Here is a 72089-nt window from a genome sequence, read left to right as displayed (position 1 = left end):
CCAGCCTAGCTGAAAAAAAAAACAAAAAACAAAAAAAACAAAAACAAAACAACAACAAAAAAAAAAACAGAGAGCCAGGTTCAGTGTCTCAGGTCAAGGGTATAAAGTGGAAAATTCAAAAGAATGAGGCCCAAAGTTCTCCCATGACTTGTGAGGGCCCATGGACTTGCACATGTGTGTGTTTCACAAGAAAGAACAAACAATAACAAAAACAAAGTCTTCCCATGGGTTTGTTTATTTATTTAATTAAGTCAAATAGGAATGGAAGAGCCTTTGGAACATGCCAGACCTGGCCGCAGACCCTTTGGGTGGTACACCTGGTACCACGTGACCAGGAATTCCTTGACTCTTTAGTGGTTTATTGCCTAATCACTATCATCAGAAGAAAAACAGCTCTGGTCTGGGAAAAGATGAGGGTAGTATGACAAGGGAACTGAGCTGAGCTTGATCGGAATAGCAAGTCCAACATACTGTCTCCAACACTGCAATTGCTAATACACTGGAAGTAAGTTAACCTAGAAAGGTGAACATGTTCAGTGCTGTGCACAGTAGCATCTGGAACTAGCTGGATTTTGAACTAGCACCACATTTGTGTCTTCTTCCACCACACACCTCATCTGAAGGATCTGGCTTGTTACTAAACTTCTCTAGGCTTCAGGCGTCAGAATCTTATGAGAAAAACATAAAGTAGTGCATCTGTGTAGCTGAGAAGAATGGCCTCATAAGTACTCTTTGTGACCTATTATTCTTGCTGTTGCTACTACCATAGTGAGTAGCAATTTCATGAGTGAATGTATATTAGACTTATCTACAGTAAGTCACAGAAATAAGCAAGACATTGTTCTGCACCTGCAGACAGGGCCAGACTTACAGGCATGGGAAAATCTTTGAGAGAAATCTCAACTTATAGCCAATACCATACTGGAAAGCTGATTGTAGGTATAGACTCTGACATTTGAGAATCACATCAAGTTCTCTACTCTAGAGAGGTAGTAAATAAGAACAGGATGGTTTGGAAAACCCACCCTAGCACTGGCAGAATGAGGCAATTCTTGGTTCAGAGCATGTCAAGTTGGAGGGAAGACTTGTTTAATAACTGAACATGGCGTCACAATGATGGCTCATGCAAATCCACATTGCTTCCAACCCACGGGTGTTCAGCACTTTTAATTAACAAAGGAATTCCACTGGTGATCTTCAGAGGAGCCCTTCTAGAAGTCACAAAGTTGAAGTGAAAGGATTATTCTTTCCCGACTGCTAACCGGCATTTAAGGGTGTGACATTTAATGTGATAATGGCATAAATTTCTCTGTTACTTATCACTGGAAAGTTATTTTTAAACATAAACATTATATTTATAAGAAGGAAAGCAGATCAGGAATGACAATTGTCATTTTTATGGAAGCCAGATCTCTCTGAGATAATTGCATGTGTACATTCAAGGCAGAGATTTATAGCTGAAGCACACTTTGTAGATTCCAGTGACAGATACAGACCTTGAAATACATCTCCAACACAGGAGATCAAACAGATTTTTTTTTTTTTAGTTAAAGCTCATGATAGCGCAGTAGGAAAATGAGCTGACAGCTTACTGAGTTGATCTCGCCCCTCTCATCTCCCTTACAATAGATTTTTCACAGTTCCTACCCTGTTCATTGTCTCTTATCTTGGACACACTCCCATATTGCACCTGGAATTTGTAGTCACCTGAGCCAGGCCCCTGAGCTTTTCCCTGTTGGTGGGCAGCCCTGGTGCTGGAGGCTACCCTGCTTGTAAGAGTAATGCCAGCTGCTAACAGGGAGGATTAATCTAAAGCAAGCCTGGAGGTTCTCTAACCCCTAGAAAAACTTGCCTGACCCCTGGGGCTACACCCTTGTCTTTAAGTGCTAAACCTTACAACAACCTGGGGAAACTTAACAACTGCAATTCAAGGAGCCTCAGAAGTCATCAGGTGTGGAGTGTCAAATTGCTGCGAGCACTAGACATTAACACAGGGAAGAACTGAACCAACACCTCGCTGACTCCTCTAATTAAGATATGCGACGGGCTTTTAAGAGTGAGCAGAACAGTAGATACAAAAGGCTATAAACTGGGTGAGGTGTCATAGAGAGGAAGAAATAAAGGAGGCTCCTCCAGAACCCCCTAGTGAGAAATGAAAATCCAACATGTCAGAAACCTTCCCCATTCCTCTCCACATCTCCACACCCTAGCAGGTACCTCCCTTATATTAAGGTAGGTTTCACATTTTTTTTTTAAATAAATGGATTTTAGAAATGGATTATGTATAACATGGTGGTGTGGCTTCGAATAAGAACTGTAAGACCAAAGAGCAAAGTTGTACTGTGGCCAGAGAGACTCACATCCAAATCTTAAGCCTCCTGAGCTTGAAGCTGGGTGGTCTTGGCTAAGCCATTTAATTTATCAGCCTTGATTTCCTCATCTGTCAAAAAGTAGTTTATTACAGAGACTACTTTATAATGGGTGTACTGTAAGTGGTGGTTATTACGAAAGAATATGACCTTCAGTTAGAAAAATACTGAGCTATAAATATCAGGCAAAAAAATAGGTAAAGGAGTCAATAGCTAGAGTGGTCATACATCCCAGTTTGCTCAGGACAATTCCAGTTTATACCTGTTGGCATAATTATTAGCTTTGTGATAGATGGCACAGCCATTCTAGCAATAGTCCAAATAGCCGCTTGTCAGCCTAGGCAGCAAAGAGCAGATGCAAGCATCAGGCTATGGAATCCCACTAAAGAAAGGAGGGTGGTCCCAGTACTGAGAGAAATTAATGATCAGGTTTCCCCCGAGGCAATCTGCTATTCATTAGACGGTCAGATTAATTGATAAATACCCATGTATTATACATGCAATGGTTAATTGTGAGTGCTTTATCTGTTTGTATTCAGTCTTTCTAATGCATTTGTTTGCCATGTTTGCAGGTGTATCTATACCCATGAGGTGTTTGCATAGAGGAATAGCTGAGGAAGTACTGCCCACCCTAAATATGGGTGACATTTCACCCACAGGCCAGGACTCTCAGGCTGAATACAAAAAGAAAACAAAGGCATCAACGAACTAAAATACGCTTTTGCCTTTCTGCCTTCGTATATGGTGTAACCAGCAGCTATTCATTCTCCATGACACATCTTGTCTGCCATAATGGAATGTATCCCATCAAACCATGAGCCAAGATAAGTCCTCCCTTCCTCAAGTTATTTTGTCAATCTATTGGTCCCAACATCAGCAGTAACTAATATGTTTCTAGAATAGTTCTATGATATCAAAAACCTGCATTACTTGGTAAGGTACCAAATCAAACATATTTGCCCTAAGAAATAGTCTGCCTTTAAATTTTTCTTGTCTACTGTTCAAGGAAGACTCACAAATTTGTTTAAATATATAACTGCTAACTTTATTTCACCTCCTAGGTGCTGCAGTGGGAGCTGCAATGAGAGTTTATGGAAGAACCCCTAACTAAGAAACACTCACCCTTTCCTAGACACAAAAGAAAGGTGGATAGGCTTGGAGTCTGCCTTTGCAATCTGTGTAGATACTTGCCAAGCAGATGTGACAAGACCATCACTTTTTCTAGTGTAAAATACATAAGGCAAAGAAATCTCACTTACCCAGCCAGTTCTAAGAATTCGATCTAAGAACAGAGTAGTTCTGAGGAATGGTTGGGTAAGCCTGGTTACCAGAATCAGGAGAAGAGGCGCTTGCATGGTTCAAAACAATCTTGAGCGTCCTGAGGATGTTTATAGAGATTGAAATGACTGAAACCAGAAGAGGATGTCAGCACAGGGTGAGAACTGAAGTTTTAATGTAATTCTTGAACATGAATCTGAGAGAGAAAGAGAGAGAGAGAGAGAGAGAGAGAGAGAGAGAGAGAGAGAGAGAGAGACAGTTCAGGAGATATAGTACACTGAACAATGGCAGTTCGAGTTAAGTTTTTCAACTATTAGAAGTAAACTTTGTGTTCTGTTGCTCCCTTCATTCGCTCACCACATCCTTTTCCCCATTCTCCCTCTCAGAGGGCTCATCTTCTCAGTTGGCAAAACCCTTCCTTTTGCAGCCATGAAGTGTGGTATCTACCAGTAACATGAGCAGAATTCTCTCTAGGTTGCTCTCAGAAAACTGGGAGACTTTCTGAACTGTGGTGTGGATGGGAGAGTGGATGGAATTAATATCGCACTGAGTGTGCTGCTGTGTTTCTGCTCAGCACTATCCATCTTGGGTACTAGACAAGGTGATTAACAGAATCTCAGACATCTAGAGATAATAAATCTTGCATGAATTATATGTCTAAATAGAGATATTTATCAAAAGCAGGGTGTGGTAAGAAAAATGCTTATCCAGTCATCTAACCCTTCAATCTACTCTGAGTCCAAGACCATTATTGGTGTCATGAGGAATTCAAAGTTTAATGAGCTAAGGTTTCTGCCTTCAAAGATTAAAAGGAACTCAGATAAATCCAGGAATAGATGGAAGACGGTAATATGTAATATTCTGGGAGAAACTGGTAATCTTAAAAACCCATTAAAACACCCTTGTTTTCTGTTCCAAGTACTTAGAAATACAAAATAAAATAATACTTTATATATAGGAATGTGTGTTTGTATCTGAAGTTGAATGCAGAAAAAGATTTAAGAAATCTTAGTAGTAATTGAAAAACCAAATCACTTGTGAAAGAATACTTAGCGGTGTGGTCTTAAAATGTACATGCTAACAGTAGCTCAAACCACAGGCAGTTAATGAAAGGAGGCAAAACGAGGACCCTGTGTCTCACTTTTGGAGATGAGAAAAGGATGATCCCAAAGAGGAACTCAGACATCTCTACCTTTCACTTTGCTTCACACCTAAAGTTAGCTATCTACTTGGGCCTTTGTATATAAATAGTCTATAACAGATGGAAATCCACATTTGAGAATTAGGCTGGATTTGAGTCACATGATATGGAAATAGACAAAGCAGATACATTAATTAGAAAGTTGTAGGGTTGATTATGCAGCAATGGCAAAAGTAGCCCACTCACACTGGACCACCAGTGCCTTGGAGAAAGCACTCAAAAGATAGAAGGAACTCTATTAATGGGAGAGTGGATATCAGTGGGAAAACTCAACTCCCAGGGAGTTTTTGATGTGAAACCACATGTACCAATCATACCATAAAACATAAATTGATGGTGTAGACATGAAAAAAACTAAAATAAATAGAAATAATGTAGTCACCTTAAAATATTCAAAGAGAAATGTAAAAGGATGTAGTTAAAGAAAGAATTAACTAAGTGGATAATAGAACACAAGAAGTCCTTTCCCCCACCAAATGTTTTTAGAAAACATTTGAAGAATGCAATTAAGAATCTCCAAAAATACATACTAGCTAGAATTTTTATTTTCAGTTAATTATCAATTCATAGACATTTACAAAACTATATACCATAGTGTTCAATAATACATTTTTATGTGCATAAAGTGGGGGGAGACTCTGACAGGAGCAGACAGTAAGACAGCTATCATCGTCCATGTTAAGATTATTTCAAAGGAGAGAAGTAATTACTTAAAAGCTCTTAGAAATACATAACTAAACACATGTAAAATATTCATATGACAAATACTATAATTTTTTTCAGAAAGTAATCAACCTGTCTATGTCTCATTTGCATATTATTCAGCCCCTGAGCAGAAGGAAAACAAGAAACATTACATTTCATCCATTCTAAAATCATAGCAAATATTTCCATTTATCATTTGCAGAAGCACATATAAGTTGCACTTTTCTTTTTTAATAAAAATACAGAGGACAGTAACAGAAAATTAATGGTAATGATTGCTTCTGGAGAGAAACATAAGTATTTAATAGTTAATTTATATAATAAACTTATGAATATATGTTTTTTATAATTTATGTTATACATAAAGTATTATTTCTAAAGAATATTAACAGCAAGCATTAAGAAGATAGTTCAGTCAGCAAAATGTTTTCACACAAGCAAGAGGATCTGAGTTCAATTTATAGCCAATAGCCAGGCACAATGGAACATATTTGTAACCCAGCACTGGAGAGTCAAAGAAAGGCAGGTGCCAGAGGCCTCCTGGCCAGCAGCTTGCCTTAGAAAACAAGGTAGCTAGTTACCAAGGAATGGCATCAGCAGTTTTTCTCTGCATGTCTTACACACACACACACACACACACACATACACACACACACACACACACACACACACACAGAGAGAGAGAGAGAGAGACGCCTAGACATACAAACATACAGAAGAATGTTGATAAGAAAGGTGTTTTCCATTTTATGACATGAACATTCATTGTTTTTCAAGTCTTTAATTTCTTCTGAAGGATGGAGGGATGGAGAGGGAGGCTTTAGGCTAGAGGAAGGGAACTGAAAGCTTGGTACAGATGGTCTAGGACACAGAGAAGGAGGTTTTCTACAAAGAAGTCTGAAGGAATATGACAAATTATTCCATCAGAAGGTTCCCTAAGGGTCTTAAGTGTAAAGCTGACATGGATGAGGTGGGGGGAACTTATTCAACATAGGGTTTCAGATGCTCATCCAATCTCAACCAATGGGTAAAGTCTGCTTTATGCAACCAGCTTTCTTGTAAGTTGTACATGATTCATTTCTTCTATTAAGGAATTTATGGAAATCAACTGAAGGTATTGTAGAGCTTCTGAAGGACCCAGTTACATCGCTGTCTCGGCCTTTTTCCTGGACTTTTCTTTCCAGACTCCCTCCTAACTTCAGGAAGTTAGTCAGTTTTAAGGATGTGATGGATTAAACATTATTACAAATCTGACTGTACTTATTCTCACCTAGGGCACCCACTTCTGGGATGTCTACAAGGGTACTTACAGAGAAGATTAAGTGAGGAGGTACCACCCTCCCTGATTATGAATGGAATCATCTCATAGACTGGGGTCCTGGACTGAATACAAGGACAGTATGAAAGACACCAGCAATGATCTCTCTCTGCTTCTTGACTGTGGTCACTGTGTCATGAGCTGCTTCATCCTCTTCCAGTCAGCTATGTCTTCTTGTCATACTAGATTGTTGTCCCATGAGTGAAAGGGTCATTCTTCTCTTATGTTGCTTTCTGTCAAATATTCTCAGAGTAACCAGAAAGGTCACTATTGTGAAGCATTGGGCCCACATGACCCAATGAAGCAAAACTACCACATTCAGTCTGCCAGAGTCTATGAAGGATTACCAAATGGATGGACAATTTATCTGTTCTATCATTTTGTTGCATGCAGAAATCCACAGATACAATTGCAAGACATTCTTTGGAAATGGCGGCATTAGCTGGTTGTCAATTTATTGATGTCTTTAAGTTGACATGGTGTACTATCTGTGAATACAAAGTCTACTCCATATTTTATGAAACTTAACTGAACATACACAAGTGTCTTTGAAACCAGAACAAAGATGGTGACTACATGAGGGTTTTCTTTTTAATGAATATTTGTCAACATTTTGCTCGCTTATTTTTTCATTTATACAATGTCTCCTACAAATTTCCTTTTTGCTCTTTATGGCATAGGCAAGGAAATATGAACTCAGAGTCACGTTAATCTTTTGAGTACAATTTGCATGTTGGGATTTTTCTGGCCCTTAGATTTAACCTATGTTTTATTTCACATGAACTGTACAAAAAGATTTGACAGGTTTAGCCCAGAATGCCTTCTAAAAATGAGCTCACTGTTATGTGGTCCAAGCTCCTTTTGTGATGATTTTAATTTTAGGAATTATTGGCTGTAATGGAACCAGCACACTGAATCTGAAGGCTGGGTTGGTGTCAATTCATTGTTCACATTAAGTGTTTGAGTTTGAAGGGGAAAAAGAACCTATGCATGCATATAAAGTCTTGAAAAAAATTAAAGAAACATAGCACATGGAGGATGCCGATCTGTATTTTGTTCAAAAAGAGCAAAGGGCACAATACAACTTTCATCTTCAGCATTCTTTCATGCTAATAGTTGCCCCCGGAAGTTTCACAGATCCACATAAAGGGAGGCAATGGCAGAAAGCATATGGTCCTGTGTAAATTACTATAAAATCCTGAGTTACAAAGACATTATGTAATGAATAAATTATTCTGTCATGAATCAAATAAGAAGGGAAGAAATCCAATAATAGGTAAAAAAAAAAAAAAACAGGAGAGGAAAGTACTCAGAATTCACTCTGTGATGGAATGGAAGAGTCGGTAACAAATGTGTCTCCATGGGGCAACAAAAGACAAGAGACTGTGCGAGCCTTGAACTCCTCCTGTAAAGTCTCCGGGAGCCAGAGTGAAATACTGGCAAAAACAAGGCCCAGCCAGGAAAATAAATACTGGGTGAATGCCTGAGACCTAAAAGAAATAAGGTTAAACGTAATGAAAATCAGACATCAGATCCAAGGAGAAATGTGCGGGATCCTGTTCTTTCTTTTTTTCTGCTTTGATTGGTTTTGATAGGAACATGTGTTTATGGGAGGGCTCTAATCTGTGCATGGAGATATTTGTTTTCTTTTAAAGCCTAGAGTGGGAGAGAAACAGAAACGGCAAAGCATCATGCTTGGAAATTAGCTTAAGCCTGTGCGAATTTTATGGGATGTTAAATGTTGGCATCCAAATGATATTTTGAAATTGTTGTATACTCTGTATATGCTTTGAATCTCAAAGATACATGATTTTGGTCTCTAGAGTCCATAGATGAGACGAGTGAGCCAAGGACATTTCCAGAACGTTTGTGAGATCTTCATCTGAAAACCGTTAGAAAGCTTAGCTATCCGAACCAGAGGAAGTTTGTGCAGAACAGATCCAGGCTCAGTGGTAGTTATGATATTGAGGAGGTTGAGAGGATTAAACTACCAACTGGAGCTGGTTGTATGTATGTGTACACACACACACACACACACACACACAATTTAACATTAAGAACAATTTTAAATTCCTAATGTTTGATGTAGAAGAAATAGGACTGAACTCAGTGCACACACATGTATGTGTATCCATGCATTCATGAACGCAGAATTAGGTCAGTGAAGACCACAGAACGTCAAGAGGATCCACAATGCAGAATTACCATAGTGATTCGTGGAACAAGAGCAAGGAGACCAGGAACACAGCCCTATGTAGTCTTTTGATAATTTCCAAAGTTCTTTTTCCATTTACTCATTCATTCAGTCAATAAGCATGATTGAACACATGACATACACACATGAGGCACTGTGACTACAAAGTGGACACAGAGAGATAAACCCTGGCACTAACCTTGTGTTGCTCAAAATCCACAATGTTATTTTCTGAGTTGGGAAAACACACTAAAAAGAAAAATACTTTGGGAGCTCTAATTAAGAGAATTGAACTAAAGTGTGTTACAAAGGCATGAGGAGATGCCAACCCGTTGCAGAAAGCATGCTCAGGGATACTAAAGGTAGACCTGCTATTGCTTTTAAGATATGAAACAGATAAGATTTCAAAGAAGCAAACCAGCCTACAAAAGCACTGCCCACCCCTCCTTGCCTTGCAGGCCAAATGCAGAGGGCTTTCATTAACAAGCACTGCAGAGCTGGCCTGAGTTCCCAGCCCTGAGCAGTGAGCATTTAGTTCAGGACAGACTTTCTCTCTGCACTGCAGAACCAAAATATCCCCTGAAACCTTCTCTCATGGGTCTGGGAATGGGGAGTTAAGATGAAACAATTTGCAGAGTCTTCCTGGAGGCCAGTGGCCTTCACTAGAGATTCAGCTGGCCAGATGTGCAGCAGGAATCTGCTCTATCTGGTAGTACCAGGGTCCACAATGAAGGCTGGCAGGGAAGCACACATGGTCAGCAAGTGAGTGAAGGACAGAGCAAGGATGTGCACTGTCTGGGCTCTACAGTGTATGGCTCTTGTTTCTTGCAGATCTTTTTACCAGGTCACTTTCTTACTCAGCTGCTAGTTAAACAAGAACTTGTCTATACCATTATCAAGGTCCCTTATACTTTTCCTGATTGGTGGCTTATTCTCTTTCAGTTAGGATTATGTTCAACAACTTCATAATTGACTAGAAAAAAAAGGGCTATAGGAACAAAAATAGAGCGTACACAAGATCACAAGAATAGCTGACAGGCTGAATGGAAACCAAGAAAATAAAAGTTAGAGGGGTAGAAACAGGACTTACACTAAATTCATATTTAATTCAGTTAGCCTAAAGGTATCTCACATCTATGCAGAGAAAAAAATGAAGCAAACACAGACTAATAATTTGAAATGTTTTTATGGATAGTAAAATTATCAGAAAATAGAATACCTTAACCTCTACATGTAGTTTTCTTTCTATGTCAATATAAATTAGTTTACAAACACTACCAACAAATTAACTTTGGGGACAGTTGTGTATTTTTACTATCTTCTCTTTGTTGAAATGATTTTTTATTATTATCATTTTAATTATGGGCTGGGAAGGGGGAATATATACAAGAGGACAGAAGTGTCAAATCCCCCAAAGCTGGAGTTACAGGCAGTCCTTATCTATACCAGAGCCAAGACTCCAGTCGCTAACCTTTGATTTTAATACACTCTTCCCAGCTGTAAGTTCTCAGTGGTCATGGTATAGACATTAACTAGAGAGGAGAAGAAAGGAAAGAGGAAGGAGGAAATAAGGAAGCGGAAGTGGAGAGGAGAGGGGAAGAACATTTGCTCACTCTTCTGGCTTTGGGGCGTAGCTCTTCTCTTAGCTCCATCATCTAACTCTTCTCTCACCTGTAGAGGCCTCACTGGCTCTCTGTCCATCTGACAGGTACATCTGTTGCACCGCCTTTCTTTATTCTCAGCAGACTTTGACCTGTATGGATCTGGGTAGAAACTTCTTACAAAGAGGTTCAACTACAGATCACTGAATCTAAAACCAAACATTTGACTACAAAACAGAATCACAGACATTCCAGATTACAAGGACTGGGGTTTTTCAAAATGCTCTGTAACCCCCTCAGCCAAATCATGCCTGGCTACTAACTCGCTAACAATACCAACATATTGTCAACTGTGATAGTGAGTGTGTCCAAACAATAATGAGTGTTCCAGGAACTATGACCCTCCTGCCAGTTACACTCATACCGGATGTCAGATTCTAAAATTGTCTGAAGGTTGCTCATGCTTTTACTAGAGGCCACAATCAAGTCAAAACTGGGAAAGGATGAGAGAGAGAGAGAGAGAGAGAGAGAGAGAGAGAGAGAGAGAGAGAGAGAGAGAAGCAAAAGTATTCAACCTAGTTTTCTCTAAAAGTAGACAATATTTCCAATGTCTAACAGCCTATTTAATTATTCCACTCAACTTCATTCTTGGAGGGATCTTGTCAATAAAGTCAAATCAGCGTCATGGTGTGTAGCAGGGGTTTTGAGGGTCTTTTTTTGAGAGCTTCATTAAAAGCAGACAGTTTCTCTAACCTTTTAGCAGAGCCTGTTATCTGATGACGTGAATTAAAGTCTCTCAAATGACTAATAATCATATCAGGGCTGCCATGTCAGCTTGTAGATTTGAATAAGAGGGTCTGAAAACATTTGCATGCCTCAACGTGCCCGTGCTAAGAAGCTAATGTGATAGTGCTGTCATAAAGCACTGGGAAGACATGACTTAATGTAATCTGTCATGTCATATGCTAATCTTCAACCATTACTTGAGTGCTATAAGTAAGTAGAAAGCATTTGGGAGAAATCCTTTCCAATTTCTCTGAGTACCACTTCTGCTGCTGGTCAGCTCAAATGGGTTTTGTGCATTTAATGCGGAGCTCAAGTCAAGTTGGTTTAGGTCACACTTAATTAGCCAGCACACTGATGGACTCAGTCGCTATAGCACTATGAAAAGTGGTTATTTCAAAGGCGGCCTAACGAGTAAATATTTTATATGCAAAAGGAATAAAAGAAAAGGACACTTTCCCAGGCCTTGAGTAGTGTGTTCTTTTCAGAGACAACACTATGAATTTCTTTGGATTTTTGCTTGCTTCTTTCTTGACTTGAGGTGAGGTTACTATGAGCAAGAATTGAAGAGTTAAAGACTCCCAGATGCCCAGAATTCTTCTGGATAACATGGAGATGGTCAGCGTGCTCCTCCTTTAAACCCACAGAAACAGAAAGAAATGACCAAAGAGAATCATCCACTTAGCTTACTCCTTAATAAGGTGATGATACCTTTTAAAAACACAGCCATTAGGAAAGGGGAACTGGGTCTCGGAGTAAAGTATACGTTGGGAGACAAATGAGACTATATAGCACTGACAAATTTTATTCTAACTTTTTTTTGTTGTTTGCTTAAGAAAGTGTGCAAGGGATTGTGGTTCAAAATATAAAGTTTATTTTTATCAGCCACATTGAGTCAAGTCAAAAAGATGTTTAAGAACTTGAAGATCTGCCTCCTGGAATAGAATTTTTGAGGATGCTGAGCAGATGGCATGAGATTAGCCTCATCGAAACCGCCTGAATTTCCCAGCATTCTTATGGGGCCTGCTATTGGTAACTCAAGGGAACATTCCTGCATGTGGGAAATGGCTTTTTATAGGGTCTAATTAGAAAGAACTGCTAATTCCTACCTACAGCATTAAGAAATGTTTCTGTGAAATATTTTCACTTCAAAAATGTATGTCAATTTCATAAAGAAAATTAATGTGACTCATAATTGGTAGAGATGGGGTCTTCATTTTTTCTTTCCTGCTAAGGGCCCTGTTGAAGTTTTCATCTTTATATAAACCCTTCATCTTTACCCTCCTTGCCCTGCTTACACTTCTCACCAAATGTCATGACTATTTTTGTTTTGGTTTGGTTTGGTTTAAGAATTGGTAGTCTCTGTGAATTGAAGCTGCATCTGCATAGACCTCACAAAATTTTAATTGATAACCTACAGAGATGGGTAAATTTACAGATATTTGGGTAGAAGTGATTCTTGATCGTAGTAAAATGTGGCTCCTTAGTTAAGGTCTCACTCCTGACATGGCCTAATCATGGGAAAACTCTTCGTTAGAACTTTTAAACTCTTATTCATTCAGCCATGGAAGATGGTCAGAACACCTTGCTTGGCTAGTGAGGGGTTGGACATGTGAGTATAAGTGTCCAAAGGTCCAGTCATTATCTGGACCATCCTTTTTGCAAACTTTATCCAACTCAGTCCTGGCATCTTGCAATTGTGTATTCTTAGCCTTTCGAGCATTTCTTATTATCAAGAGAACAAAGTGATCCCTTTATAGCCTCTGAGGTCAATGGGTTTACCTTTCAGCCCCAATTTATCATAACTGAAATCTGTATGGCTAGGCCTCATCATCTAACACAACCTAACAATATTTAGCTAAACTGGGCCTTATTATTCATATCTGCTGACTTCTCTAAGACTAGCCAAATAATACATTGTGTTTGTTTTACCTCTAATTGAGCTAATTTCCAAGTGGTCTCTCGAACTTTTGACTACGTCAACCTAGATTACCCTATTCTAAGGCTATGTCTTTTTAAATTTACCTTTGCAAAGCTCACCAGTGCCTTTGATTATGAACTCACGACCACTCTTCTCTTTTCAGCTCTTAACCTTGACTCTCTTTTTATTCTTCTCTCACACATGACAACCCAAGTGCAGCTTTCCCTCATTTCATTCTTCCCAGATCAACTCCTCCTCTGCTTCCCTTCAAAAAAAAAAAGCAGAAAGCAGGCCTCACAAGCATATCAACAGACTGGGCTCAAATCCTGCTAGACGACATATCCCAGTGGAAAGTAAAGGGTCCTAAGCACCGGAAAAAGAGTCAGAGACACCCCCAATCCCACTGTTGAGAGTCCCACAAGAACACCAAGCTACACAACCGTAATGTATATGTAGCGGTACCAGCACAGACCCATTTAGGGTCCCCATTTGTTCCTTCAGTACCAGTGAGACACTATGAGTCATTATTTGATCTTCTGAGCTGTGTTCTCATAGTGTTCTCGACCTCTCTGACTCCTACAATCCCTCCTTTCCCTCTTCTATTGGGTTGTCCTCGGTTTTACCTTGGGTTTGAATGTGGGTTTCTACATGACTTTTTTTTTTTTTTTTTTTTGCCAGCCATGTTTGGTTCTCTCCTAGGTCTCTGGACTCTCCTGCTTCTGATTCCTGCCATCCAGGCACTGCCAGACATGGGCTTCCTCTCATGACATAGGCCTCTTGTTAGACTAGCCATTTCGTGACCACTCCCATGATTTCTGTGTTATCATTATTACCTCCAGAACATCTTGCAGGCAGGGAAGATTATAGGTTGAAACTTTTATGGCTGGGTTGATGTCCAAGTCCCACTGATGGGAACCTTACCTGGTTATAGAAAATGGCTCCGTATGTTTTTCCCATTACTAGGGTCACTGTCTAGGCATCCAGGGAGTTCCACTGTACTATTAACCTTGACTCTTAAAATGACAACAACAACAACAATCACTGTTTCTTTTTCCTTCACTAAGGAAAATTAGGTCATAACTTTTGTGTAAACAGTGTTACTCTTCATGTGAGGCATTTTATCATTCAATTAATATGTCCCTCATTTGTTTGGGACATAGTCCCTGAATAATCTAGGTGATTATTAGTATTATTAAGAATCCTTGATTAATTATTCTCATTTATTTATTCATTGAACACAAGACTGAATTCCTGTAAGGTGTGAAGCATTGTGCTAGCTGGTAGTGATGGTAATCAAATTAGGAAATGCTTCCAACTCACATATTAATTTAGTGTGGTCTCATAAAACACTATAAATTATGTGGGTTATGTGCATGCTCTTTTATTCAATTATTGAATGTGTGTCTTTTTTAGGATTCTATTCAGAAACAACTTCTAAACTAGATCTCTCATTTTATATATCAATGCTCTCTTGCTCCTTCAGCCTGCTACCTTCTAAGGCAGCCTGGAAGTTTTCTCAGAGGGTTCTCAGTTCAGTTTCATAAAACATATTGGACTTAACGGGTCTGTGGTAGAAACAACACTAGGTACGGCAATGTTGAGGATTGCAGTGAATGATGGTCCATGTCCCTCACAGCAAATGATTTTTTAATCTTTTGTAGAAAATGACACCTTATACATTAGATAGCAGACTAACTCAAGGACAACCTAAAAGAAGATGGGAAAATGAATGCAATCAGTTTACATCTGTGGGCATGGTAGAGATGGGACATACGGGTGAGAACTGTACTCTGTAGAAGAAATGAAGATTGGCTAGAATCTTCCAAACATTTCTCATAGAATATCACTGAAAGCTACATAAAGCAACCCAGAGGTTTCTTCAAGTTTGTCGTTCATTGAGTTCTGTCATAGAATATTAAGTCATCATGAATAGCTGGTAACTTATGACAGAAACACCAGAAATGTATAGGAAGATGGTCTGTTGACACTGGGGAACGGATAAAGAGAGAAAATTCAGGGGACCTCACAACTGTGAGACGAGATCACTCGTAATATTGCATTCACAAGGATGTTTTCAAAAATCAAAACTCTTGCCATCAAAAACTCAGGACACTGGAGGCAAATGGCTGACAAGTCTGAGGCGCATCAGTTGCCTTATCAAGTAGGATTTTTAAATCAGGTCAGTATCACTCCCTTAATGTATGCAGTGTTAAAAAAAAACCTATTTCTAGAAATTACTATCGTTCTCATAGACTCCCTTATTAAGAGCCATGCTGGCTTCTCGCTAATACCTGCTATTCATTCTTAGTGAGGGACCTGGGTTCTGCAGAGGGCTCACTAGTAAAGGAGGTGCATGCATTCCCTGTGAATCAAGCCTTGCTTTTAGAGGCCACAGGCCTGCTCAGTTTCCTGCTGGGTTTCTGTCCAAGAACCTAATTGTTAATGGCTCCCAGCTGTGCCACAAAGGACATTTCTTAACTCCTTCCTTCCCAGCTGCCGAATAGTACCCTCTACTTAGGCTGTCAAATCCTGGGAGTGGACTGGAGTAGAGATAAAGAGTTTGTAGCAAGGTTGGAAAATCTGAGAAAGAAATAGAGATTTTACCAGTTCCAATTTTACTAGGTGCACAGCACCCTCCTGGGTCAAGGTGACATGAGAGTATTCACATTGAATCCTAGAATATCAAGGATCCTTCTAATGCGCTATTACATTCTTGACAGGTGTCTATTATTCTTTATTTATGTATGCATCACTTGCCTGTTTTAGTCTTGTTTCCTGTCAACTGGAGGTTTCTTTGGTTCTACCTCCATTTCTACCCAGCTTTGATGAACTTCATGCTCTTCCATGGAAGCCCCAAGTGACTCCTGCCATCAGACCTATCCCTGTCAGTGTGCAGGCATCTGAACAGCCTGGGAATTCATGCAATTTTTGAAAGGATTTTTTTCATTATGTGTTGTTATCTCCAGTTGCGAAATGAATGTCTCCGGTAGCTCAGTCTGCATGGGTTTCTTTCCTGATTCTGTGTTTTTCTTTCTGGTCGTAAGAAACTTCTTTCTTTTATGGGAACTGCCAGCCAGAGATGAAGACTTTCCATTACCTTTATGTCCTGTTCTTAAAACTCCCTTAGGAACTTGTTTTCTTCCTATACCAATCTTTCAAGATCTTCAGGGGCCCTGGCTCTTTCTACTACTTCTTTTTCAAGTCTACATTTATATCAGTCACTAAGTCCCTAGACACCCTCCCATACCCTTCTATGCACTAGCAATACACAAACCTGCTCTCCAGTACCCCAGTCCACTTTGGCTTCCTTTTTCTCTTTCAGCCCATTGCTGGGATTTACACAGAAATTAGTGTGCAGAGAGTTCTATATACCACAGTGATGACCAACTAGTAGTTTATTAAATCATCCCTTAGGACAATTTCACCTTTTATATGCTTAAATCTTCTTTCCTCTTCCTTGGTGATGGGTTTCTAAGAGGTCCCTTTGAAGAATGAGAGCAGAATAGAACTAATATTTATTCTCTATTATTGCTCCAAATCTTGTGTGCAGGGTGTTCTTTGAGTTTTTTGTCTTTTAATTGACAAGATTATGTATTGTTTTTAGCAACATCACCTACAACTAGTATCTATTGTTTATAGTAAGTACCGGACTCTAGCACTTCTTTTTGGAGTTTTCCATTTTCCTTCACATAATCCTGTAGGGTGGACACTTTCAGTGTCTCCACTTTGGTGAGAAGAAGTGAGACATGGGAGAGGAGGTATTTTGTCTACATTTACCTGTGGAGAAAAGATGGATTGAAGAGAGCCTGATTCCTCAGGCCAGGTCCTTAAGTAACTGTCATGAACAAAGTGGTCACAATCCTATCACCTGGGAGCTCAGTGTCCACTGGAAGGAAGTCATCAGCAGTGATACAAAGTTAAGAGGGAGATATACTAGAAAGATTATGCGAACAGATGGAGGTGGGAAAATTTGAGAGTTTATAATCCACTTTATACACCCATAAAATTCTCATGTATAACAAAAAAATCAAAAAATAATAGTTATTTAAATAAGTATTTATTGTCTGTAATAGTGGTTCTAAAGACCAAGAGGAGGCTCCCTCAGTGACACAGAATGTGGACCCTGATCTGTTCTAACAGACAGGGACATGTTTTTCAGAGTGGTAACATTTACACTAAGACAAATTGGACAAGGGTATTTGCCAGTGGGACTGCATGGGGAAAGAGCATCAGACAGGAGAAATAAATAGCACATGGCTGAGAGAAAGTGCAATGGAAACCAGTACTGGCTAAATGCTTGTGATGGAAGAAAGGAGAGCAGGGTGACATGAGGCTGGGGGATGGAGAGGAATGATGTGCCGTTAGAACTCATACCCAAAGGCAAAGATTTTAATGCATGTCAATTGTAATGGAAAAAATTAAAAACAAAGATTTACTCTTTGTATTAGTGCTTTTGGAATAAACTAGAAGGTGGAAGCAAATGGGGTACACCAATTAGAAGAATATTTCAATTGATGTTAATTTTATAGATGAAGAAAATATAAAACCAATGAGTTGCCTGAATTTACAGTTTGTGTCAAAACCAAGATTTGAATCCAGTTCTCTGTGACATTCAAGGCCACATTACTTTCAAAAGCATCAACCTCTACTTATGATAACAACTTACATATTCTCACTTAGAAAATGGACTATGAGGGGGGAGGGGGGCTGGGAGAAATTCTCAAGGACATGCACCTGGTAATTAGTACTCTCCAGCTCTTAGCTCATTCTCTGTGGCACAGCCTCATGTACTCTCCACATTGCTACCTCTGCTGTGAGCCAACAGCATGTTCAAAAACGATCCTTCTTTATGTTAAAAATGGAAACGTGCAAGTCTTAAATAACATTAGGGTAATAAATACAATATATGGAAATACCTGCCCAGTGTATCTCATGGGATTGTTATGAGCTTGAGATAATATGCATTGGAACACTTCATAAATTGTCAAGTGCTCTACAAAAGTAAGGCATTTCTGATGTTTGTTATATAGGAAATCAGAGTGCCATAGCAACTTGTCCAGTAGGAGTGGGCCTCAGTCCTGAGTGTTCCTATGAGTTGCCAAAAAGAGCTCGAAGAATATAACATGTCTGTATATTTCCAAGATTCTTGTGAGTCAGGATCAGAGCCAAAGAGAAGCAATTGGATCCCTGTTTCCACCATGCTCTGTACACAGTTATGCCTATTTTGAGTCCAATTGGGTAATCTCCACGATAATTGCTTGTTCTACAGGAACCTGTGTGCCCCAGAGTGCTGCCCAATATGTCATTATTGGAACTCCTATTTTACGAGGCAATGGCATCTTTCTTCACACCTGAAGCTGAGAATTTATCTTTGCAATTTAAATTCTCAAGGAGAATGAAACACGGGTACACAGACCAAATCAATAGTCATCTTTCTTCCATTAAAGAACTTTTAGGGTCTTTTATAGGATCCCATTTCTTGTTAGCAGCCAATTCCTAAAGATACTCTTGGTCTGACTCCCGTGTTGGTCCAACGACAAATCATGACCCATTGGTGGGATCTGAAATCAATGTAATGGTTATAAGCAGTATTTAAAACATGAACTAGAAGACAGGGAAACAATATGAGTATCTTGAATGTAGCATAGGTAATTGCTTTGGGAAGCAGTCTTCAACTATAAATACAAGTCCCTGTGTTCTGGATTACAATAGAAAACATGTTCATCATCGTCGTCGTCATCATCGTCATCATCACTATTTAATATAGGTCATACTGGAAAAAATTTTGTATTTAATTGGTGTTTCACATTCAGGAATAATACTGATATCTCCACACCTATATGAGATGACTTTTTCAAACTACTGTCTCCTCTCCTCTCCTCCTTTCCCTTCCTCTCCCTCCTCCCCTTTCTGCTCCTCTTTCTCCCTCTCTTCCTCTCACTCCCCCTGTTATCAAGATAAAATTTTTAAAGAAAGTCTCTCTATATAAGTCCAGGCTTTGCATCCTGTGAGCTGGGAGTAGAAAGAAAGAGAGATCTGGAGAGAAGGTATACATGATTGGCAAGTTTGAATGAAGCTGTGTTACAACTGAGGGTTAAAAAGCAAAGCCTTCTCACAGTGCAAAGGGCTTCCAAGATTGGCCAAATATTGAACATTTTGCATAGTTAAAAAGAAAAAAGTAGTCAAAACATAGAAGCTACCTAGGCCTAACTGAAAAGCAGAGTTAAAGTAGAAATTTCTAAAATTAGCTTAACAGTCAAATAACATATATCTTTTGCATGTAAAATCATTTCTTAGTGACCTTGGAAAAGCATAAGTTTGCTGCCTAGGCATCCTTGGCAGATACATTTTAAGGAAGAGAAAAAAGCTTCTTTGACCTTTAGCAAGACAGGACTGAAACTTTGCCTCAGGTAGGAATTATTTGACCTGACTGGAGCATAAAAGATGACAGAATACCCAGAACCACAAAATTTCATTAGTCATTAGAGTTGTTTCCACGTGTTTTTACATGGGTGATATGAGAATGATTCTGTTTCAATGTTGGTCCTCAGTGTGAGGTGAGTGGGGCCGAGAGCACTGGGAACTGGTCCCAGTAGTAACTCTGTCACCTGTAGGAAGTTTGATGGCCGGGTTGGTATTTCAGAGATCCTGGGTGATCCCTGATGGGACACACTTTCCATTTTCCTGACTCCCTCTCTATTTCTTTGCCTTATTTATGCAATTTTACTCTGTTTGGATTTTTATTTTAAATCTCTTATCACCCACAATAAGGTGAAAGTCCTTGGAAGGCAGAGACTGGGAAACTGGCTTTGTGGAATACACACAACCTGGAATGCTATGTTCCCTCTGTTCCCTCCATAAATGTTTATTGAGTGACTGAGAGGCAAGTTCTAGACACAGAGACTTTGTGTACCCCTGCAGCTACCACGGTCACTGCGTTTTTCTTCTTTTTTTATGTTGCTTTTAAGAGCCTTCTAATCACTTGTTTGGATTACATCTCAGCCTTTTAGGATAGTTGTTGGAGACCACCTCCCCAAACACCAAAGTTTTGTCCCAAGTTGGCGGTGACCATGATGGAGAATTTAAACACACAGAGAAGGTGCCTCTTCTGATTCCCTGGTGGATGCTAACATGGAGTCTCTCCTGAACTGGAGTCTCAGTTCCAGGTGATGGATCTCAGAGGCAGTTAGCCTGCTTCTTTAGAGGAATCGCAGCTTTCCTGACACTGAGGCAATCCTCTTCAAAGTTGGAAGGCATGTGCACAAGCTGCTATACCCACATACACTGGTGAAGGCATTGTGGTCTCCTGAGCGCTTCTGCTCCTATAGTGAAGAATGAAGACCCCAGGGTGCCAGTAGAGTGGGATTTCAACCAGATGTCCCATTTACAGAAAGATTTATACACTCCGATGGGAAACCAGAGTGTCTGTTTGTGTGTAACACAACACTGAGGAGAGAGGACATCAGCTCAGGCTATGCCAACTACTTCGTTACTTAGAGGTAACAAGGGACATTAGGAAAGGACATGGGGGAGGTATGCTCAGTTCTCCATTTAATACTTTTTATACAGAGTGTTCTAGGACGACATGCTCTCCTTGGCTTCTACGGGGCGTTGTCTCCCTGTGCATAATCTATGAAGTTATCTCCTTATAAAAAACAAAACAAAAAACCCTCCAAAACCAGGAATGTTGTTCTTTAGGCACCTCTATTCTAATACCACCAGAGTAATGACATTAGCAGGGATGGATGATGGGAAGGAAGATCATTGGGTGAGGGGAAAGAACGGTTCAGAAACGGATGCTAGGAATTCCTTCTTAGGCTCACCATGTTTCCACAGGGTAGGTTAGGGAGCTTTCTGGGTTGTTGAACTCCATTCCTTCTCCTACAACACAGGGCAGCTCACAACCCTGCTACTTGGCTCCTCTTGGGTTTTGTTCATGAAGCACAGCCCATATCCCAGCACGGAAGTTTGTGACAGGCCTGTGATTTCCTCACCAAGAGCCAGTGTAAGCTGTGAACAAAACCCTCTCTGCTCTCTCCTACCTTGAAGTCCTGCCTTCCAGCCTTACCACACAATCTTTCGGTTCTTTACCCCTGGCACCTGTTCCTTCCTTGCATAATGCTTCACACAGGTTGAGTTCACTGGATCTTTTGTCCATTCAACAATTGTTTTTATTGAGTGTCTATTTTGTAAACATCATTGTGCTGGGTGGTGATGGTGCAAAACTAAGAGAATACATTCCTTGCTCTCAAGTTGCCCCTGGGAAAAGAGACACCTTAAGCAAATACTTCACACGTTATCCTAGTCTGTTCTGTGCCAAGTTGCTATGGGAACATACAAAAGAGGCACTTAACCCAGTCTGGGGTAGAGATGGGCAGGGCAGGATTCAGGAAGAATTGGTGCTTGGGCAGTAGGAGATGATAAAGCATTAAACTGGGAATTTGTGGGAGGAAGAGGAGGAAGGGAGCCAGGGGAGGTTCCTGAAAGCTTCTGCAAAGACTTAGAATGGAGAAAAACCAGTGCCAGGCTGGGGAATGGCAGGTTGTTCAGTATGGTTAGGAATTAGTGTGAGACTGGAAAAATAGACAGTGTAGTGATGGAGGAGCATCTTGAGTGGTGTCAAGGAGTTGCAGCTTCCTCCTGAGGGCCATGGGGAACACTGAAGGGTATAAGTGGGAGGGGCAGGTCTCGTTTGCATTTTATAAAGGTCTTTGCAATCACAGCCTGAGGAATAGATTGGAACAGAAGAGAGACTAACTCGGCAGACACTTTAGTGACCCAGAGAAGGCTGGATCGTGAGAAAGGTGTGGTATGTGGCAGCAATAAAAGTTAGAGCTGTCCCCTGGGCTCTGATGATGGCATGCAGCCAACCACCTAGCCAGCCAAGTGTTGCACCATGCAATTATCAGTTAAATTTTGATTGTTCATTTCCTCTTGTTATTTTTATTCTATTTATTCTATTTATCTTTCTTTTATATGAGAAAATATCGTTAACAGCTGTTGGCAGTAGCCTTTATTCCTTTTACTTTTTTTTTTTTTTGTAAAATTGGAAAGCAATAATAACACATACAGATGAAGCAAACTCACAAAAAAAGTTTAAAAACACTAATATTATTTTTTTCAAAGGGAAGAAAAAACCTTATGCCATATGCAGAAACTTTCCAATTAGGTTAATGTACCTTAAACTGTATTAGTAATTAAGTGCTTTGGGTATTAAAATGCCTAATCTAGCTTCAGGCTATTTTTGATAAATCCTTTGACATTTTGCCAACTGAGTGGGAGAGACAGAGCTGAGGAGCCCTCGGCTAGGGATTAGGGAGGTTGGACTCTCATACCCGGCGTAGGCAGCTTACTGTATATGACCTTGGACGTATTGCCTTGAGATCCAAAACTTGAGTAGTCCTGTAGTCCTACCTGTAAAATGACAAAAAAAAAAAAAAAAAAAAAAGACAGCAATCATGATTATGTAACTGTTTCATCTGACACAATTCTGGAAACTCAGTTATTTGTTTTTTGAGGGATTTTTTTTTTTCAGGGGGGTTAGGGATGGGTTTAATTTGGTTTCTCTTCAGTCTATTCTACTTAGAGTCATACTAACCTCCCAGTAAGCTGATGGTCCTGGTGATTATATTATTGTAGGTGTAATTTGTAAGTGTGTGTATGCATTCTGTGTATGTCATAGAAGGAACCACTTGCTTCCTGACTCACCCCCAACCCCCACCCCCACCGGGAAGCATGGAGTGACAGTGACCTGCTAAGGTTATAGACTTTCTTGAGTTTTCCACTCTGCTTTCCTCGTGGCTAGATATCTGTTTTTAGGCTATATCATTTCAATATAGGGCAGGAAGGGAGCAGCAAGAGGTGGTGCCAGCTGCATTTCCCCATTTGTAAGAAAGAAAGCATATCCTCAGAGGCAGGGGCTTGACTGTAGTGGACAGTGAGGACATCCTATGGCAGAACAAGGAAAGCATCATAGAGTTCTTCCTGCCTCCACAGTAGAAAAGGGCACGGGGCAGAGGCCGAGTGGGTTATAGAGGCTAGGATGCCAAACAAGATTGGGGGAATGAACCACTTTTGAGAATTGGATTTTCAAAGACAAATCTAGAACTAGGACTGGGTTATCTTTCACTTGGGAATTGGTTTGTTCAATGGAAGCATTTTGTTTGGTTGGTTTTGGTGCCAAGACTTGAATGTAGGAACTAATGCATGTTAGCCAAAATGCTGTACCATTAAGCTGTGTTCCCAGCTATGGTGGTTTTTTTGAAACATAATCTTCCATTTCTTTGGTTTACATTAATGAAAATCTGCCCAACCTCTACAGATATAAGGAAATTTCATTCTCTGTCTAGTTGAAGGATTTGACTCTGAACAGAAATTCACACTTAACAGGACAAGAAAGAACGTCATACTTGAAAAAAATAGAAGGCATGCCAATCATTGATAAAGCCTAGCTATCTCTGACCCTTTTGACTTATTTACTGTCAGACAGTATAAAGAAATAAGAAGTCCAGGAAACCAGAATCAAGCTGTGTGCTGTCCCTAGAAGGGTACTGTCTCAGGGTATTGAGGCTCAAGACTCAGAGCTGGTCAGTTGTGCAGGCATTTCCAGCTTTCTTGTTGGGTGGTATATCCAATGTTCTCATGAAGAATTCTACAAGATCTTGATTCTTCCTATAACAAGATAGCATGAAATACTTACTATGATATCTCCATCAAATTTCAGTTTGCCCTTGAAGATGATTAATGAACAAGTTCATACTTTATTCTATGTATCTCTTTAATCCCATTATGATAGTAGGGAGAAAATGTTCATTGGTATTTAAAAAAAAAAAACCTGAAAACATGTAGAATTGTATTCTTAGAAAAACAGAATAGCTCTAGGTCTGACCTATCTCTTCCTTCTGACACATTTGTACCGAGCTTGCTGAGGGAGACTCTCCAACTGTCTTTCCCTATGCTTATTCTGTTATGCAAGCTTCTATAGTCATTAAGATCCAAAAAGAAAGAGAAAATCCTTTTTAAAATGTCATCTTCCTTAGGAAGGCTGTCACTTCCTCTTTTCTCCAATGACTTGTTTTTCTGGAGAGACACTGTGTATGTTTACAAATATCTCAGTCTGAACCAGGATCTTAGCTAGAACTACATAAGGGAACACATAGGCTGCAGACAGAACTGGGTGAGGAGAAGCAGACTGCTGAACTGGTCTAAGTGAACTAACAATTTAATTTCAGGGACACAGGAGAATTACCAGGCAGGCTATTGACTTCAGAGCAGAGCCTTGACTGTGTATTTTTGCATGCATTTGTGCCGCTACCAATCTGTCTGTTTGGAATGCAATAGCCCAGCTCCTTTGCTGGACCGACTGTATCCAGGAGAAGAAAAGCAAGTTCACCCACAATTGGGACACATTCATGAATAACAGGGTGAGAGAAATTAAGGTTAATAAGTACCAAATCTACTTTCATATTATATTGCTACCCCTTGCTCCAGTGACATAAGCCATGTAACTCTTAGTTTAGAAAACAATCAGAGAAACCTTGACATCACATGAAGTTTCCATATTTTTTTGTCCAGAGAATTATCAGTAATAGCAACACATTAAAGCCCTTTAGCATCATGGTGACCAAAGTTGTCTAAAGAGAAAAGTATTAGTTCAATCACCCTTTGACTTCTCCCGGAGAAGACATATAAATCATCCCAGAACAAGAATTCTAAAGACACTCATACTGTAAGTGGAAAGGTGTGCTAAATAGTCTCTGGGGTTCCACCTTTTCTACATCAGTACCAAGGATGGAGGGCGGATGCAGGTACCACAGAGAGCAGAAGGGGAGACAGGCGTTTGCTATGGAGTAAATTACACTGAGACACCTTAAGAATGTTAGAATAACATGGCATGATTTCTTTGGAAAGCTTTCCCTCTAAGGGGCTCAACCACAGCTGTTTCAAAAATCTTCTCAGGTTTGACAAAGCAGCCACTCTGACTTTGTGTTTCAGGGAAGAGCGAATCCAATCAATTCTTTCCTTCCCAGCAGTTTTAAACTTTCTTTCAAACTCTTAGGCCATGACAACAATATCATGGAGATAACCTAGTTTTTACTCAACCAATGTTCTGCAACACATTTACAACCTAAGTCCTAGGAAACTTCCTTGATCTGATACATACCCACTTCACAAAGGGGGAAACTGAAGACTGATACAAAAGAAAATCTTATTCTTGTCCATGTTCAGACAAGAGAACTCGGTGTATATTTGATACATTCTGTTATAATGGCTCAGTCCTTTTGAACAAGAAGTGTCATCCAGGAAGACCCAATTAACTATATGTGGTAGTGCTCTGAAGTGAACTTGGTTCTATGAACTATTGCATCCTTTGTCATCCCTGTTGGTTCATCTGTGAACCCATCAAGAATGATGATTTCTGATTCCTTTTTGGCACAGCCTGCTCAGATGGTCCAGATTCGGGTTGGAACTGTAACCATTACCCATGACTTCCAGAGCTGTTAGGAAAAGCACTTTCAGAAGAGAATGTGAAGAAGTTCTCTAGGGACGGGTCACACAGGGTGTTTTCCATGCTAGCTGTGGCTCCCCCTGCTGCCTGGCTATTGGTGAGAGAATACAGTTCCAGGAACCAGCAACTCTAGTAGGCAATGAACTCCAGTGGACAAAGCCCTAAACTGGTCAGTCTGAGACAAAGACAATCAACAATCCAAGCAGGCCTGCAGGTGCCTGTTTGGTGGTGGTGGTGGTATAAAATAGCGCTTGTGATTTTACAGTGATGCCACCAAGCTATTGGTTAAAAGCAAACAGACCTGCAGCAACAGGATTTGTTATTCACACAGAAGTGGGCACCCAGAGAGGTCTGTGCTTTTTCCATTCTTTGCCTATTTCAGGAGCCATTGTTCTCAGTATCTTCTAACATTCCTATCAGCTTAACCCAGGGGAAAGTTGTATAACCCATGCTTTATGTTTCGGCTCTCAACACGGGGATTTATGTATGAAAAATATAGAGACCTATGACAATGCCAGGCACTGTCAGAGAAGCCACCAATAGTCTAGTTCCTTTGAGTCCCAACAATGCCAATTTTTTTTTGTTTTGTTAAAAATCTCTGTTCTCCATTATGGGTATATATTAGAATCACTAAAAGAACATTTTAAACTATTGGTTTCTTGTGGCCAATTTCTGGGGATTTAATTATCCCAGGCTTGAGAGTTATCACCTATAGCCAAGCTTAAGGCCATTGTCCAAGGTTTCTTCAACCATCCATCAAAATCCAATGTCTCCAGAGAAGGAGATGACCTGGATGGAGATGATCAGCCTGCTTCAGTGTCTGTGCAGCTGGTGGTCACCAGGAAGTATCTCACTGTCTGTGTGTCATCTTGAGACAACTGAGTCAGCCAGAACGGTTTAGACTCTGGGGTTCTACCCAGACCTACCAGTTCATCATCTTTATTTGAACAAGATCTCTGTTTGCTCTGAACAGATTCCATTTGGGAATCTCTCTCCTTCTCTCTCTCTCTCTCTCTCTCTCTCTCTCTCTCTCTCTCTCTCTCTCTCTCCCTCCTTCCTCCATTTCCTCCTTTTTCTTGCTATGGCTTTTTGAATTCAGTATACTATAAACAGTTCCTTGGATATATCTTTGGGGAATTGGGGAAAGGCTCCAGGCCATTATTTCAATATTCGTTTCAGATTGAAATCTCCCTAAACTTCAGGGTGTTCTTTTTCAGTTGTTAGCTTTAGTTTGAGTTTCTAATGCCTGTCTCAACTCACAAGCACCCTCTTCACGAGTGCTGACAGACTACAGTGGGCCTCTTATATAGTCTCTAAAAGTATTCCTTATAGAGCTGGTCCAAAAGCCCTGTCGGGACAGGCTCTGGTCTGCTGTTGAGACAGGATAGACCTCTGACAGAGAATCTTTGGTCCATCACAGCTGTGGGAGCAAATTTAGAGGATGATTGTTATTTACTAAGGGCTCAGAATGAAAACCAATCCTCCATCAGAACCCAGTCATTAAGGTTAGCAGTGACCCCTAAGAAGAAATGGAACACTGGCAATGTAACCAGGTTCCCCCCAAAACACAACGCAAATGGGGTCAGCTAAAATGTGGGAGACAGGACTGGCTTTACAAAAAAAAAAAAGGAAGGAGCAGAGTGAGTGCTTTAGGGAAAGGAATGTATCTCTATGGGAACCGGACTTCTCTCTGTCGCCCTCCTGCATCCCACTTCAAAACCTATAGTGAAGCATGAGTTTAAAAGATTCATACGGAGGCAGAAACATTACAGAATCTCCATTGCTCTCTTCACATTTTTTCAGTCTTATTTTCTTTCTAGAGGCACGGAGTCCTCTTTATGATGCTTTTATGTCTATAAATTGTTTAGGAGAAGCCACTGAAACCTAATCTCTAAACGTGCAAGGCCCCTGGATTGGTGGGGAGGGGCAGGGTTAGGGAGAGACACAAATTGCAAAGAGCAGAATAATCAGATACAGAGGGACTTTGATCTTCTGGAGACCTAAGCTAATAGATGTTAAGTGCAGCTCAGTGGAAGTAATAACCCATGAAGAAAACAAAATCTGCAAAATGATAAAATGCTGCAGTCTACTGATCAAGGAAGACATCAGAAAATTACCATGAAAGCATCCTTAGCCTGGCAGATCCAAGGTGAAAAAAGGGCTCCTTCTGCCAACCAGCAGCCAGACATTCCAGGCAGACTTAGCCGCCTCCCTTCTTCCAGCCAGATTATCACTCCGTGTAACCTGAATGGTTTCTCACTGCAGAGGCATGCACTGGCACCATCAGAGGCCTGGGCCTCATCATGTCTTCTCCTGAGGCCACAGTGCATCACCAAGTCCTCTGTGGAAGCATCACAGAAGACACTGTTTCTAGGAGTAGGTCAAATTTTCTCCAGTAGTGATGTTTTTGACAGCAACGCAACATATTAAAGACAAGCGAGATGTCGTTCAAGACATTGAAATCTCACCAAGCAAACTATTCAGGAAGACCCTGGGAATTTATGAACACTTAAAGACAATTGAAAAATAAGAGGTAATGCCTTAATGCTAGTTCATTTAAGTATCTGTTTATTGAATAATGAGTATGCTATGCATCTCGGGCTGAATTAAATCTGCAGAAATAACGAATTCTTTAGTATTAAAAGAAAAATGTAAAGATTGAAACCACCAGATTATTTTATTAGTAAAAGAATTAAACAAACACATAAACACAACCCCCTAAATGTGAGTTTTAAAAGTCAAGGAACTAGAAGAAAAGTAGCATCCAGTTTCAAAGCTTGGCCTCTTTAGACTTCATGTAACGGCTAATTAAACATATGGCATATATTATCTGAATCACAAATTAATTTGTTTGGCTAGAGTGGGTACAAACAAATGAAAACAAAGGAAAGCTGTGCAATTTTAACTTGAGCAGGATGAGGACAGCTCTGTGGCCACTGACATTTGGCTCCTGATGGCCATTGGCATTTGGCTCCTGATTGAGCCGCTCAAAGGTAGCATCATGCCTAGAGGAGTTTCCTTTCCAAGCCAGGAAAGTGAAACTGGCAAACTTCACGGAATAGCACAAATGAGGGTAGTTGATGGGCTAAGGGACAGAAAGAAAAAGGAACCGAAATGGGAAAAAGTGGAGAAGAAATGAGCGGGAAGAGGAAGGGGGGAAGGGGGAGGGGGCGATAGGCTAGGAGGAGAAGGCAAGCAAGGACCCAAGTCCTTGACTCATCCCAAGGCATTGAAACCCTCCAGACAACATAGTGCAGGCTGTCTGCATCTATTTTTACTATCAAGTTGACTCTTCATCGCCATGTTTATAGAAAGACTAGCCCTTTAAAAGAAGAACTTTACCCGACAGGGAAGCTGAGAGACTACATGATATTAAGAAGAGTCACTGGAAAATCAAAACTTGGAGCCTTCAGTTGATTGTTGGAGATTTTATGTAACATATGTGCTTATTTCTCAAACAAATGGAGTCCCTGTCTGAAAGTCCTGTGGGAACAGGCCTGGTGCCCAGAGTAAAGTAACCAAGCAAGTGGTTAAGACGAGGAGGCCCCGCTCTGGGTTAGCAGTCCATCACTTGGCGTGTCCTGCCGCCTGTGTATCAGATGCAACCCTTCTTATCTGTTAAGTGCATAGAACAATTTAGACCAAGCACACTGAATGGATTAACTAATGATCATGAACCACTTTGGAAATAGAAATTTCCCCCTGTGCATGCTGAATTAATGATTAGATAACAGATTGTCCTAAATTTTACTTTTGATTCAAATAAACCTTTTGTCGATGGCGAAAGTTACGCTATTAAACAAAAGACTTTATTTTAACTAGAGGTTTTCACGGTATTTTCATTTGAGTTGAATTTCTGTTCTTCAGATCCATATTTCTGCCAATTTCTATCTCTTGTGCTTTCTCTGGCACAACCAAAAGAACAAAGTTAATAACAGAGAAAGGACAAGCTTTAAGAGTGCTGCATTTATCGTCAGCTGTAATTCTGCTATTAAATGGTCTTGGCATTTGCGAAATTCTTCTCAATCTTACTTTTTTTTTTTTTTCTCAGAGGGGGAGAAAAGCCACTGAAAACATGGAGTTTAATCCAAAAATAACCCTTCTTCACATTCTATGTTCTAAGACTTTTCTCCTGGCACTTCAGAGTGTGACCTTGTGTCTCCATGGGACAATCTGCAAGATAAACACCCTGCCTTTTTATCTCCTTAACCATTTTAGAAGGAACACATACACATGCCCCTGTGCATGCGCATGCACACACTCACACGCGCGCGCGTGCGTGTGCACACACACACACACACACACACACACACACACAGGCACACGCATGCACATGCACACACATGTGAATGCATGTGTGTATGTGTGTATATGTGTTTGTGTGCATGTGTGTGTGTGTGTGCATGCACGCTTGTGTACCTATGACACACAGAGGATCTGTATAGAATTATTTTTCACTTTGATTTCTGCCTGTGGAACAGATTGAAGATTTTACTCCACTGTGATCTTCAGAACTTCCACTCAGTTAATTTGCCTGCCAAGCGCAATGACCAGTGCGGCCGCTCCTGATGGTGGGGAGCATATGGTCCCGCTGTGAATAGTTTTGCTCTCACTGCTGTGAAATCCCACGCCTTCCTACAGAATGTGTTTGGAGGAGCAAATGGTGTCTCTCTTTGCTGTAGCTCCCCTTCCCTGTCTGCAGAACCCAGTCAATTCAACAGCAGAAGGAAGGGAACCCTGCAAACTCCTAGGCACTGGTTAACGCTCAGTTTGGGAGTTAATGGTACAAGTTAACTATTTCGTCTGTCCACCGACTCATGCTGAATTTCCGAGATTAATAATCCTGAACCAAGCAGCCCTCACTTAGGCGTGCTTTATTCTCCTTCCTCTGTCTCTTCCTCTCTCTAAAGAGGAAAGTCTCAAAGCAAACAGGACAGGATCTCTAGATTAGGCTGAGAGGCTGGACTTGCAATGGGAAATATCAAGCTCTCATTAGCCATGCAACCTTGGCTGAATTTAGGCTGAGTGTCTTCTATGAAACAGGGATTATGGATCCTTCACATCCTTTCCAGTTCTAAGATGGAACTGTGCTTGACACATGGCATCCAGGTCTGCTTCACCCCAGACCACCTCTCTGAGAAGGTCTCTTGCTACACATGCAAAACTAATTGCTGTCTTTCATTTCATAAGGCATCTTTAGAAACTAACTTGGTCACTTCTCCCTGAGTTCATACCTGCACTTCTCTCGAGCATTTCTGCCTATCCCTGCACATAAGCATTTTCTTTCTCTTCTGAATTTGATGAAAGAGAACAATACTTTCGACTTCAGCTGTAGTAACTTTTCTTTTCTATTTTAATTAATCATTCACATTTCAAATGATACCCCACTTCCTGGTTACCCCTCCACCAACCCCCATCCCACGTCTGCCCTCTCCTCTTCTCTTTGCCTGTATGTGAGTGCTCCCCTACTCACCCACCCTCTCCTAGGTGGTGCCAGCATCCACCTATGCTGAGGCACCAAACCGCCACTGGACTAAGGGCCTCCCCTCCCATTGTTGTCAGGCCTGGCCATCCTCTGCTACATATGTATCTGGAGCCACGTATCCCCCAAGGTACACTCCTTGGTTGGTGGTCCAGTCTCTGGGAGAAATGGGTGGTCAGGCAAGCCTATGTTGTTCTTCTAATGAAGTTGCAATCCCCATCTGCAACTCCATCAGGTCCCCTGAGCTCAGTCTGACGGTTGGCTCCAAGCATCTACATCTGCATTGGTCAGTTGCCGGACGGACCTCCCAAGGAACTGCCACACCAGGTTCTTGTCAGCAAGCACCTCTTGAGTACAGCAGCAGTGTAAGGTTTGGTGTCTGCAGACATGATGAATCCCCAGGTGGGGCAGTCACTGGATGGCCCTTCCTTCAGTCTCTTCCATTTTTTTTGTCCCTGTTCTTCCTTTGGACAGGAACTTTTCTTGTTTATACCAACTCTTTTTTTATGTCACTCTGAAGCTATGGCCCTTAAGTTGTGGATCCTAATGTCCTTAAGGTCACTCACTTGCCCCCTTTGGCCTCTCCCAGTCACCACTCTCCTGTTCTGCCATCACAGGCATGGGCTGGATCAGCTGCTGAGATGGAGCCATTTGGAAGTTTGGCTGTGAGTCCCTGTGAGCCATATTTAGGGCAGTGAGAGCAGAGGGTATGAGAGCAGACACTCCTCTTGTGCTGAAGAGGGCTGTGCAAACTTCGGTCCTCGGCATATATCAGTGAGAGGATGAGGATTTGCCTGATGGGAGGCTTCAAGTGCACAGGCACTTGTACATCTACTTATCTTCAGTCTCAATGATGCTGTTTATGAGCGAGCTATTTAAATGGGCAAAGAAGCTCCCGGAGAAGAAGAAATCATAGGTTGGAGTGATTATGTTGAGCAGGAGAGGCCTGAACACAAGTCCAGTGGGAAAGAAGGAAGGGGATCAAATTAAGAATGATTAATGGCAAATCCCCAGTGGCTTCACTGCATCCGAAGGAGAGAACAAGCTGAGTAAGAAACACTTGATATTGAAGAAGAGCATGTGTGCAAAGGAAAATGTATCATTTTGCGGATGTTAGCAGCTTCTGAGGAAGGGGAAGAAACGCTGTGGAAAGGAGAAGCTGCACAACCTGTGGCCAAGGCACCCTAGCTGTCCTGGCATCTTCCCTGGCCTTTGAGAAACTCCTCCAGATGTATTTTGATAGGGCCTTTCTAATGAATGACTATTGCCTTCAGATGGGATGCAACTCCAGAGCAATAGGTACCAGCTTGTGGGAAAACTAAGTGAAGGGGCTTCACTAGCTCCTTTTTTTTGTTGTTGTTGCATAATAAAATTATGTGACCAATAGCAACTTAGAGGAGAACAGAGTTTCTTTGGCTTATAGATGAAGGTGGATAGAATCTATCATGGTGGCCCTGACCTGCCAACAGTCAGGGAAAGCATGGCATCGTGAGCTCAAGTTGACTGTTCATAATTTCATCTGCACACAGGAAGCAAATAAAGAGGATAGGAATCCAGGTCCAGTTACAAAACCTAAAAACTAGCCCTCAATGGCATACTTGCTCCAGCAAGACCTAACTCCTAAAGGTCCTATAACCTTTTCAAAGAGCGCCACCAACTGGGACCAAGTGTTCAAATGCATGACCCTGTGGGGGGCATTTCTCATTCAAGTCACCACAAAGGCCAAGGTACCTTTTTTTGTAATCATGCCCATGAAAGTCTTGTAAAGTGTTTGTGTGTGTGTGTGTATGTGTGTGTGTGTGTGTGTGTGTGTGTGTGTGTGTGTGTATGTGTGTGTGTGAATATATTTGCCGGGGAACAAGAAAACAGAAGAAAATATTTTTAATTGCAGAAGTCCCAGGGTGGGTGGGCATGTGTGTATGTGCATGTGTGTGCTGGTGTAGGTGGTATATGTGGCATATGTGGTGTATGTGGTATATGTGCACATGTGTGCTGGTGTATGTGGAGGCCAGAAGTAGCTGTCACATCTTTCTAAATTAGTTTTCACCTTGTACACTGAGGCAGAGTCTCTCATTTGAACCTAGAGTTTGAGAACTCAGTTTGCCCCGGGGAACTCCTGGTTTTGCCTGGCAAACATGGGATTCCAGGAAGCCTGCCATGCTCACGTGGCACTTCGGTAGCTTCTGAGGATCTGACTTCAGTCTTTACACTTTGTTCTAACCGAGCTGCTCCACCAACCCCATGACCAGCTGTGTATGAGCCTTTTTCACTTCCTTGAAGTAATGGATAACCTCATAAGCCCCCTTGTCCTGCTCATTATGTGGAAGATAATATTCTGAGTGTTTCACATATGTCAAATGTTATCATACCTCTTTTACACATGAGGAAACCGAGGAACAAAGATACAATCCACCCACAGTCAAAGAGTTACTAGGGAAAGAGTTTAGATTCAAAATAGTGTCTGTCTTCTGTCGTCAGACTGCAAGCCTTGGAAGAATAACAATTATGTAGGGTTTGTAACCATATCCATGATGCTTTGGTGTAGTGAGAACTCAAGCAGATTGGTTAAATGGTTGAAAACAGAGACTAAAGCTTTATTATCAATATGATGCCAGGTCCTGAGTAAATAATTGTTCTCCAAAATCAAGGGAAACAGCAGACAAAGATGACTAAGAGATTGATTCAATCATCATTCACTCAGTACATATTCAGGGCACATCATCCTTGTGCCAGGACCTAGTCTGCAGTGTTGTTCTTTTTGTTGTTGTTGTTGTGAGGGAGATGCCTGTTGTGTGACTTGTGTTGGTCATCTCTTGTGCCCACTCAAGTTGGACTGTAACTTTCCTTGACAAGTCTCTACTTCCTCACAAAGAGCCTGGCACCAAAAAAACAGTTCTGTTGCCATGCAAGTAGTTTAAGGCTATGTTTTTCTTCTTTCCCATCAGTCTAGGGCTTGCAGGACCCACTGGGGATAATGACTTCGTTCTGGGGAGAGTGTGGAGGTTGCCTGTGGGGTGCAGTGCAAATTGCAGGCGTTTTGTTGTTTCCTCCCCTTTCACTCTGAAAACTTTCCAGAAGGAGAGATCTATTTGAATAGTTTTCACAATCCATCTTAAGGTCAGCTCTAATACAGTTGGGACCTGGCAATGGTATGATTTCAGCATCATTACACAGCTGCCAAACCATGCTAGATGCCCACCTTCCCCTCAGGAGTGTGACTCCGGCTGCCTGCACAGCTGCCCTGCAGCCCCCTGGGCCAACTCAGTCTCCCAATTTCTGGCAGTATGGTCAGTGCGGAATAGAAAACTCCTATGGATGAATGGAAATAGAAGGCTACAGGAGTGGGAATCTTGTTGTTTGGCAAATGTCAAGGTTGGGCATCCATTGAGTCCCACTGTAAAGACTCATATGACCTTCCATTTCTCTTCATTTTAGTAATCTGCTTAGTGCTTTGGCAACAGAGACTCAGACTCACATAGTATCTGGCACAAATCAGATATTCAATGGATATATGCCCAATGACTAAAACATAAAGCACAACAGAGAAATGAAGACTCAAGGAACCTTGTCCTAGTGTCTCTAATTTTATAATTAGCATGATAGAAACATGGAAAATCGCCCTTCTTTGAATCAGTCTCATCTTAAAAATAAGATTAAATAAGAGGAGTATTTAATTTTTTCCTATTTGTAAATTTTACAAAGAGAAGTTTCAAAACTTAATTCCATAGTAGAAACAAAATACACCAAACCTAGAATCAAAAGACCAGCAGTAGCTTTTGCCTCTGACTGTCCTTGGCTATCTATGAAAGTTCAGAGAAGGATGTAACAAAATCAGCATATAGGCTTCAAAAGGAAGATAAAGGACACCCGGGGCAGAACAGCACCAGCCATGGCCAGGTTGGGCTAGCCAAATCCCAGTGAGGTCTGCATTTAAAAGCTAAATAAATCATTATTTCAAGCCACTGAAATTTTGAGTTTGTTGTTATGCAGCAGTAATAGCAATGTCTAACTGATACACTATGTGATTACAAAAGAAAGAAGGAGGAATAGATTCTTTTGTTTGGAAATTGAAGTCTGTAAGCTACATTTTTAAATATATTTACTCTTCTATATTTGATAAAACTTAATAATATATTTTGGTAAAGTTTTAATAAATAAAAGAGAGTAAGAATTGGTTCAAGTTATCTTTCTGGTTCAAAATGGTGGTTTGAATGGTGTCAGAAGCATTTTAGTTGGTAAGTGATGAACATTTGAGACTCTGTCATTAGCTTTGAGCACTGTGGTTTTGGTTTTAGCTTTGGGGAGGGGTTTTGTTTTGTCTCCACCCCCCCCCCCCCATGAGACGCGGGAGGAGACGGATTCGAACCCTCGGGGTAGAGAGAGAGCACAGAGGGCCCAGCGCCCTCTGCAGGCAGGCGGACGCCTTACGGGCTGCGCCACCGCCAGTTCGCTGGGGGAGTTTTATTAGAGAGGGACTTAATATGTGGAGGCCCAGATTTGATTACACAGTAGGTCTCTAGATTTTTAACAATATAGTCCACTTGTAACCCCCTGGCATTTTAGTAATAGCTTTATTCAGATTAATGAAGTTATAAAACACAGTGCCATTGATGGATAAAGAGCACCTGTTCACAAAGGCTGCTGGGTCAGCTAGAAGGAAGGAGCCTGGAAGAATCCTGTGGTTTATCTTAAGCACCTAAGTACCTATGTGTGTACACCAGGCTTTAGGACAGAGCTTTATTCTTCTGGGCATTAGGACTGAAACTAGCTGGTAGGCTTCAGCATAGCAAGTAAGGGGACACATGGGCTCTTTGGTTAGCAGGAGACTAGCAAAAGCTCACATCAATTAACGCTTATCAGAAATGTGAAGAATGTATCACTCTGGGTACCTGTTGGACACCACCTCCATGTTTTCCTCTTCCCCAGGGACCATAAGTACCTCAAAGACAGAAAAGAACACTTGCCCTATCATACTTCTTTTGGATCCTCCAAGCCCACCAGGATACCTTCACACAATGACTCTACCATATTATGAAATGAATGAGTGATAGTATCATCCTGACTCATAAGTGAGGATGCCGAGAGACAGCAGGTTGAACTCATTTTTGAGAATCACCCATCCAGACAAAGCTGAGAGTTAAACAAGAACTCAGCTGTGCTGAGTCTACAACCTACCTCCTTGTATCACACTGGAGTCAGGATTTTGTGGCATTAAATCAAAAGCTCCTGTAAAGAATGTAGCATGATGGCAGACTCCAGGTAAATGACACTTTGCCTTCTTTATATCTACTTCTGAAGCCATGAAACCTCAATCCTGGAGGGTCATCTCCTGACTGTTGTTTCTTAGAAGATACCAGTACAGTATTGACCAAGAGTTAATAGAGAAGAAAGCAAATATTCCAATAGAATAAACACTAACTTATGGTACTGAAATTATTCAACTTATTATAAATTCATCAGTAACTATGCACAGGAGTAGTTTAAATACCTGAAAAACCCAGTAGTGACATTGCATTTTTTTTATTTGAAAGAGATCATATGGTATTTTTAATATATTTGTATATTTGCAGATTATCAACACACTGTTTTCAAACTAAAAAAAAAAAAAGACATTCAAAACCACTGGAAATAAATATACATGGTATTTTTTCTTCAGGAGGGCAGGGTAATGTTTCCCATTTTTCTAGTCTACTGTAATTTCACATTTCAGGAAATAAACAAGGACCACGTGTATTTATTGAAGATTTCACAATGGCCTCGATGTTTCCATCTCTGTTCCTGCATCTGCTGTAGAGAGAGACCACAGTCACTAATTGGCCTGAGCCTTTTCAACAGTTCTCTACATTTATCATAGTATCTATTGTCCTAGATTGTACTTAGTTATTTCATATCAGTCTTGCCTGCTACTTGAGTATAACCTTACTCCATGCATTGTCCACCCCAGCACCTCCCTCTCACTTAACGAGTACAGTCTGTTTTGAGTTCATAAATCTTTGCTAAATGAATAATATTCTCACTGCAGAACTAAGAATCATACCATGATCTCCAAGGAACTAGAGGAAAGGAGAAAATGCATATATTTACGTCTGTGTGTGGTAACTGAGTCAGAGCTTCCACACACTGTACGACATGTTTGCGTGTCTTATTTCAATTTTGCACATGTAGAAATTAGAAAATAAAATGTAAAACGTCGTGAGCTGTTTTTCCTCCCACGTTGCCTTTTCTGAATAATGATGAATAGTTCTCAATATGTGTGTTGGCCTAACACAAAATCTGTAAATTTTCTGAATACAAGGAAAATGTATGGAAATCACATCAGAACTAATTAAGTTTGCTTTCTTAAAATTGGGATGCAAAATATTTAGTTTCATGAGAAGAACAACTGATACAATTAGTGCTCATTCCTTGCCCACTCTTTTACTAAACAAATCAGCTAAGAAAAGGCAGGAAACACTGAAGTTCGGAGCCTCCCTGTCAGGGTTCCAAGCTTCATATGTTAAACAAAGACAGACCAACCTTAAACCTTTTGATAAATATGAGGCTTGTGGTAACTGCAGCATTCACTTCGGATTCCATTTCTCCAAGTTCCTGTCAGCCAGATGTCACTTGCAATGCAAACACTAGAAAAAATATGAAATAATAATTTCATACATCATCTATGTGTGCATGAGCCGGTCAAACATTCAATACAAATTCAAACTGCTACAACATGGAGCAAATATCATCCAAATAATATTTAAAATGATTGAAAGGCTTTTGATTTGGAAGTGTATTCTCTTAAGCTAAGTGGTCCCCAAGACCATCTAGAAAATTCAATTGTTTCATTTTTAAAATGTTTTCTGCCCAAAATTATATCAAACCCTAATGTCTCAACAGAAATACACGGGATTGGATTGCTGACTGGGCGCCTGATGTCAAAGGAAAAATCTAATTTCACGATGGCATTTCCTCATACTGTCTCACCAAAATACAAAATGGATAAAATTTTAATGGATAATTTTCAGAAGCAAAAATGTTAAGGTTGGAAGATCTCAAAGGAAACTCGGCCTTGTGGTGTAGGCGCAGCCGAGGAGAGAGTGGACTATAAATTCACATGTATGGTGCTATATAAAACGCATTCTTAAAAGAGCCCTCTTATCAAAAGCAGAACTTCAGCTCACACAATCAAAATCTAAGCTTCATGTGTGTGCATGTTCATTCTGCTTCTCGTTCCTAGTCTTTTCCATTCTACATGTAATAGAAACAGGAATCAGACAGCTGCTTGCTTCAGCTATTAGGTATACACCAGTCCTGTGTCTATTTCTATTTTTGACATTGGCTACAAAAGTGAGCCTTTGGACACCTGGCTTCAATTAAGAGATAAGAAAGAGAACAGTATCTAATTCTGCCCTGCCTTTTTGCATTAAGGTTCTAAGCAAGCTTTGTTTTAACTTTTTGTGGAACGAGGAGGCGCACTGCCTGTTAAGGGGGAAGAAGAGCCCCTTTCCTTTGTTTTAGGGGAAAATGTGGTGCTATAAAGAGCATTGTTTCTGAGCAGGGAACCCTTCCTCAGCAGCCTTCTGCCTGACTCTCTCCGGTGTCTCTGTGCCTCACCGCTCCCAAGAGAGTCAGTGGCCCTAAATATGCCATGTCCTTGTGAGGTCAGGAGCACATACGGATTCCGCTGTCCTGCTTGGAGCAAAGTAGAACTGTGACATTCTACTGTGCTTTTGTTAGTTGAGTTTGTTTTTTAATGGTGTAATATTTACAACCTGAGGTTCTGCATTTATTTTTCCTAACTCATCTTTCTAACACACACTGCAGCCATGAGTAGCTAAGAGAGGGAAGGGCAGCTTCATTACAGGATATGTTGGCCAAGGTCATTGGTGTGGCATAACCACACCAATGCGATGGCCTAAACCACTGCTGACATCAAAAGATCATGAGGTGACCTAGAGCCATGGACTGTCAGGTCAGGACACAGCCTAAATGAAGGCACTGGGGACACCAGAGAGGAAGATGTGGTCTGCAGGAAGTGACCCCTCCCCCTTAGAGACGCTGAGGGTAGGTTCTCCTTTCTGGATTTCATCAAAATTAGCTCTACCCCATCTCCCTAACTCCTTCTCCTTCCTTTCATACATAAACTTGGAAATGTGCTCTTTTGTGTCTTTGGTCTTCATAAAGGACTTTGTATCTGGGTCCTGTTTAATAACTATTTTGTAATAAAATGGAAATTAGCTTTTGCTCTTGCAGCAGCTTATTTAGCCAAATAAAGTTTAAACACTGGCTATCTGTAAATACTAAGAGGAGGGGACTCTATTGTCTAAGACTCTAGATGCTTATATATAAGGTTCATAACCAGAGGCTGGGGACATGACTTAGTCAGTAAAGTGATTGTTATAAAAGTGTGACATTTTAAGTTTGCATTCCCAGAATCCATGTAGAAAGCCAGGCATAGCAACACTTCCCTGTAACCCCAGCACTGGGGAGTTGCAGACAGCCAGATCCTTGGGAATCCCTGATCAGTCAACTTAACCAAACTTCTGAACTCTAGGTTCAGTGTCTCAAAAACACAGAGTGAACAACTGAGGAGGATTCCTGATGTCACCCTTTACTGTCCACTCAAGTACATGAGTACCCACACCAATGGGATCACATACATATCTCTCTCTCTCTCTCTCTCTCTCTCTCTCTCTCTCTCTCTCTTTCTCTCTCTTTCACACACACACACACACACACACACACATACACACACATACACACATATACACACATATACACACACATATACACACATGCACACATATACACACATACACCACACATACACACACATGCACACATATACACACATACACCACACACACACACACACACACACACACACACACACATACACACACATTAATATAGAACCAGTCTTCTATTCACATGGTCACGAGTTACCATCAGGAACAAATCTCTTAATGTTGAGTCTTCTTTTACCTCAATGATAAATTGAGATTAATAATTTCTCTTCATGGTTAGAAGTAAATTTCCTGAATGAAATACAGGAAGCCTAGTTAAATATGAATTTCTGAAATATTGTGTTGAACAAGCCTACACTATTTGTTTGAAATTCACATGTACTTGGTTAATATGTATTTTTATTTGCAAAATGGGGCAACAATAAACCTGGTAAGGACAATTCCTTCATTGTCATACACTGTCCTCTCTGCTGGGTTTGACATGAGTGAAGTGCTTGGCACAAGGCACCAAAATAATAGGCTTGCTGTCCCATCCAAGGCTGGACTCAAAAGATGTTGGGATCTCTGCCTAAAAATAAGAGGCTAGCTTCAGCTGCTGGGGACATTTGTCTCTAGGCTTGACTTCCTTCTTATTCCCTGATCTTCTGTGCAGCAGGCAACAAAGGGTGTGGTGGCTTTGTTAAAGGGACTAAGCAGAGGGGACAGAGCCACTTCAACAGTCTTCCCTCAATTTAAAACAACTTAGTCTTTGACAGTCTGAATTTACTATAAGACAGATGTACTAAGGTGTGAGCACTCTGGTTACTTTATTTATACAGCAAGCTCTCTGCAAAGTTCCAAAATAACTGGAGGAAGGGATGTGACTTATGAAAGCACAGGAGTAAGATAACTTGCTCAATGAAGCCTGTCTCCTGGAGTGAGTGACATCTTTGCTTCCACAACCAACCCCACCCTGCAAGTCACCTCTTCTGGACATTGTCGTTTATCTGGCAAGCAAGGCTTTCGATTGCAACTATTGCCAAATGCCCTCTTGGGTGGTGGCAAGGCATGAACTTGAGTGTCCACAAAAGATATCAGCAAGGGCCTTAAGGACATTTTGTTCGTGTTCTTCTCTGAGACACCAGAGATAGTGCATAGGATATGATTCAATGGAAAGTCTTTGTAAGAGAGAGACACTATTTGAATGTGGGCTATCTGGGGATCAGTACATTTGGAGTCTGGCTGACTGTGTTTCCAGAATTACAGCTGGCTTTGCTGGACCAGAAGCAGCTGACAGCACCCAGCTCCTCTCAGACAGAAACTGTCTCCTGCCCTAGTTCTGGAAAGAAAAAAAATCTCCATGTATGGAAAATAGGGCCTTGAGACCAAAAATATGTCTAGATTATATGTAGGGCAATTTCAAGGGGGTATGCATGCTCAGTTGATAGCTGAAAGCAGCTACTGTCCACTGTGTAGGGTTCCAAGCTCATGTAAACAACTGGCCAGCACTTGGCACTGGCTTTGGCTCCTGGGTGGTCCTGGTAAGAAATTCCCAGTGGATCACAATGCAGTCCCATGGTTGGTGGTCATACCTATAGGACCAGCATCTGTTAGAGTAAGTAGTCATGTAGACATTCTATGTTTTGGTCTTAGGTAGGAAACCAAATTAAAGTCAAATTTCCCAGAGAATTCTGTTTTCCAAAATTAAAAACAAACAAACAAACAAGCCAAAAACAGGGACCAAACAAAACAAGATGACACCACAAAAGCAAAGAATGGGTTGACTTTACTGTACAGGCATCTTATTAAGGGCTGGCTTCCTGTTCTCTTGGCTATATGGAAGTAGAGCCTATTAAATGCATGTTAATTCACTGGGATTATTTCATACTAAAATGTGATGCTATTAAGTGCCCAATGCCTTTTCTTAAGCAGGTGAAAGAATTAGTGGATTGGAATCCAACTCTTCAGCTTTTGACAAATTACTTGCCCTCTCTGTGCCTTGTTTTATCATCTATAAATAAATGGCTCTTGGAATTCATATATATATATATATATATATATATATATATATATATATATATTCAAGTTTAGAATAGTGCCAGGCATAAACTAAGCCCTAAGCAAATATATAATTTAAATAACAGGAATAAATATCCTGTCTCTGTGGGCGGTACTGGAGACATCTCCTGCATCTTAACAGAGGTGGGATAAAAAAGGAGTAATCACATGGCTATATGATCTCATAGAAAGGGGTCTAAGGAGAAAGCTCAGTCTGTAAAGTGCTTGTCACTCTTGTCTCCAGAACTCACATTAAAAAAAAAAAAAAAAAAAAAAGCCAATGTGGTGGCCTAGGCATGGAATCCTTACCAATAGTGAGATCAGAGGTGGTGGCAAGAGCATTTTCTGGGAACTGCTGGCCAGAGTCTAGCCTAACTGATGCCTCTCAAATAAGGCCTGTCTCAAAAGACAATGTGGGAACACCCAAGGAACAACACCTGATGTTGACCTCTGGCCTCTAGGTGCATACACACAGTCACATGCCAACACACACACACACACACACACACACACACATACAGAGAGAGAGAGAGAAAGAGAGAGAGAGAGACAGAGAGAGACAGAGACAGAGACAGACAGAGAGAGAGGAGACAGAGAGATGGTGGAGATAGATAGATAGATAGATAGATAGATAGATAGATAGATAGATAGATAAACTGACTCAGAAATGTTGATGTATGGAATTAAGGAAGTGAAAGACATAGTTTCTGTAAAGAGGTTACACAGCAGTGTTGGTCAGGTCCAGCAGAACAAGTGTATAGATAGCCGAGAGACAGAAGGTATCAGGCAAAAGGTTTTCATGATGTTCACAGTCAGAGCACAGGAGTCTTGGTGTGTGGAGCAGACCACTATGTGAGGCACATGCAACAGTTTGAGAAAAGATTAACTTTTGCATTTTACCCAAAAGTCAGTTGCAGGTGAATATTTAACAGTTGAATACACAGAAAATTAAAGAGCACCATGTAACCAGGAAAAAATTGAGAATTCATCAAGCATTTGGAGCAAGTTTACTTTTCTAACCCTTTACTTGGTAGAAGGACATTAATATATAATGGCATTGAACAAATATGTTTGAGTATTCATATTTTCATTTTGATGCCTTTGAGCCAAATCAGGAAATTGATTTCAAGTCACATAGATATTACTTCCAGTAGAGAATCTTTGTTTCTCTGGGTTCTTCAAGACACTTAGATGCTGCATAATTTGTGGAGTCCATTGTGAAGAGAAAATTTGGAAGTTCTTGTTCAAAGAGCAGGAAAAGGTATTAATAATTATACTCCTTCCCTTCCTCTGTGACATCCCTTGTATAAGGCCATGATGTTTGCAACTTTATTTAATGCCACTGTTAATAAGTAAAGGGAAACTAGCAGTTCTAATCATTGGCGTGAAGTTTCCTACCTTTATATTGTATTCTGTAGTGCTAGCCCTAACTGTTTCTATTAGAGTATTTTCCTTGTATATGATGATTATGAAACTGTGCGATTGTAACACTGATATGCATGTATATTTAATTACCAAAACAGTGGTACAAACTGAACTGTCATTACTTACCATCACTTTCCATTAACACTTTGCTTTCAGTTTTTCATAAATAGCCAAAAAAGGAGCTATGAGTAGCTCTATCATTTCCTCTTTATTAGACATCATTATCTGTATGAGTGACTGTATAACACACAGGATACAGTACGGATGGACGGGACAGAGTTTTGTGATTATTTCTGTGTCTTGGAATTCCATGCCTCCCTTCTGTGATCTGCATAGAATCCAAACTTTTAGAATAATTGTTATCTATTCTCTCTCTCTCTCTCTCTCTCTCTCTCTCTCTCTCTCTCTCTCTCTCTCTGTGTGTGTGTGTGCATGTGTGTAGGTTTCTGAGGAGGCCAGAAGAAGGTGTCGAATCCCCAGAAGATGGAGTTACAGATAATTGTAACTCACATGAACCTGGGAATTAAACATGGGTTTTCTGCAAGAGCAGAAAGTGCTCTTAACCATGGAACCATCTCTTTAACCACAAAAAGCCATTCTAGCTAGAATAGAAATAATGTCACCACCATGATGCCAGTGCCCCATTCCTTAGATCCTCTCCTTCCCAGATAACTCAGTCCTGTATGCAGCACCTTTCCTTGCACTTTCTTAGCATTTCCCTTTACTCCCACACATACTGTCATGCATGGTGCATGTAAAGTGTGACACTAGCAAATATGAACATTTGCACTATTCTGCTCTATATAAGTCTCTGTGCATGCTCAAGGTTTTTGACTCATTAGAACTCACTTTTAAAACACCAATTCAATGGTTACATCATTTAGAACTTCAATATGGCAACATCAAGAAGGGTAACAGGTATGAGGTCCTTGTGACTATAGAGGACTCCCACACTGGAAGCCACCAATATCCTAGGCCAAGTTCTAATATGGCTGTCTTGGTTTTAAAGCAGTAAACTCCCTTTAGGACACCATCAGTACTTATAATCTAAATTGTGTTATATAATTCATCTCAAGACAGGAGAATGTCTTTTGAAACATTTTATGTCATATTTTCATCTTCAGTGGAGTAGCCACTATCTTGCATACACAGTAAGTATCTTTGGTGGGTACAAGTCTTAGAGGTAAAGATAATCGTATGTACCACCAAGCTTAGGCCCATGATCTGATTTATGGAATCTCTTAAACTAGGACCTAGCAATATTTGTTAGTCTACTCCTAGTTGGCAAACCCTTTACTACCAACTAGCAAAAGAACAAGGTGCCCTGGCTAGTGTTTCTGATTTTCTTTAGGGGAATCTCACATCTTAAAGCATTACTTTTCTAATATGAATAAAACTTCTGGTTCCTTCCAAGCTTGCTAGACACTAGCTCAAACCAAATCTCAGTCCACAGAAGTAAAAGTTTCATCTACCACCTTTTTGTATATCTGTAACAAAAATGCTTTTCAGTATCTAGAGCCATGTATTCTGGACACTGAACATTTTGTGTGTACAGGAGATAATTCTTACATATTTGAATACTTAACTCTCATTAGCAAAGAAAGGAGATATTACTGTGATTTAGAAACATAAAACCCAGGCTAGTAGTACACCCGAATAACAGCAAACTTAGATGTTATAGCATAATGTAATATCTAGGTAGGATGTTATGGGGAAAGATTCTGACATCATAGCCTGGTTATGAATCCAGTGGGTTTGCAAGTTGTATCCCTGGGCCAAAAATCTGTAAGGCAACAAGGGAAATACTTGCCAAGCCCAAAGGCCTTCCTAGATTAGGTAGATGAGTATCCTCTTGAGCACTGAACCCCAGATTGTGATACATTCATGCTCGAGACTGTAGCAGACTACACAGAAGGACAAATCACAGGGAGTTTAGGCCAAATATTGGTAGGTTCAGCTGAATTTAAAGACAGAGAGTCTGGTCACCAGTTACAGGATGAAGGACAAGACAATGTGATTATTGTTCTTTTGAGGAGACAGGACCCCTCATGGAAGGAAGAGAAGTCAGGGAGTACAAGCTATGTCTTTATTCCCCAGAGAGTAAGAGAGGAGCTGATCCCGGGTCACTCTGGATAAAAGTAAAAATCTGCTTAGTGCAGCAAATGGTAAGAGAAAATGTAGAAAAAGAAACAGGAGCAAATAAAGATGGGGGACAAAGCAAGCTGGCATTTCTCTGGAATCCCTTTGAGAGCACAAGGCCCTATTTGTGCTAGTGAAATCATTTGAAGCCAATTGACGATTGAAGAAATTACAAAGAATATAAGCTGTGATTTAATTCGGACCAGTGAAATTTTTCTTTTTCCCTCTGGCTGATAAAAATGCCATGATTTACCCTGTGAGGAGAAGCTCAAAAGACAAACACTTAATTGAAATAGGTTGACATCTTTCCTGAGGGTAGTCATTTTAGGATGGGGTCAAAGGCGAGGAAGGGAGGATAGAAAATGAAGGAGAGAAAGATTGCTACCTCAGCCATCTATTTCCCATCAAAACCAGCTCGAGCTGCTCAGAGGGCAGCCCCTGTGGTATGGTTGCCAAACATACCATAGAGCAGTTGACTCCCTGTGATCTGCAGAGAGCAGATCAGCTGTGAGGGGCCAGCAGACAAAGGCAAGAAAGATCTCCTCAGCAGAGCTTCTCCAAGGAGCTATGGTTTCTGTGTTCATCAAGAAGCCTCGAAATCCTAGAAATTTGGAGGTAGTCAGAATTGATTTAATCCTTTTTTACCATAAATCTCATTTCTGAAAATGATTAACAGAGGCAGAGACATCAATGGTAAAGTCTGGATCAGGGGAAATGCTGTCAGCGTATCATCTAGATAGATTAGAAAATGAACGCTCGGGTTTCTCTGAAGGAAGACTAATGACATTAAGTCAAGATGAAATAGAAAAGAGCATTGCACAGGCTCAAAAATCATAAACCATGTGCTCCCCCTGACAGAAGACCCCCAGCAACTTTCTGAACTGGAAAACGACCAGAAGCTGGTAGGAAACTATTTTCTTAGGCCTTAGTCGCAGACTCCAGCTTGTACATGGGGTTTGTCCTACAATTTGGGAAGACTTTGCCAAGGTTCTGACATCTGCACAATCCTTCAGCCTGAAGCTTGTGGTGCAAGAAATTACACACCCCCAAAAACATAGAAAACAAGGGCTGGCTCACTAAAACAATAAATAAACATTGGAGATCTTTCCACACTGTGCAGTCATTCGATTGTCCAAGTGTTACAACTTCAGTTCCCTGTAGAAATAAGACAGAGCTGTGGTCCTGAAATCAGTGGTGGCTAAAACCAACGTCCTTTGTTTAAATTCAGATCAAATGGTGAAGCAAGTATATAAATTCCTGCCAAATAAAGCTAAAGCAGGCCTTCTGCTCTGTTTAGAAGTACGAACATGCTGTACATCTGCTTCACATGTGCCCATCACTTGATTACTTAAACCACGTCTCCATTTGAAACACACATGTGTGCATGCACAGGCACATGTGCGTGCTCCCCCATCACACATAAGAGAGAGGTGGAGGGCCAGCAGAGAGCTATATTTTAAAAATAAGCCAGTAGAATAATCTCAAACCTAAGTATCACTTTGGTGCCCTTTGCCTGTGATGTGGTTTAATAGAATGTGTTCTGTTCTGATACAGCCTGCTTTCTTCAAGGATGCAGGACAACCCAGGTACAATCTGTTCCTATTACCCTATGACCAGCTATGATGGTCCACACCTGAAATGCCAGCACTCAGAAAGCTGAGGCTGGAGGATTGCTGCCAGGGACATGGAGGAAGTACCTTTACAAATCTAAAACTAAAAAGGAGAGATAACCTATAAACTACCTACAAGTCTTTCTTATGCAAGGAGACTTGGCCCTTGGGATTAGGGCACTGGCCTTGTGCCTATGCTCTGAATGGTCTCCAAATTCCCTAACTGCCTATAACTGATTATTTTAAAATGAGAAACAGGCCTATAAAACTGTAATTCAGGTAAATCTTTATCTTGTTTCAGAGTTGGGGAGGTTATATGAAAATTAATTCTGTAACCCTCCCTCCATCCCTTATTATGGCTACACTATAAGGAGGTAAAAATAGATTGTTCTTCATCTCAAATTCTCAGAATTGCAGTCTTTAATAGCTAGATGGATAGTTAGGTAGGCAGGTAGATACTTACTGTTCAATTCTACTGTTTCTGACTTAAATTTTGAGGTCATTGTCTGCCTCCTGACACCTCTTACTACATCAACACCCCATTATATCATTACCGACTCATGAAGCAACTGCACTTTTACATTTTGCAGGATAATGACTCTTTTGTGTTTCAGTTTTTATCATAATATAAATCTTGAATTGTAATTTGCATATCTTTTGTTTAGAAAAAGAGAACCCCTATTTAAGATTTTGTCATTTTAATACATAGGTTTTAAAGTGGCCTTTTTTTATAAAAAAAAAAAAAGAAAAGAAAAAAGAAAGAAATGCACAAAAATATTCCAATTTATTCCTCAACTGAATCTGATTCCACCTCTGCTGCTGCATCAATAAATTAGCAAGCGTCCTGAACAACACATTTCTAACCATGATGGTTCAAATGCTCAGTCCTCTATGCCAGGAGGCTGTCTGCTGTTAGAAGTTCAGTTGTAAATCCATAAAGAGAATTTGGACAAGACTGTCAGAGTGATATATACATACATACACATGCAATCCATATGTGTGTATATGTGTGTGGTATTATTAAATTTATTTATTTCATATGAAAAATACACAGCCTCCTAATCAGCTCCTTGACATCCCTCCCTATTCTTCTGGTTCTTTTCTGGCCTAGAACTGTCTTAAGGAAGGAATCTGGGAAATTGGTCACCATGGTAGACCTACGGGGATCTTGAGAGAGCTTATCAGAGACAGAGCATCTGGTCTACCTGCACATAGCAGGAGGAAACAGAGGAGCAAAGGCATAGGTAGCATTTGCCATACATTCTACCTAACACAGAGGTGTTTACCAAACAGCTGCTAAGAAGGGAGTAAATGAAAAAACAGAAAAGACCTTGGGTCTTCCATCCCAATCTGCTCCAAGGGGTCAGGATGACCACACCGTGTCAGTAAAGAAGAAACAACTTCTCTCCCTTTAAACTCCTTGATCTTCAGCTGTGGCCCCAGCAATATAAAACAAATGAATGAGAGAAAAGGTACAAGTTTATTTAATGCAAGTTGGTGGGTAAAGGGAGCACTTACTTCCAGATCCCTGACACCCAGGTAAAGTTGGCCATGGTGGCAAATACTTGTATCTCTGGTGCTGAGGTTGGGGCAGGCAAACACAGGAGGGTCTTCTGGGCTTGCTGGCCAGTCAGTTTAGTGGAATCAATGAGCTCCAGGACCATTGAGAGACCCTGTCTCAAAAACTAAGGTGGAGCGCATAGAGGAAGATACCAGAAACTAACAACCTCTAGCTGGCACAGAAGCACGCACAGGTGAATCATCTATACATAAACAGGCAAGAACAGCAAAAGAAATGTGAATAAATCTCCAGTGTCCACTAGCTAGTATTTCAAGTTCAGCAAGTTACTGAATTTATTTAAGTCTCAATTTCCTCGTTTATCAAATGAGTGTAGCAATAACTGCTTCATGACACTTTTGTTACGATTGTACGTGACCATGCACGCGAAACACTTGTTTAGTCTGCATTATTTCGCAACCCATGTTCATCTCCAGTGCTGACACCCCACCTCTGCCCACGTAATTTCAAATTAATTTTCCTTTTTGTTTATGAAAAGACTAGAATATTCACCTTTGGTGTCAAAGATTGACAGAAGGTGGGTAGAAGGAGCCAGTGGGAAGAGAACTAAAATAGCTGGAGCAGAAAGACAGTCTAGCTTGTGAAGGTAAGCACCTCCCTCTCAGGCCTTTGGCCTCCACTTGACCTTCCCCTAGGACCAGGATGTGCTCCCTGGACACATCAAGAAGTCCACATTTGGCCAACCTGGCTGACAGTGACACTGTGGGAGCTTTGCAACCCCCCATAAACACAGGCAATTAAGCCCCTAAAAGCTTAGGCTTATTGCCCAGTAAACTCGCAATGAATAGCAACCTTAATAAATGTTATAAATCTCACCTCAGAGCCAACAGGAAATTCAAACTTTTGCATGTGTGGGAGCCAAGGAGCTGCTGAAACAAAAGGGAGGTTTGGGGACAAGGAGGACATTGTGCTCTGTCCCCCATCTCCTGGCAGCTCCAAAGAGCCCCAGGCCTAGGAAAGGCCCTTAATTGTATTTTGTGAGGCAGTTCTCTGGCCACCTTTACCTGACTTAACTCTTTCCCATCCCCACGGTCCAAGAGGCCATTCATGCACAAACATCTCCCACAGATTGAAATAAATGACGGAAAGATTTGACGGGGGTAGACTAGAGAGAGCAAGTGGCTTTTTTAGGTCAACGTTTAAGTCAGAAGCAATTTTGGAAACTTAATTAAATCCTAAAACTGAGACGTAAACTCAGCACTATTAAAAGGGGGAGGAGGCGGGGAAGAAATATCAAAGAAGAGAAATCAGTGGCTATTTTGATCCACACCCTCACAAAAGGGTGTTAGTTTTAATAAACAGTCACAATTTAGGGTTGTTACGAACCATAAGGCACCCTCCTGGCCGTTTTTCCAATTTCCTCCCTTGCCTTTACTGCTATTATATTAAGGTCTGTGCAGAGGCAAAATGTTTATTAAAAAAAGGTGAGGAGAACAATATTCCAGATTAGATTATTACACCTGTCCTAACTGCCCACCAGCCAATCAGAGCTGTGCATGGAAGGTTAAGCCGGTCAGTGCCCCTACCTCCTCGCTGCGGTGGGGGAGGCGTAGCCCATGCTCTCAACGCCACATGCAGATTAGCTGAATTTTAATTGCTGACTTCTGAATATGGAATACATTTTCCAGTTGCAGGGAAAGGTGACTAAATGCACCCGGAGCCTCCTCCGTGATGGGGATCACTATACTAGGGTTGAAAAACGTCTTAGGGAGTAAAGAGCAACGGGGACGGATCGATTCAGACAGATTGCCCAAGATGTCCTCAGTGTCTGACATGCCTTCCGATGGAAATGGAGACTGTTCTCTTTGATGGTCCCCTTCCTATGCAGAAACCCCCCTCAGATGAAATGGAGGGAAAGAAAGGTTCAGCATGCTGGAAATAACCTAGAACGCAGTCCTCACACAGCAGAATTCCATTAAAACAGCACATGCCTTTGGTTCTCTGGAGAGTTTCTCGAAGACAATAGGCTTTCTTAAAGGGAATCCTCGGGGGACTTCCAAACCCTTTAATTGTTCTGAATTTCTCTAATTGTAGGAGTTGCTGAAAAGTACTTTATATATTGAGCGAATTGTCTGTATTCCCCGGGGTTCATCCCCCTTCTCTTCTTGTGCCCTTCCTTTCCTGTTGTCAGGTATACAATGCTGTTATTTCAAGCCAATGTCCTGAAAGGGTCTTTATTGAACACTTCATTACAGTTTAGGACAGTTCACTGGACACAGGCATCGCCTGATCTGTGTAATAGTGATGTGAGCTTTGGAAGCATGTTTTGAAATCGCTCATGTAAACGCTCATTTTGTCTCCTCCCACATTCAGCCTTCTGCTGGTAAACATTCTGTAGTCCAGCAAACACCAACTAAAACTGGATTCCTGCTTCACACTGCACGGGGCCTCAGAACATTAAAGGGTGTAGGTGAAATGAACTTTAACAGTACATTATCTGAACACATTCCAAATATCTTTATTTTAACATAGAACTGGATTCAATTTTTTCTGAGATAAGCCTTTTGAAAATGAAAATGAAGACATTTTGCAAGTTGGTTTTTGTGTCTGATATAGACGGCCGATCTCGGTTAATCGTGGCAATACTTCACTAGCTCACGGTTCCTGTGATTGTGGTATTGCGATACAGCTCTGTACATACTCAAATCTTTCTAATTCGTTAAGGAGTTGAGCTGATTTCAGTCTTGGTTTTATTAGGTTTGGCATCTATCAGCGCTACTAGTTTCCTATCAGCTCCATGTGCTTCAAAACTCCACATGCCGTGTAAGGTCTGAGGAAAGCCAGGAACCTATTATGTAACAACTGGCCCTTGTGGGCTCCAGTGAGCTAAACCTGATATATCTCAGTGTTTACTCGAAGAACAAAAAGTCCTCTTCGTTTAAGATGCCTGTTTTCTTCATGTGTGTCCTCGAAACTACCAATCAGCACAAACAAGAAGAAAGGGCTTTTGCTGTAGGAGGCAAAAAGGAAACCATCCGATCCTGCTCTCTGGCCATGTTTTTATTGAGTCCTGGCAATAGTTTCCAGTTCCTCTGGACTCTGTCTCCTTCCTACATTTTCAAACTCACAGCTTTGCAGAGTTTGTCTTTAGACTGGTGTTCCTCTCTGGACATTCTGCTATGTGTTCACCCTGACAGGCTGCCACTGCAAACATCTCAAGCCTGTCTTCACCGTGAGATAATCAAGAAGGTTGTGGGTAGCTTTTAAGTTCAAACTTTAAGAAATATATTAAATTCTCAAAGCATATGTTTCTTCCACTGTCTTCCCACACACCCCAATCAAAAAAGCATAGAATCAACTCGGTAATTGTTTCCCTAGGGTAAAAATAGAATGGCCCGTGAACGTGATCTTTAGCATCTATCAGTATGAAGGAATGTCCTCCTATTTTTACAGAGTCAAAATGCTTGAAATGTTCAGCTATGAAAGCAACCATGAAGTAGGGGACCAGCTCAGTCGTAAACAAATAAAACCAATGGCAGCTTCTTTCCCAATTTCTATTCTTATAAAACATGTTCGAGTATGTGTTCTCAAATGCTAACCCCTTCTGACCTATGATTCAACTCCCTTTAAACTCTGCCCTACTACTTCAGAAGTCCATGTTCCTAAAGGCTGTTCTTCGATTCCGTATTGTCTGTAACACAGAAAAAGCCTCAGCATATTAGCTGGTTTGAAGGGAAATTAAAGCAAAGAAAGGGCCAAGAATAATAAATGATGAGGTCAAAATTTTAGATTTAGAAGGAGAGTTAATCACGAGTTATGCACTTATATCATAAGTTATATCTTTCAACTTAATCTAATTTTATTTCCTTTCCAGTTGTTATATAATTGTTGATATTTATTCATTAGATATTCGACTTATGTTTATGACAGAAAAGGTATACATTAAATAATTTGATTTTTGTGGTTTCTTTCACTTTTTTCTTTAGCCAAGTCTGGGTACATGATGGTTAAACCAAGGCAGCCAAGAGACAGGATGCTAATGTTCAGTTGATAACAATCATCTGTGCCTATGATATTGGACCAGCCTTATAAAGAATGGACTAGATCAGTCCTTCAAAGTGAAACCCATAGCACTGAGGCAGAGGTCACAAAGCACAGGTTTCTGCTTTGGGTCTTGCTATGGCTTCTACTGCTGTCTAAGCTGGGTCCTTCTTGCTGGGTCCAAATAGTGAGTCTTTGTTCAGACATAGATTACAAGACTTTCCAGATGAGTGGGGAAACTTGAGGCTTTAGGGATGCTTGGATGGCACAGACCCTGTGTTCTCCCATCCTGAAGCTAAACCATGACCCCCTGGTTGTCTTGTGTCAAAAGTGTGAGGCACTTTGAAGACAATGGGTGAAAGGGGGTACTGTAACTGTAAGTAAAGTGCAGTGACAGATGCATACAAAAAAGCATAACAAAGCCCCTTATTTTATCACTGACTAAAATGAGTCATGAGGAAAGAAAATATTATGTTTTCATGTCCAACAAGATTTTATGAAAAGATCTGGCATAAAATTAAATGTATGTTATTAAGCGAAAGAAGTCATCCTGAAAAGCTACTGTGTTAGCCCAGCTGAGACATTCATGAAATCACAAAACTATGGAGCCCACAGAAATATCCACGATAGTCAGGGCAACACGATTTACAGGTGAGTGGACAGAACACAAAACAGTTTTGAGGTCAGGGAAACTCTTCTGTGATTCAGTTGTGTATGGTGGTACATGTGACTTGTACATTTGTTTAAAACCATAGCATGTCCTGAAGTGGCTACTTCCTGGAGCCATGCAGGACTCCCAGTGGAGGGATAAGGACAGCAATCCACCCAGAAAACCTTTGACCGAAAATGTACAGAGACAAGATGTGCAGAGACAAAGATAGAGGACAGACGGAGGGAATGGCCAACCAATGACTGGTCCAACTTGAGACCCATCCCATGGGCAAGAAGCAACCTCTGACACTACTAATGATTAATACTTGCAGACACAATCTTAACACAAATGTTCTCGGAGAGGCTCCAGCCAGCAGCCAATGAAAATAGATACAGAGACCCACAACCAAACATTGGATGGAACTCAATGAGTCTTGTGAAAGAGTTGGGGGAAGGATTAAGAGACCCAAAGAGGATAGGGACTCCACTGGAAGACCAATAGAGTTAACTGACCTGGACCCTTGGGGACTCCCAAAGACTGAGCCAACAACCAAAGATCAAGCATAGGCTCGACCTATCCACCCCCCCCCCCCTTGTGTGAGGGGGTACTGGAGAGGGGAGCTGATATTTGGATGTGAAGTGAACAAATAAACAAATAATAATAAAAATACAGATAGAAATAACATTAAAAAAACCCTATAACATGTGTATTACCAAAAGTCAACCTTGGTGTGAACTGTGGACTTGGGGTGATGACTTTGTGTTGGTGGAAGTTCATCAGTCTTCCAAATGTGCCTTTCTGAGGGGCATGCAGGCCACGAATGAGATTGCACACATGCAAGGAGAGACATGAAAAGTCTTGTTAGCTTTCTATTAATTTTGTTGTCGTGTAAAGCCTTTTTGAAACAATAATGTGTTTAAACTTTTCTTTTAAAGCCAGAAAAAGGTCTTAACCATTAGCTAAAGGAACTTTGCCAGGCTAGTGCATCTCTCACTGGTAAAGTGTTTGTTTAGCTTGCTCAAGTGCTTGGGGTCAGTCTTCAGAAAACAAGAAAGGAAGAAAAGAAGGGAGGAAGGAAGGAAATAAGGAAGGGGGGAAGAAAAAAGGGAGGAAGGAGGGGAAAGAGAGGAAGGGAGGGAGGAGAAAATCCAGGAAATCAGTTTTAAGTATCTTTAAGTGACTTAAGCAAAATCAAACCCTTAACTAGTGAGGGAACATGGGCTACATTGTGTCAGTGACTTTGCAATTAAGACAGTGATGCCACTGCAAGCCTGTGACAGTACCCTTGGGCGCTTGGGCTGGAGGATCATGTATTTGAGGCCACCTTGGACTGTGTAGTGAGACCCTGCCTAAACGTAGTAAAAAATGAAGGGAAAAATGTAAAGAAAAATGAAGGCATACCCTATGAGCAGCAGCAGCTTGAAGGCCCTGGTGTCTTCTGAATTTGAGCATCCTGTGACTTCAGAATACACGGGAAGTGGGGAAGTGAACTGCCTCTGGCTGGCTATCAAATGACAAGGTGACTGGGAATAGTTAGACATTCTTTTTTTTATCTCTCTTTCCCTTTGTATTTTTCTCTTTCTCTTTTCTTTTTCTCCCAACTACATGGAAAGATTTATCCCCCAAACACATCAGTGGGCCTTGGCCTTTGTTTTTGGCCCCAATTTCAGGAGAGAAGGAATTGTGTCTATTTGCTCCTTCTCTGCCTCAGTCTCAGTACCCGACCTAGGGCACAACGTCTCAATGAATAGATTCGGAATGAATGACTGGACAAGTAGAAAAGGTAAGGATGAATCCTGGGAAGGGAAGTTCCTCACAGCAGCAACGCTCCTCAATTTATACACACAGTGTTCCAGTAAGGGGATAGGAAGGGCTTATCTCATCCTTATTCACAGGATTCTCTTCAAGCTTCTGATGTCACCGCTTGGTGTAAGCATGTGTAAGCATTCTAGTACCTCATTAACCATCTTAGTTAACACAGGTAACCAGAGAGGACCTTCCTTAAAGTCACACATTCCCCATGTGTTAGTGGGGACAAATGACGCCTTCTGCAACTGTTTTGTAAGTCAAGATCTCTGTGTGTGTCCCAACTATTGCTTTATTACCTGGAGTCAGCTGTCTAAAGCAAGACTATAGCCACCACCAGCCAGGAACAAAAGGCCGCACCTCTGAAAGGGCTGAGGCCCTGCAGGGCTGTGACAAGTGATTAAAAAGCAGAAAAGGGCCATGCCTCAAGAACTCTTGCTCTCAGCTGCTCCCCTTGACCCCTGGGAGACCTGGTTGCCATCAATTCTGCACCAAGTGAAGCTGTGTTTTTCAATTGAGAGGCAGTCAGGGGGACAGAGACAAACACCTTGGTATGTCAACCTTGAAGTCCCACCTGGAGGGCACAAGCCTTTCATAGTTTAATAGTGGACAGAATGTCATGGTGAGGGCCTGGGTCAGGTGGTGAGCGAAGCAACCACAGATCCCGAAACAACAGATGTCATGGTGACAGCTGTAATATCTAAGACTTACTTTTTTTTCTCTTTCAACAGCAGAAGCGAATAACAGAAAACAGCTCTGGCCATAGTGCAAGCACTGCCTTTTCTTTATTAGTGTGTGCACTTGGGCTGTACATTGTTAATGATTCACATCACGTGGGTTCCACTGAAATGGCCCAGTGTGCCAATCAGAAAGACGGTGTATGCTACTCCAAGTAGGCCTTTAACAGCTAATTAAAACAAATAACTATTTTGGTGCTCTGATCTCCAAATTCTTCCTAGTTCCCAGAAAGAAAAGTATCTGGCTTTTATAAAGGGAAAGAAAGAAAGAAAGAAAGAAAGAAAGAAAGAAAGAAAGAAAGTTAGTTTTTGAGATATATTTACTTCACTTTTCCTGCCTGTACCACATTCCAAACTCTCTCCCTTGTTCCCCTCAGTTTTTGCTTTCTTTTAAATTCATGGCCTCTTTTTTTTCTTTAATCGTTGTTGTTGTTGTTGCTTGTGTGTATGTGTGTTACAAAATAAGTAAATACAACCTTCTCAGTTTGTAAAATGTTACCTGCGAGTGTTGTAAGAGCTAACCATTTAATACTGATGACCAATTGGTGTGGCTTTTAAAAGCCTGCCAACAGATGGTAGACAATTACAAAAGAGGAACAGCTTAAAGTCTAGAATATCATGATTATGAATATGCCATACAAGTTTTAAACGGCCCAGTATATGGGAGAGTATTTGAGACTATAAATTTCATTGATTCATGAGACTCTGTAATGTCTTTACAGTATTAAACAATGAACGGATAAAACTGTCCAACCTAACATGAACATAGTAGACAATAAATACTAAATAAATGAACCCTAAATGCCCCAGGGCTGATTCTAGAGCCTCAGTTAATTGTATCATGCTTTTAATGGTTTACTAACTTGCCCTCACACACACATTTTCTAACCCTAAATACCTTTCTGCCTTTCTCTATTTACACCTTGCTAATTAATCCTGTCCTACATAATATGATACACTGGGGTTTTTTTATTTGTTTGTACTTAAACTATATGAGGAGCAATAAAAGTAAATTAAATACCACGAGTTAAAAGAATTCTTAAAGAAAAACCCCAACAAAATACCAGCATCCTTTACACTAGACTTTCACATGCCTTCACCATCAGAATGACGGCTCTGTGGTTCTTAGCCTTTGGTGAATCTGGGTGAGCATCTCCTGATGAGCCTATCTATGTTCCCAGCTTAGCCATGATCTTCTGGGAGCTGTAACCCACCTTATCCTACACAGATATCAGCAGATCTTGCCGTCACTGTTCCTGTCACAGTACTCTCTAGATCTTCAGCATAGTCCTCAAGGACATTCTCTATCAGTCCTAAACAAACTTGGTTAAGGTTATGGAATTACAGCTAAGGTTCAAGGAGACCGTGGCTTCCCTGATGGTAGAAAGGAAGAAATTGATCAAGACATGTCCTCTTGGTCATGACCATCACTGTCTTACAAGCCAGCCACAGCTTTTATTATGGAGACCTGGGTTCAACTGAGAGATTTTCCTTCACTAAATAAGGTAAACAGCAGTTGAGGAGGTCTCCAGACATCAACCTCCAGCCTTCACAAAAACTCACTCATGCTTGCCCCCCACACACCTCACACATGTGATGCCCCCATGCATGCCCACACACATACACACACACTCCCACAAACATGCACACACTCATGACTCTCTCCTCTCTCTCTCTCTCTCTCTCTCTCTCTCTCTCTCTCTCTCTCACACACACACACACACACACACACACACACACACACACACACACAAACAAACTGTATCTAAACTGGAAATCTAATACTGGCTGTCCCTAGAGGTATTATATACAAGTAGAAAGCACAACATATTTTCTTAGAAAATTCAGAAATGAGCACAAGAAGAAAACCAGCAACATAAAATGTGTAGCTCATGAACACAGCCCAAATGATGATGCAGGCCCCAACTATGAGGTTGCACAGAGGGCATGAATGATTGCAGAGCAATGGCTGAGACACGGGAGAAGCATATGGCTGTTGAAACTAGAATTCTAAAGAAAGAAAACTATGAAACACCAGGAATAAAGGAGAGGAGGAAGAGGAGAAAGAGGTGGAGAAGGAAGAGAGAGGATCAATTCTATTTCAAACCAAAGTAATATATATATATATATATATATATATATATATATATCCCTATCCCTGAGAGCAGGAGAAACGAGTTTTATATTTGTAACTAGCCGATTCGAAACTAAGTCGAATAAGGAACGTTATGGAAGCAAGTTTGATTGCACGTGACTGACAGAGTTGAAACTTTCAAATAATGTTGGGGGGAAATATCCCTGAACTTCTGGGAGCCTCCTGACAAGAGCCCCTCCCGCCTACCTGTGGGTGGCCTGAGCTAATCATATGAGCGATTAGGACTGAATGTGGCAGGTCACAGCCTAGGTAAGCCCTAGAAATATAACCAAACATGCAGTGTTAAGAATAGAGAAGCAGAAGACAAGGCGAGGAATTCTCGGTGGGATGAAACCCAATTTTAAGCCTCCGGAGCATAGCAGAGCCTGCTATTCATTAAGGGAGGTCCCACCAGCTATTTTCTCAGGAAGGTTGTGCTCACATTAATGAATGAAAGAGAGAATTTTAATGTGCACCTTTGAGAGAAGGAAGACCCCCCAAAAGTTCATTCCCCAGATCCCTCTGGGTTTTCCCCTCCTTCCCACTTTCCTAGTGCATAATAATGAGGTCTGATGGTTTGCAGAGGCAGAGCCTCTGAACCAGAGAGCTCCTGTTACCTGTGACCCTTGCTGTCTCCCAAGCTTCTGTCTGTGTGCTCCGAGGAAGGAGGCCTGTGGCAAAGATGTTGAGGAGAGCCCAGATGCACCATCATGCTTTGAGAGGAAGCTTCCACACACTTCCCAGTCTTGGCAGCAGGCTCCCCCGGGTTTCAGTCTGAACCCTTCCCTCCAAAGCAAAGAATACAATAAACTCCTGTTAGACTTAAAAGGCAGCAAGCCAGAAGTCCGGATGTCCAACTTATTTGCCCCCAAATATCCCTGAACTTGTAGAAATTCCTTCCTATTTGTTTACCTTATAAGTGCCCTAAATGAGCTAATTATAGTGATCACAACTCACAATTAAAAACAAACACAGAAATTTCAAAGACTTTCAATATCTTTTCTTTAATCATTCACCCAGGCTCAAAATATGCATTTTTCAGATTAAAGCATTAAAGTTGCTAATTATATTCTCAGAACTAACAATTATTTCTTTACCCTTTTACTACCTTCTTTTGGCAACAAAAAAAAATGTCAGCACTGATTTAAATTTTTGTTATTATAGGATTAAAAGAAGTTTCTAAAACTGCAATTAAAATTCGCCCTGTAGCTAGGCTGACTTCCCTATCGCATCTGAAAGCTCTTCCCTAAAACAATAAGCATTAACGAAAAAGAAATCAAAAATTTCCCGACTTTTGCGACAAGATCCTTCTGTGATTATCTCCAATAACAACTGAGCCTTTTTAATGAAACTCTCCGTATGTCACGTCCTCATGAAAGGTAGAACATATTAGATTAATAAAGAAAATGAAAGTTAAATTGGCTGTCGGAGCAGGAAGCCCTGCCTGTGTCATGCATGGGTTCCTCACCTTTGGGATCCTAGTTCAACTTCAGCCGGAGGCCCTAAGTGAAAAGTTCAGAAGGCTTGAGCGTGTCCCCACTTAACACATCACAAAATCAATTATTTTATAGTGGCACACTTGGTAACCTCTGCTCAGACAGAATCAAGTTTTGTTCCCACCGGGGATTCGCCAATTATCTATTCAGTGAATTATTTTCAGATAGAGAAGAAACACCTGCCGTCAGCAGAGGGAGTATCTGCCTAGGACCGGTATCATTCGGAGCCTGACATGTTTCTGCATTTGTCACGTGCAGGATGGGTACTTCGAGACTGTGGATGGATTTATCACGTTGCCGCGGTGCTTGATGGGACCCTCGAGCATGATTCAGTGCCCAAAGTTACAGCTAAACCACTGTAGCAAAGAGATCCCAAATGAAGCCCGGGGAAAAAAAATCAGGGAAGGGTAATCAAGTGTGCAGATGCCGCGACTCATCTGTCTTGCCTGATTTCCAATAAGTCAGCACAAATAAAATTTGTGATAATTCAGCACAATTTCCTTTTACTGGCTATTGACCTGGGCCAGATTCAAAGCAGGAACCAAAGAAGGGCGCCACGGATGTTGATTCCACGATTGGGACAAAGGTCAGACTTGAGACAAGGGTGGTTTATGAGGGTTGCTACCCCTCATTGTCTACCAGGACTCTGACTCTCTCAAGGTCTCTCTTTTCTCCTCAAAAGCCAGACAGTCTCAAGACATCCACAGTGCACATTTTTCTTTGGAGGGAAATTAATAATGTCTGAAACTCAAACGAAAGAGCCAACCTGGCAAAGTATCTTACATCTCAGATTTTCAAGAACACCAGATCTCATGATGACTTCCCCCACCCCAAAGCAAGAATGAACACCTCCTACTGTGTGTATAGTCATGATAGATGCTTCTGGGACTACATACAGAGAAGTAGCACTATCTGCCTTCTGTGGTTATGTTCTTCCCAAGAATCATTGTCATTCCTTTAAAGATGCAGAGTCAGGAAAGATGGAAAAAGATGTTATGAGATTATGAGGGAAGTTTATAGAAGCAGTTAGGTCTACATTCACATTCTATACTATACTAATCATTAGCTGTATTGTATCAGACCTGATCTCTCTTTAAGCCTTCACTTTACCTCGAGGATGATGTACTACTATTTGAGCTGGCAAATAGATGATGTACTACTATTTGACGGCTCAGCAGTAAGGACACTTGTCACCAACTCTGATGACCTGAGTTTGAGTCCCATGATCCACATGGTGGGAAGAGAGAAATGTTTTCCACCGCCTGTTCTCTGACGCCACACACCTGCTGCGGCGTGTGCACACTTCCACAAAATAAATGGGAAAAAAGCATAATGGTTTGAGAATTATCAAGGGGGTTATGTGGATATAAGTAAACGTTGAGCACAATACTTTTCATATAAGAAGCTCTATGAAATTTTTTCTTATTGTTTTCAAGGCAGTGATAATAACCACTATTGTTATTATACTGTTATAATAACAGTATATATTATATGTATATACACATATATAATTTATATATATTATATAATATATAACATATATTATATAATATATATAACATATATATTATATGTTATATTATATCATATAATTATATATATAATTTTATATCATTATATATTATATTATATATTATATTATATAATATATGTTATATATTATACAGAAGCATCTGGCATGTAAATATGGAGGATGACTAAGACTGACCCATACAATTTTGGGTTCAAAGATTTGATACAAGAAGCCAATGGTGAACGAGCTCGAAGCCAAAAGGCAAAGAGGTGATAGATTTGGACCCAGCATCAATATTGCTGCAAAGAATACTAAGTCAGCTCAGTTATCTTTGCTGATAGAGGGGAGAAGTGTGATCTAACATAGCAGCTGACTCAACAAGCTGGCGTTTTGTTCCTAAATGAAATCTCATGAGAGACACAGACACTCAACCTAGCAGATTCTCCTCTGTTTCTTGACTCTGCTCCTAGCTCTGGTTCCTGGTAGGTACGCAGAACTCATTTCTGTCCCTGAAAGCTTAAATTTCCTGAAAATATTCACATTGCTGTCACATGGTCCCTTAGCTCTCAGCTGCGAGAGGGCTTTATTGAAAGCCAACCTCACACGCGTTGCTCAATTACTCTTTAATTCAAATCAACTACCGTCTCCACCTGCCTAACACATTGTTTAGGGTCAGAAAACTCTCCTCATCCTAAGTCAAGTCACTTTTAGATATTTCATTGCATTGTAAAGGTATAACCTACACAGGCATAAGTGAATCTCCTTTCACAAGTATAACTCTACATCTTCCTAGGAAAAACACATTTCTATTTTCCTGTTGGTTCTACTCAGGACATAGTATTATATATCCAATGCATACTTCCAGAAGGGTTTGTCATGAGACACAGGACTTGTGTCGTAAGTGGGAACTTTCTTCTGAGTATCCGATTCCAAGCCCCAGCCTTCTGCTCTCTGTCCCTCCCCTCTGCCATGGCTGTTACTTCCTCAGCCTTGGCTAGCACCATAAACAAAGACCTGTGGTCACAGAGTCAACTTTTCTTCTCACTATTTTAGCAAGTAGAAGAGACAAGTTAGTGGAAAAACACAGAACACATTTAAGCTTTTTATTCCTTGGCATGAAGTTCAGGCAGAGTGCAAGCTTGAGAGGGACTTTGGGTAAATATCAGCCTTGCATGTCCACCTTCACGATGACCACCACAGTGTTTGCCTCCAACCTTAACTCAAAACTTAATAGAACAGATAGCAGAATTGTAATGATTTGACAGAAATCCATTCATTAGACAAATAATTATTCAACAGTGATTTATTAATTCATTCCTTCTGCAAATATTTATACCAGTAGGTACTGCCCTAAGTCCCACAAGAGAGCAAAGGACAGACAGACAGACAGACAGACAGAGACAGACAGACAGACAGAAATAGAAAGAGACAGACACACACACAAACAGAGAGACAGAAACAGAGAGAGACAGGGACACATGCACACACAGAGACAGACACACACACATACAGAGAGAGAGAGAGAGAGAGAGAGAGAGAGAGAGAGAGAGAGAGAGAGAGAAGCTAAAATAGATGTACAAATATTTGTTTCTAACTAAGGTGAATTTTTAAATCCACAATATATTTTTCAAAATATAGAGAAAACTTTGGTTGTTATAGCTGGTTAATGGGTGTGGCTGAATCTAGGAAGTAAAGACTTTCATTAAAGGTGGCCTAATAGAAGAAGGCTGGAAAGCCCATGAGACATAGGATTTCCCAACCTCTTCGCTACCACCACCAACAGCTCTGTTTCCTTTTGTCTACCTGAACCCCAACACTTTGAAAGGTTTGGGGATACTGCATTAGAGAAAGTAAGAAGAAAAAACTCAAAATTAATTTGATTTGACTTCATTTGCACATGAATACATTACATAGAAATTTGAATGACTCTGGAGAAATATGTCAGGATAGCATGTTCACAATAATACAGAGGTAAAACTGTCCCCAGCTGAAGATTCCAGGAAAGTTATATTGGAATCTGTAATATGTGTTAAAGACTATATCCTTTTCCTCAGTATCCTACTAGACTGTCCCCCACAGCTCAGAGGACACTCAAATAACAAAGGGTAACTCAGCCTCAAGCATTGTAGTTAGGAGGCAGAGCAACTGGGACTGTTAGGCATCACATGCTACATTTGTTATGAGAGGGTGATGGGAGCAGGTATGGAGAAGTTGGGGACTCATTCTGCTCCGAAGTCGAATCTAATCTGAGAGGAACATGGCTTTTAACTACACATGGAATGTGGATGAGATTTTGAAAGTTGGATATAGAGTTACAGGAAGTAGAGAATAAGTTTCTATCAAATGTAAGAAAAAATGGAATTTTGAAAATGTGCTTTGGTCTAGGGGGAATTCCAACAGTAAATAAAATGGAATCAGTTGAGGAGCAAGACGGAAAAGCAGGTAGAAGAAGAAACAGACTTTTCCAGGACTCAGATCCAAGCTGAAGCAATTAGCTTTTCCTCGTTAGAGACTATTCATTTGAACCATCAGTTTGGTTAAAGTCAAATTAACTAATGTTCCTACAGGCCAAAATAACTTTATATTTGAAAAATGAATGGTGGGCATCTTTTCATCAGATACCTGTGTGTGTGACAGGTGAGGATGTGAAGTCTGGGGAAGGTGGGTGAGGTGGCCATACAGCTAGAACCTGTTGTGAAAGACGAGGGATTACTCTTTTCTCTCAGCCTCTGTTATTCGACATTCATCACTGTGATGAAAACACGAGCCAATCAGCGTAAGGAAGGAAAGTGTACTGTGGCACATGGTTTCAGCCCGTGTTCAGCTTACTCCACTGCTTTTAGATCTGTGTAATCAAGGAGGGGCAGCTGAGAAAGCTGTTTACCCATGGCACTCAGAGGACATGCACAAAGAAAATGAGCCAGGGACAAGATAAAACCTTCCAGAACATATATTTCCATTGGCCCACTACTTCCAAGTAGACCTCCCCTCTCACTTTTTAATTTTTTCCCATAATAGTATCAAGTTACAAAACTCTCCACGGATTAATACACTGAAGAGGCTAGGCGCTCATAATCCACTCCCTTCTCAATAAATAGTACCACTGGCTGGGCATGAAGTCTAGAAAACTGACTTCCAGGGACAGCTCACTCCTAAGCCACCGAAGCAGGTTTGATGCTTCTCTGATACTCTCCTTGATTGCAGAAGATGCATCTGCATGTTGGATATTTGATGTTATCTTATCTGGCCATGATCCGGAGAGGCTCAGTTGGCAGTACCTGGGAGTCTACTTCAGCTGGTCTCCATTGCTCTGTTAGATGTGATGTGGAAGTTGTTGTAGGCAGAGTAGCAGCATCTCTAGTCAGCAGTGAGCTGTCCAGAACATGTAAGGATGCCCATCCAATTCAGCATATCCCTTTAGATAGTTTTAAACATGCCCTGAGGTTTTCCAAGATGTCCAGCCAGAGCTGTTGGTCATTCACCACTTTTGCCAGTGGCCAACGAGCAAAAACAGAGTTCAGAGAAGCCATGTATGCTTTAATACACACAACAGACTCTGACATGATGTCCCTGGAATCCTCCAGCTGGAGGGTGGGGGGAGAGGTAGTTTTATCTCTGTATTATTGTGTACATGTATTCTTGACATAGGTTCTTTCAGAGTCTCCCAAAATTCTGTGTCATGTGTTTATGTGCACATGAAGTTAAATTAAATTGATTTTGAGTTCCTTCTCACCACTTTCCCTGATGCAATACACCAAACCTTTCGAAGCACTGGAGTTCAAGTAGACAAAAAGAAATAGGGAAGTTCTTGATGGTGAAGAGGTTAGAACCCCTACCTCTTGTGGACTTCTCATGGCTGCCTCTCTTAGTCCACATTTAATTACTAGACTTCTATGTACAAAATGAAACTATGAATAAAGCCCACTTTCTAACTTGTCTGAGCCTTATGGAAATGCTGAGATGAAAAAAATTAGGTAATATCTCTCTCTCTCTCTCTCTCTCTCTCTCTCTCTGTCTCTCTCTGACAAAATGTTGACAACTGTTGAAGCTTCATGTGATGCCTGCATTTTCTTTTTCTTTTTTTTTCTCTCGTATTTGCTTAAATAACTCTATGAAACAAAACAAAACACCCCCAAAGTAAGAAAGTCTCTTAAAATGCAGCCCAGCAGGAGAAGGGTGCAGGACACATGATTGAGGTATAGTCTTCTCTGTGCAAACTTAATGTGCCAGTTGTTTTATTTAGGAAGAGAAAGGAGGGGCTGCATTAGAGAGAAAGTCCACAGCATAATTAGGAAACAATCAACACGTTTTTCTTGCTGTCCTAATTTTTTCTTCACTTTAAAATGCTCCATTGAGTTTAATTAAACTTGCCCTAGGCTTATAAGCCTAGCAAACTGGGGAACATTTTTTTTTTTTTTTTTTGAATCTTGCTTTCCTGTCAGAAAGGTTTTCTTCAAGCCGGCCCAGTAGTGCTTCACTTCAAGGTTTCAGGGGATGTTAAAACAACTGCAACCAAATTAATGTACATTATCTTTATTTTTTTTTTCTATTGATTTGAGTGGAGAGGATGGGAAAGCTGAACACTGCTGGATTTGGAAAGCAGAGTGAAGTTGGTTTTGTGCAGCTATGAAGGGAAGGGATAAAGTGGGCATACCTTTCATGAATAATTGCTGTCATTTCAGTGGACCCCTGTTAAGGATACCATTTCTTCTCTTGTCTTGGTGTTAGCAACTTTGGTGGCTTTGGGAAACTACTTTCCTTTACTGTGGTTACGATGGGATTGTCAACTGTTTGAGCCTGCCTTCCAGCAGTAACACTTCCCTCGCTCTGTGCTAAAGGGGTTGACAGGCTTCTGACTATTTGAACTGGAAGCAAACATCTTCTCCACTACTCACCCCTCCATTCCTCTCCTAAGCAATAGCATCTGGTCAGAGAGCCATAGAAACAGAAAGAGCTTCCTGAAAATCATTAGCACATCAAGACCATGTGAAGCCTGTCTGAGATTTCTTACAGCGCTCCAGATTCCAGGATACTCCGAGTGTCAGTGTGTATGTGGGCTCTTCAGCATTTAACTTTGTCACTTAGTACTTGGTTGCACTAACATAACCACAGCCCTGAAGCTGGACTGGCTTGCACAGGAGAAGGTAATTAGCATCTTACTCATGTTCACTGTTGCCCGGAGATTGCCTGACACTGCTTACACTCCTTACTCTAGGAGGAAGACACAGTTTCTTTCTGGGAACTTGTTCCACTGGCAGCAATAGAAAAGTGCTACGAGGCAACTGTACGGGGACGCCTACATCCTCTTCTTGGGAGCATCATATATATATTTCCTCTTACCTTCCTTGGCTCAGACAAGGTTGTCATAGTTGCTGCAAGCAAGCTTCTCCTTCACATTGGTCCTAGCAGGGAGAAGACACAGAGAGGGACAGCAGACATTGAACAGTAACACAAATGGAGCTTCTGCTCTTCTGAGTATTGTGCAACAGTGGAGACAGTCCTGCAGCTCCTTGAGTTTCAGTCTCCACCTTTAAAGAACTAAAGCTGCATACCCACCCCCTCTTTGTCTAGGCACACAGAAAACTGCACACACAGCCAGATGGGTCAGTGAAACAAGCATCAGAGAAAAGCATTACTGCCAGAATTTACCACTTGAGATTCTCCAGAATTATTTTTTCCATAGCTGCAGCATCTGAGAGACTTAAGTTTCAATAGACAGAGTTAATGTCAGCATGGCATAATCTGAGTAACTACCTCCCGGAGTAAAGTCCCTGCTATTGATCCAACCTAGACACCACTATGAAAGACAAACCAGGCAATGGGTTGGTATACTAACATAAAGACTTCATGGTGATGGTTTTCTGCCACAACAACTGAAGTTTCCTGACTACTACAACATTGGCGGACATGCACTATTATATGTCTGATGTTAAATGTCATCCTGTTAGTAATAATCAGAGTAGCTTCTAATTTCTTTACTAATATAACTGATAAAGGTTCCAAACCAAACCAGAAGATGAGTAGGAAAGACCTCTTGTGATAAGTGATACCTGTCCTGTCTGAAGGAAGGATCAGAATAAACAAACTGGGAAAGGAAAGATCTAGTCAGCCAGGCTTTATAGTGCCATAAGAATCACAGATGAAGAAAAAGAATTACAGCTATCCGCATTTCATTATGTCTTCTGATATTAATATATATGTGTGTGTTTGTGTGTGTGTTTGTGTCTGAGTAACTATCACTCCAGAATAAAGTCTCTACTATTGATCCAACCATATATTATACTCTCTGTATATGTATATGTGCATATATATATATATATATATATATATATATATATATATATAGAGAGAGAGAGAGAGAGTGATTAAAATGACTCCTGCTATGGTGATTACAAAGGGAAGTTTTGTATCTAGTGCTAAAGTGAATTAAGTTACAATATATAAGTTGCATTGGAAAAAGAACACTAGATATTAAAGAGGAAAGCACAGATGTGACAACATATAGATTTTAGACAAATATCTTCACTTGCCACATGAAAGATTAGTTTGACGGTGAGTTGGTGGATAAAATGAAGACTAAGAAGCCATGTAGAAGGTTATTATGGTAGTTCTGGGGAAAGGTCATTGCCATAGTTTGCTTTAACTGGATGCAGCCTAGAGTTACCAGAGAAAAAGCCTCAGTTGAGGAATTATATAGATTGGATTGACTTGTGGGCATGTCTCAGGGGTATTGTTGATTTTTAATTAATGCAGGAGGGTCCAGTCCACTTTAGGCAGAAACATTCTTAGACAGGTGGTCTTGGACTATATATGGACAGGGCAAGCAGAAGAATAAATAAAAATCCAAAGACTGAGGTTCTTCAAAATTTAAAAAACAAGAACCCCGATAACATTCTAATTATCAGATCCCATAGTTAGAAATAGAGAAGGTTGTCACAGGAATAAGTAATATGAGTTCCAAATATTTTCATGAATAATGCACATAAGCTCACAATAGTTCTGAATTTTGGGGAAAGAAAGACTAGGGGGACTATTTCATTGTTTCTAGTGACCCCAACCCAAGAAGAAGTGCATTGTAAAAGACAGTGATAGTTATGACCCCCAAACTAGGGGATTTTACTGGGAATACAGGAATATTGACAAGACACATCAAAATTGAGATGACAGAGCCCAATTCCAAATTGAATTTAGAAAATAAATGAAACACAAAGCTATCCTAGTGAATTGGAAAGTGAATTTTTAAGACTCACCTAAATTTCAACTAACAAAAGAGATGGAGAATGAATTTTATGCATAGATTCAATATGTAGTGGGCCTGGAGAGATGTCTCGGAGGTTAAGAGCACTTTCTGCTCTTGGAGAGGTTTTGTATTCTGTTCCCAGTACCCACACAGTGATGCACAACTGACTATAATCCCACTTCCAGGGAATCTGAAACCCACTTCTAGTCTCTATAGCCTTTGAACTTTCATATGATACATACATGTAAGCACTCACAAATTCAAACAAAATAAAATAAGTCTTTTCAAAGCATAAGCAGGGAGCTGTATGCCTAGAAGATGTTCTGGGAAGACGTTTGTGCATGTGATTCCTTAAGTGTCTCCATGGTGATGGCATGATCCTTGGGTCCTTCCTGTTTGCTCTGTAAACTCCCCTCAGTCACATGGCATGCTCACTCTGACCTCATTCCTCTCATCTCCAAAGCCTCATCTAATATTTCTACCTATGTTTAAACCTTTCCCAGCTCAGTTTGAGTCATAGCACTGTTATGAAACAGCCCGTGATTATAACCAGCTTTCTGGACCATTCTATTCAATGCACCACTGTGCACTTTTGGAATGTGTCAATGTGGGGTGCATCATTATAAGCTGTTCATGAATCACTGTGTTGACTTTGCTCCTCTAAATAGCTTTCAAACTCTTTGAAAGCATGATCTGTTTGGTGGCTATTATGTTGGCTTCAATTTATTGCCTCATCCTCATGCTTTGAAGGAAGGGCCTCTTGCCAACTCTAGTTAGATGTTTCTGTTGGACATTGATGTTGCTAGCTAAAATATTCACCCCATCTTTTCTCACAAACAAGTAACTGGGTAGCCATACCTCAGGATGACTAACAAGTATCCATACCTACAATTACCCAAATGGAGGATGAGAAGGAAGGAAAGACTTTCTGTTTGCTTCCTATCCTCAGGATGGACCTTCTTAGTTGGTAGTATAGTCTTTGGTGGTGAACTCTATGTAATCAACTGAGTAGACCACAGAGTCCACAGATATATGATCAAACATTGCATGTGTTCTGTATGAGCAGATGTGTGTGCATGCATGTGTGCATGCATGCATGAATTCATGTGTGTATCAGCACATGCATTAAAAACCAGGAGACAGCACAAGTTGTTGTGCAGAGGTAGTTTACCTTGATTGTTTTGACACAAGGTCTTCTAAGCTAAATACCTTGCAGACTCTTAAGGCTGGAACTTACTATAAAAACCTAGGCCAGGAGGCTGGAGAAATGGCTCAGAAGTTAAAAGCACTGGCTGCTCTTCCAGAGGTTCTAGTTTAATTCCCAGCAACCACATGGTGGCTCGCAACCACCTCTAATGGAATCTGATACCCTCTTCTGACATGCAGGGGTACTTGCAGATATATATATATATATATATATATATATATATATATATATATATATACATATGTTTTTAAAAAGAGCCAAGGCCAGCTAGCTGGCATAACCAGGGACCTCTCTGGCTTTTATTTCCCAGTGCTCAGATTGCAAGCAAGCACCATCATGCCCAGCTTTTGAAATTTGGTTTCTGGGAGTGTACCTGAGCCATTTCTCCAATAATCTAGTCAAACGTGTTTAAAGAATCATTTCAGTTGGTAGGTTGAGTAAAACAGTTTACGCTCCAAAATTTGAGTGGTTACCATAAAAATAGTCAATGTTTTAATGAGAACAGAAAAACTGATTCTTCCTTGGGTAATAATTCTGCCTGGCTACCTTTGAGCTCAAATATTGCCTGTGTTTCTTGCCCTTAGTAGGACTGTGATATCAGCTCCTCCTTGGTCTTGATTCTACCAGCTATCCTACTAGAACTGCATCAGGTCCTCTGGGCTTAGCCTCAGGATGAGACTAAGCCATTCTCCTCTCTGATCTCAGCTATCTGACTGTCAGGAGATCAGAGGATTTGCAAGCCTTCGTAGTCTCACAATCACATGACCCTTTCTAAATAAGAAAATGAAGAATGAATAAAACTGACATCTAAAGAGGCAGAGAGAAAGAAAAACATGACTTTAACATATTATGTCTGAAGATTTTATTTCACTGTTGATATCTACATGTGCACCATTATTTCCTTCATTCCTTGAACTAATCCAGAGTCCTTCATTCTGGTGCTCTAACTAACCTGAGTTGTGCTTCTGCGCCTTGTAACCCAAGGAATATTACTACAGAAGCCTGTTTTAAATAACAATACCTCTCCTCACACTAAACACTGCAGAGAACAGAGCTGACTTAATAAAACTTGTTGATTGATTGACTGATTGATTGATTGTTATTGTTGGACTTACACTACTGCTTGGCTCAGGTTGTTCCTGAAGTATTCCTGGCCATCTCAATATTAAATTCTTAGCCTTATATTGAAGAAAATTTAACCAGACTTTTCCTAGGAGAGGATCCAATTTTGAGAAAACAGCCTAGATTCACAAAAATAAAACCGATTAGACAAAGCAGAAACTTTTGGCTGAAATCACAAAGATGCTATTAGCCAAAGGCTAAATCGTTCCATGACTACTCGATCCTGAGTCTAGATAGTGTACACGGTACTGTGCTGGGTGTAGCAACTTCTAAGATCTTGATAGCTAAATTAATTTAAATTGGCTGAATATGTAGATCTTAAATATTTGAATACAGAAAACACGGGATGAATATGATATGGGTAGGTGTCTGTTTGGGATGTGAAGACTGGATAATCAGATAATGGGGAATCAGTTTAACTCTGTTATTGAACTGTCTTCGCTAATAGTATCTAAAGGGGTAAACATCGTGTTAAGGAAATCTTCAAAGCATTGGTAAGAACATTAATAAATTAAACAAAGAACTTCAAGAGATATGAGAGATATGCTGACATAATAAAAGTTAGAATAGTAGAGAGAAAAATATTCTTCAGATCACTTAGATCCCAAATGCTTAATTAGAAAGAAAAGGAAAGTGAGTTAAGTAAGATAAAGTTGTCAGATCTTAAAAGGATGCTAAGGCTCGTGTTAATTATACTGGAAGGCAAGGAGATATGACAGCCCAGAAAGTAAGTAGGATAGAGTGGCGCATGTTCAGTCACGCCATTTTTAAAGATAGAAAATGCATACACAAATGCAATTATCTGTGACCTTGAGAATCAACAGTTGGTTAGTACTGTTTCCCCCACTTGCTTCTGATAGAGTCACCACTCCAAGCTAGCTTTTCCTACTGCTTTGTATGTAACTTTTAGGCAAACATGGGTTGTATAAGTATGGGGAAGTGCAGGTAAAGAGGTGTCGGCTTTACTGTTATTGAACTGTCTTTGCTAATAGTATCTAAAGAGACAAACAGTATGTTAGGGCTTTAAGCACAAGGATATGAAGGACAGGGCAAGGTGAATACATTAAAATACAGTCAACTATTTTGCAGCAGCATAGACCCAATCCTTTAGTGGCCATTGACAGGAAGTTTGCTTGTTTCTCACAGAGTCTTCTCGGTGTCAGTTGGTGAGGCAGCTTTGGTCTGAATTCCTCCAAAGTCTGTCCTCCATAAAGAGATGACAGTCACTTGATCATACTGAATGCAAGGTAGCCTGAGAAACACTGTCAAGCCATGTGTTCAAAGGAGGGTAAAGAAGAGTGGCACTGAAGAGTCAAGCTTCTGGA

The 72089-nt window shown here is 40.7% G+C and overlaps 1 long non-coding RNA gene across 1 annotated transcript; it reads right to left on the bottom strand.

The window, feature by feature from the left end:
* Nucleotides 1-36823: 36823 nt before the first annotated feature.
* Nucleotides 36824-58965, bottom strand: LOC117707895 (uncharacterized). The gene is made up of 3 exons (XR_013109677.1): nucleotides 58804-58965; nucleotides 37877-37980; nucleotides 36824-37147 (listed from the first exon to the last, which is right to left on the bottom strand). It is a non-coding gene; the product is annotated as an uncharacterized LOC117707895 (long non-coding RNA).
* Nucleotides 58966-72089: the final 13124 nt, after the last annotated feature.

The sequence above is a fragment of the Arvicanthis niloticus genome, chromosome 4 (assembly GCF_011762505.2).
Source record: "Arvicanthis niloticus isolate mArvNil1 chromosome 4, mArvNil1.pat.X, whole genome shotgun sequence".
Lineage (NCBI taxonomy): Eukaryota > Metazoa > Chordata > Mammalia > Rodentia > Muridae > Arvicanthis > Arvicanthis niloticus.
The sequence above is the reverse complement of the archived record's forward strand: the minus strand, read 5'-3'. Positions and strand labels throughout refer to the sequence as shown.